General features: G+C 45.4%; 21 protein-coding genes across 21 annotated transcripts in view; 12 read left to right on the forward strand and 9 right to left on the reverse strand.

Moving 5' to 3' along the window:
- Positions 1-15628: 15628 nt before the first annotated feature.
- On the forward strand, positions 15629-17194 carry P153DRAFT_343382 (ferredoxin reductase-like protein; the record flags this gene model as incomplete). Its single annotated transcript, XM_033666004.1, has 3 exons — positions 15629-15673; positions 15754-16304; positions 16478-17194. 3 exons carry the CDS (start codon positions 15629-15631, stop codon positions 16908-16910), a joined length of 1029 nt encoding a protein of 342 aa, XP_033522554.1. The 3' UTR covers positions 16911-17194.
- Positions 17195-17249: 55 nt separating this feature from the next.
- P153DRAFT_432536 (uncharacterized protein) lies at positions 17250-18645 on the forward strand (the record flags this gene model as incomplete). The annotated part of the gene is made up of 1 exon (XM_033672974.1): positions 17250-18645. Exon 1 carries the CDS (start codon positions 17287-17289, stop codon positions 18643-18645), a length of 1359 nt encoding a protein of 452 aa, XP_033522555.1. The 5' UTR covers positions 17250-17286.
- A 1454-nt stretch (positions 18646-20099) lies between these two features.
- Positions 20100-23190, forward strand: P153DRAFT_398018 (sulfate permease-like protein). Its single transcript, XM_033671605.1, has 5 exons — positions 20100-20422; positions 20471-20620; positions 20811-21382; positions 21432-21555; positions 21605-23190. The coding sequence occupies exons 1-5, from the start codon at positions 20314-20316 to the stop codon at positions 23026-23028; spliced, it is 2379 nt and encodes a 792-aa protein (XP_033522556.1). The 5' UTR covers positions 20100-20313; the 3' UTR covers positions 23029-23190.
- A 1989-nt stretch (positions 23191-25179) lies between these two features.
- Positions 25180-26331, forward strand: P153DRAFT_294327 (uncharacterized protein; the record flags this gene model as incomplete). Its single annotated transcript, XM_033663950.1, has 1 exon — positions 25180-26331. The coding sequence occupies one exon, from the start codon at positions 25180-25182 to the stop codon at positions 26329-26331; it is 1152 nt and encodes a 383-aa protein (XP_033522557.1).
- Positions 26332-27031: 700 nt separating this feature from the next.
- On the forward strand, positions 27032-28347 carry P153DRAFT_343390 (uncharacterized protein; the record flags this gene model as incomplete). Its single annotated transcript, XM_033666005.1, has 1 exon — positions 27032-28347. Exon 1 carries the CDS (start codon positions 27127-27129, stop codon positions 28345-28347), a length of 1221 nt encoding a protein of 406 aa, XP_033522558.1. The 5' UTR covers positions 27032-27126.
- Positions 28348-28873: 526 nt separating this feature from the next.
- Positions 28874-29738, reverse strand: P153DRAFT_377025 (actin-crosslinking protein; the record flags this gene model as incomplete). Its single annotated transcript, XM_033669715.1, has 2 exons — positions 28874-29306; positions 29356-29738. The coding sequence occupies 2 exons, from the start codon at positions 29736-29738 to the stop codon at positions 28874-28876; spliced, it is 816 nt and encodes a 271-aa protein (XP_033522559.1).
- Positions 29739-29857: 119 nt separating this feature from the next.
- Positions 29858-31222, forward strand: P153DRAFT_368048 (Clavaminate synthase-like protein). Its single transcript, XM_033668418.1, has 3 exons — positions 29858-30009; positions 30063-30215; positions 30268-31222. The coding sequence occupies exons 1-3, from the start codon at positions 29943-29945 to the stop codon at positions 31110-31112; spliced, it is 1065 nt and encodes a 354-aa protein (XP_033522560.1). The 5' UTR covers positions 29858-29942; the 3' UTR covers positions 31113-31222.
- Positions 31223-32424: 1202 nt separating this feature from the next.
- On the forward strand, positions 32425-33864 carry P153DRAFT_294073 (uncharacterized protein; the record flags this gene model as incomplete). Its single annotated transcript, XM_033663933.1, has 3 exons — positions 32425-32463; positions 32513-33140; positions 33197-33864. 3 exons carry the CDS (start codon positions 32425-32427, stop codon positions 33862-33864), a joined length of 1335 nt encoding a protein of 444 aa, XP_033522561.1.
- A 272-nt stretch (positions 33865-34136) lies between these two features.
- Positions 34137-36456, reverse strand: P153DRAFT_368049 (uncharacterized protein). Its single transcript, XM_033668419.1, has 2 exons — positions 35929-36456; positions 34137-35871 (listed from the first exon to the last, which is right to left on the reverse strand). Exons 1-2 carry the CDS (start codon positions 36419-36421, stop codon positions 34508-34510), a joined length of 1857 nt encoding a protein of 618 aa, XP_033522562.1. The 5' UTR covers positions 36422-36456; the 3' UTR covers positions 34137-34507.
- A 137-nt stretch (positions 36457-36593) lies between these two features.
- P153DRAFT_319525 (uncharacterized protein) lies at positions 36594-38864 on the forward strand. The gene is made up of 3 exons (XM_033665086.1): positions 36594-36789; positions 36863-37486; positions 37536-38864. Exons 1-3 carry the CDS (start codon positions 36786-36788, stop codon positions 38582-38584), a joined length of 1677 nt encoding a protein of 558 aa, XP_033522563.1. The 5' UTR covers positions 36594-36785; the 3' UTR covers positions 38585-38864.
- A 74-nt stretch (positions 38865-38938) lies between these two features.
- Positions 38939-40254, reverse strand: P153DRAFT_358285 (glycoside hydrolase family 10 protein; the record flags this gene model as incomplete). The annotated part of the gene is made up of 2 exons (XM_033666784.1): positions 38939-39469; positions 39532-40254. 2 exons carry the CDS (start codon positions 40252-40254, stop codon positions 38939-38941), a joined length of 1254 nt encoding a protein of 417 aa, XP_033522564.1.
- Positions 40255-40905: 651 nt separating this feature from the next.
- On the reverse strand, positions 40906-43607 carry P153DRAFT_294250 (histidine biosynthesis trifunctional protein; the record flags this gene model as incomplete). The annotated part of the gene is made up of 2 exons (XM_033663943.1): positions 40906-41090; positions 41147-43607. The coding sequence occupies 2 exons, from the start codon at positions 43605-43607 to the stop codon at positions 40906-40908; spliced, it is 2646 nt and encodes an 881-aa protein (XP_033522565.1).
- A 771-nt stretch (positions 43608-44378) lies between these two features.
- P153DRAFT_294214 (epoxide hydrolase-like protein) lies at positions 44379-45636 on the forward strand (the record flags this gene model as incomplete). The annotated part of the gene is made up of 3 exons (XM_033663941.1): positions 44379-44991; positions 45050-45230; positions 45288-45636. 3 exons carry the CDS (start codon positions 44379-44381, stop codon positions 45634-45636), a joined length of 1143 nt encoding a protein of 380 aa, XP_033522566.1.
- Positions 45637-46250: 614 nt separating this feature from the next.
- P153DRAFT_293891 (sorbitol dehydrogenase-like protein) lies at positions 46251-47455 on the forward strand (the record flags this gene model as incomplete). The annotated part of the gene is made up of 2 exons (XM_033663920.1): positions 46251-46454; positions 46544-47455. 2 exons carry the CDS (start codon positions 46251-46253, stop codon positions 47453-47455), a joined length of 1116 nt encoding a protein of 371 aa, XP_033522567.1.
- Positions 47456-47886: 431 nt separating this feature from the next.
- Positions 47887-49331, reverse strand: P153DRAFT_358288 (S-glutathione dehydrogenase; the record flags this gene model as incomplete). Its single annotated transcript, XM_033666785.1, has 3 exons — positions 47887-48165; positions 48221-48923; positions 48976-49331. The coding sequence occupies 3 exons, from the start codon at positions 49329-49331 to the stop codon at positions 47887-47889; spliced, it is 1338 nt and encodes a 445-aa protein (XP_033522568.1).
- A 1588-nt stretch (positions 49332-50919) lies between these two features.
- Positions 50920-52688, forward strand: P153DRAFT_293755 (lysyl-tRNA synthetase; the record flags this gene model as incomplete). Its single annotated transcript, XM_033663911.1, has 3 exons — positions 50920-51232; positions 51282-51452; positions 51502-52688. 3 exons carry the CDS (start codon positions 50920-50922, stop codon positions 52686-52688), a joined length of 1671 nt encoding a protein of 556 aa, XP_033522569.1.
- Positions 52689-53103: 415 nt separating this feature from the next.
- Positions 53104-54413, reverse strand: P153DRAFT_368056 (uncharacterized protein). The gene is made up of 3 exons (XM_033668420.1): positions 53884-54413; positions 53509-53825; positions 53104-53456 (listed from the first exon to the last, which is right to left on the reverse strand). The coding sequence occupies exons 1-3, from the start codon at positions 53939-53941 to the stop codon at positions 53394-53396; spliced, it is 438 nt and encodes a 145-aa protein (XP_033522570.1). The 5' UTR covers positions 53942-54413; the 3' UTR covers positions 53104-53393.
- Positions 54414-56495: 2082 nt separating this feature from the next.
- Positions 56496-58295, forward strand: P153DRAFT_387141 (NADPH oxidase A; the record flags this gene model as incomplete). Its single annotated transcript, XM_033670611.1, has 4 exons — positions 56496-56599; positions 56652-56906; positions 56955-57364; positions 57415-58295. The coding sequence occupies 4 exons, from the start codon at positions 56496-56498 to the stop codon at positions 58293-58295; spliced, it is 1650 nt and encodes a 549-aa protein (XP_033522571.1).
- Positions 58296-59862: 1567 nt separating this feature from the next.
- On the reverse strand, positions 59863-62774 carry P153DRAFT_319550 (uncharacterized protein). The gene is made up of 2 exons (XM_033665087.1): positions 60540-62774; positions 59863-60454 (listed from the first exon to the last, which is right to left on the reverse strand). The coding sequence occupies exons 1-2, from the start codon at positions 62680-62682 to the stop codon at positions 60039-60041; spliced, it is 2559 nt and encodes an 852-aa protein (XP_033522572.1). The 5' UTR covers positions 62683-62774; the 3' UTR covers positions 59863-60038.
- Positions 62775-63582: 808 nt separating this feature from the next.
- On the reverse strand, positions 63583-64762 carry P153DRAFT_424091 (GroES-like protein; the record flags this gene model as incomplete). The annotated part of the gene is made up of 2 exons (XM_033672465.1): positions 63808-64762; positions 63583-63757 (listed from the first exon to the last, which is right to left on the reverse strand). Coding segments are annotated over exons 1-2 (1002 nt in total), but the record flags the coding sequence as incomplete, so codon positions are not given.
- A 356-nt stretch (positions 64763-65118) lies between these two features.
- Positions 65119-65834, reverse strand: part of P153DRAFT_377039 (uncharacterized protein) — a gene marked incomplete at both ends in the record, with an annotated part of 1094 nt that continues 378 nt past the window's right edge. The window contains one exon of the mRNA XM_033669716.1: positions 65119-65834. This exon is cut by the window's right edge and continues 312 nt beyond it. Coding sequence (XP_033522574.1) covers positions 65119-65834 — 716 coding nt within the window.

Here is a 65834-nt window from a genome sequence, read left to right on the forward strand (position 1 = left end):
AATAGCAGTCTTTCTACTATAGCTTTTAGTTAGGCTTATTAAGTTTCTGCTTAGTATAACTTAGAGTAATATAAAGTTAGTTTACTATTATTTTAGTATTTTTCTATTACTAATTTATTTTAGTTAGGTCTTAGTACTACTAGCCTATATTATTTTAATAATATTATTATTTACGCTTTTATAGAGGCTTACTTCCTATATAATAGTGCTTTTAAGAATATTAACTAGCGCTTCTACTACTATAGTATTAATATTCTTAATACTAAGTAAAAGAAGATTTTATTCTTACTATTACTTTAGAAGTGTCTTTATTTAGTAGCTTTTTATACTCCTAGTTAGAAGGTAGCTAGTAGTACTTCTAGAAAGGCTTCTACTACTAGCTTCTCTAGTTTTCTAATAGCTAAGTATAACTTTAGTAGTGTTAGTTCTAACTCTATAGCGTTCTAATAGGTAACTATAAAAGTTTTCTTAGTAGATATATATTTTAGTTTCTTTAGATAGTATAAGAAATAATAATTATAATTTTCTATCTTTACTAAGGCCTATATTATTTTATACTAGTTTATAATTTTAGTTTTAGAGGTAATTACTATACTATAGCTTTAGCTTCCTTTCTCTTTTTTCTTTTAGATATTTTTTCTAGAATATCCTTATTTTTACCTTAGTAGATTATTAACTTCTAGATCTAGTAGAGCTTTTACCTTCTACCTATATTTCTTAGGTAGCCTATAGGTGCCCTAAGACGTATCTTATAAGTTTACTAGATAGTTTTAAAGAATCTTATTATAGTAATTAAGATTCTTAAGTAGTTTTTAAGTAGTATTCTTATTAGACTAACCTAGCTACTTTACTTTATACTTTTACTCTTAGGTAGTAGTATTATAGTATTTTATAATTTCTTTAACTTTATACTTATCTCTAGGTAAAGTATTCTTTAGAAGTTATATAGGCTTTAGCTAGAAACCCTTCTTAGTAAGGAGTTTCTACTATAGTTTAAGTAATAATATATTAAATACTAGATATATACGCTCTATAGAGAGTAGTAGTACTAGTTTATAAGCTAATTTCCTAATATACTTTATAATTATAAAGAGCTTAAGGTACCTAGTATTAAATTTCTTTAAAGGCTGCCTAGTAGTAATGTTTTTTACTTAGAAGAGTACTTACTTACTTTTAGCATAGTATTTCTTAAAGTACTTAGTATTATACTATTTTATTATACTTTTCTAAGTATACTTAAGGCTCTGCTTTACTCTTTTTTATATTTCTTACTATTAAGTAAGTTTCTTAGTAACTTACTAGCTAAGCTCTAGCGCCTTTATATCCTTATTTTAGACTTTAGAAGGTTGCCTTAACTAGTACTTATCTAGAATTCTATTAAAGCCTTTTAGGTTTAACCTAAATACTACTTTAATAAAGTATTCTTTATATATAAAGTATACTTTAGAGTTATATATATATTTAGTATATAGTAATAATAGGACCTAGTTATCTTACTTATAGTTTATATAGATGCGTAGGTATATTTTAAGCTCCTAGTTTAGCCTTTTAGTCTAACTATTAGTCTAGGAGTAGAATACTATACTTAGGTAATAGTTAATTTTAAGGTAGTAGTATATATCTAACTAGAATTAACTAGTAAATACTAAGCTATAATCTAATAGTAAAGTATCTAGAGGTTCTTATTTTAAGAATACTTATTTAAGGAGTAGTTTAGCTACTCTTTAGAATAAGATTATTTTAGTTATAGAAAGGTAGCAGATATACTTACTAAACCTATCTACTAATACTAGAATTAAATTATATATATTCTCTAGGTTATTTTTTAACTTAGGTAAGTTAGTAACAAAGTCTAAGAAGTAATCTTACTACGCTATATTAGGTATAAAGAGAAGTACTAGTATCTTCTATAGCTTATACTATTAAATCTTATTTAACTAGTACGTAGTATACCTTTTAATATATTTATAGATATCTAGTTTAAGGTATAGCTAGTAATACTTCTTTATAAGGAGATCTCTAGTCTTCTTAACTCTATAGTAACCTTTTATAAGATTATTATAGTTCCTTATAAGTATATTTTAGCGTAGAGTAATATTATTAGGAATCTATACTTTCTTGCTCTTATATAGAATACTACTAAGGTTAACTTTCTATAAGGTAGTACTCTTAATTACTTTACTATCTCTCTATATTACTAGTACTTTATTTATAGAATAGGCCTTATTTTTTTCTTAAACTTATCTAATAAAATTAGAGAGCTATTTTAGAATTTCTAGTATATAAGCATTTTCTTCTTATATAGCTTTATTTATAAGGTGTATAGAGGCTAAAACCTAATTATTAAGCTTATAGTCTAATACTATAGCTATATTAAAGTCCTACTTCTAAGCTTTAAATAATTTAGATTAACTCTAACTATTATAGCCTATAGAAGAGCTATTAAGAGCTAAGAGTAGTATACTGCTAGTAGCTAAACTACTATTAGGGAATTCCTATTTAGAGACTATTTTAGAGAGTTAATAGAGCTATGCTAGCCTACTTCTAGAGTAGTCTTTTACTAAAATTACCTAATTAATTAGTTAAGCCTTAGACTTTTAAAGAGTCTATATTTAAAGCTTCTATTAAAGTATAGATAATATTATATTATAAAGTGCCTATTATTCTCTAACTATAAGGCCTTATATATAGTTAGGGTGTCTTAAGAGACTGTTAGCTAGGTTCTCTAGTTCTAGCTTATATTTAACTTTAAAGTTAAATTAAGCTAGCTCTTCTGCCTAATATACTTATTTAGAGAAGAGTTCTTTTATAGTTATAAAGTACTAAAGGTTATTATAATTAAAAAAGACTTAGATTATTAATAGAGCGTATTTAAGGTAGTATCTCTACTGCTTAAATAATTCTATAATTATAGAAAGCTTCTTATTATATTTATATTATTAAATTAATAGGCTAGTAAACTTATAGCTCTAGAATACTACTATCTTCTAATAAAGGTTAGTTACTAGCTTAGACGTTTAGGGCTAAAGTAAGATTACTACTATAGTAAAGTCTAACGTATTAGTTAAGACTATTACTAGCTTTGCTAGATTAAAGTACTAGAGTATAAGAGCTTCTATAAACTTTAATTAGATAGAGAGAAAGGCCTTATAAACCTTATTAGGCTAACTCTATAGTTAATACTATTTTATTAGACTCTTTTAAGTTTTCTTTAGGTTTTTCTTTTTTTTCCTATCTGCGCTAGCTCTTATAGGAGCTAGTGCTAGAGACTAGGTAGCTGTTATATAGTCTACTAGTAGGTATATAATACTAAAGTAGTTATAGATAAATCTTTTATAGAAGTTTATAAAACCTAAGAACACTTAGATATTCTTATATTTCTTAGGCTCTAGCTACTTTCTAATAGTTTATACTCTTACTAGGTCTATAACTATACTACTAGAGGTAACTATAAAGCCTAGAAACTTTATAGATTTTATTAAAAAGATATATTTACTTACCTTATAGTATAAGCTCTACTTAATAAGCCTATTAAGAATCTTCTTAACGTAGGTATTATAATCTTTCTTATTCTTAAAGTAAATTAAGATATTATCTAGATATACTATATAAGTATAATCTACTAGGCTACCTAAGGCTTTATAGATATAGGATTAGAATATTACTAACGCGTTTACTAATCTAAAGAGTATAACTAGGTACTTAAAATAGCTATACCTTATTTTAAAGGCTATCTTCTACTTATTACTCTTCTTAATTTACAGCCTATAATAAGCTTTGTAGAGGTTAAGCTTAGAGAAGATAGCTACCTTTAATAATTAATCTAATATCTTACCTATAAGTAGAATAGAGTATTAATTCTTAATTATAACTTTATTTAGTCTATAATAATCTACGTAAAGTCTTATTATTCTATTAGCTTTTAGTATAAAGAGAATTAGAGTACCTATAAGTAATTTACTAGAATAGATCTATTCCTTCTTTTAGGCTATATTAAGGTAGTCCTATAAGATTTCTAGCTTATAGCTAGAGAGGTTATAGATAGAGAGATTTAAGACCTTAGTCTCTAGCTCTAAGTTAATAAGGTAATTATACTCTTTATTAGGTTTAAGTATACCTACTTAATACTTACTAAATATAAGCTACTTATAGTATAGCTTCTTTAGTATAAATTTTAATTTATTTAGATTAGGTATATTATCTTTAACTACTAGATATAGAGTATCTATCTTAATTTTATTAGTTAGGATATAGGCTACGCCTAAAGGTAGTCTAGCCTAATTAGAGTTCTTATTATATATACTAGTAACTATTTAATAGGCTACTATTTCTAGTAGCTAGGCTAAGTCTAGATAGTTCTATACGCAGTAGTAAAGATAATTAATAATCTTTAAAGACTTATTCTTTAACTAAAGAATCTCCTTTTAGTAATAGTACTTTGTATCTTAAACTATATTTTCTCCTAGTTATACTCTACTTATAGGTATAGGTGTTTTAAGGTCTCTTTATAGAAGTTTCTTATATAAGGCTTTCTAGCTACTAGGTAGGAGCTTATATACTAGATTACTAGAGTAGAGAATATACACTCTTTCTTTTAAACTTATATTATTTAGTAGTTATTCTATAAAGAGTAACTAAATTCTATTAGTATTATTTACCTACTATTTAAACTTACCTATTAAGAAGTAGATCTTTAGATCTACTTCTTACAGCTAAGAGTACCTTAGTATAAGGTTATAACTTATAAAGTTTACTACTTAGAATATCTAAAGGCCTACTTCTTTAGCAGTTCTTCTTATATTACTATATAAGAGTATAAGTTTATATAGTTTAAGAATATTTAAATAGTTACTATTAATAAAGCTTACTACTAGCTTCTAATAAAATAAACTATAAAGAAGATTTCTCTTCTTAACTATATATTAGTAAATAATATTAATCTCTACGCCTAAGTTATATAGCGCGTAGAGAAGTATTATAGACCTATTAAACTCTTATAGGATTATAGTAACTTTAATATAAGTTTATTTTTCTTTTAACTCTAGCCTTAGCTATAATTAAGAAAGATTTATAATTAGGGCTTTTCTTTTTCTAGGCCTTAGCTCTTTAAGTCTTAGAGTTAGTTAGTATTAGTTTTTTAATTTAGTTTCTACTAACTCTTTCTTTTATTATCTTAATTATTACTAGTATTTACTACTTACCTACTACTTTAGTTTTAGGCCTAGGGTAAAGCGCTAGTAGATTAGTTCTAGTACTATCTTAAGGGTTTAAAGTTATATCTTTTCTTATAGCTACCTTAAGTTAGAGAAGTAGTTATTTATTTAAACTTTATAAAGTTTAATAGTTTTAACTTTATCTTTATACCTATAGTAGTTTCTATATTATAGAGAGCCTACTTAAACTCTAACTATTTAGTAATAGTCTCTAATACTCTATTATACTAAATCTTTTATTAGTAAGCCTTAGGGGCCTTTACCTATACTAAGAAGATCTTTAATTTATTATCTATACTACTATCTATAAGCTTAAAGAAGCTTTAATAAAGTAAAGATTCTCTATAGTTTAAGTATAGTAAGAATATATTAACTAAGTTATTAGTATACTACTTAAAGTTCTAAAACTTTAAGTAGTTTTTATACTATATAAGAACTAGGTCTTATACTAGCTTCTACTTCTCTACATAGATATTAGCCTAGGTATAGATTACCTCCTTATTAATCTTTTATTAGATTAATTCTTAGTATACTCTATATTAGATAGTACCTATTACTTAGTAAGTTCTAGTTATAGAGTTCTTTAGTACCTAGGTATACTTAAATACTATATCTATATCCTTAACCTACTAATCTACTTATTAGAGAGTAGAGATATAGAATTTTATACCTAATTTAGGCTTAGAGTTTACTATATTAAGTACTCTAATTAACCTTTCTACTACGTTAGATACTAACTAGAAAGGCTCTACTAAAGTAGTAAAGTATTCTAGGCCTAAGTACTATAAGGTAACTTAGAGGTATCTTTCTAGGATTATAATATATTCTAGGCTAGTGCCTTAAAGTTATTCTTTTAGGAGCCTATCTAAGATTAATTAAACATACTGCTTACTGCTTAGTAAAGCTACTTATATATAGACCCTTAGAAGTAATTCTTAAGGAGGTTATAAAATACTAAACTAGTAGATTACCTCTAAAGCTCTATTAATACTACTTTCTAGCTATATTTTAGGAAGAAGTATATAGCTTATTTCTTTAATTAAAAGTTATTTTAAGGGGCTTTTATATATTTCTTTAAGTAGCTAGTTCTTTATTAAAAAGTAAGTTACTTCTTACTTAGAGGTTTCTTCTTCTTTATTTAAGCTCTCTATATCTTTAACGTAGGTAGCTAGGCCTTACTTTAAGGCTAGGTTACTTTTAGTTCTAGATAAGAATACTATTAGGCTCTTCTTAGGCATAACATTTTATTCTCTTTAAGAAGGCATTATTTTTTTATTAAAGAAAATAGCTTCTATTTATCTTAAATTAACTACTCTTTCTAAGGAGGAGTATAAAGAATTTAAATTATAAGGGCACTATAAATAGGTAATTAAGATATAGAATAAATAGGTGTTTATTAAGAGATTAGATAAATCCTTAGAGTATAAGCCCTAGAAATTTATAAGTACTATATACTAGAGCTCTAAGGGCCTTACGCCCTTAGCCTAGAGGTCTACTAAAGGTAGGCTAACAGGAGCTTAGATAGAAATACCTGTAACACTTATTATATATTTAAGATTACTAGTTAATTTAAAGAGTTTTATAACCTAGCTATAGTTTATTATTTTAGAGTTTTAGCGTATTTATGCTTATTATATAAGTAGATAGACACAATATAGTAAGATTATAGTATAGTAACTTAGTATAGAAGCTAATACTTAGCCCCTTTATATATAGTAGATATTAGTAAGAGTATATAATAATAGTATTAAAAAGTAGATTAACTATCTCTTAGTAATATTCTACTTATTATACTAGTATAGACGCGTATTTAAGAGCCTAGGTAGCTATTAGTTAAAGTTTAGTTTAGTTATAAACTCTAGTTTTTATAATAAACTAAAGCTAAGTTATAAAAACTCTTTAATTAACTAGTAATTCTAAATATATAACAGGCAGCTTTAGAGAAGGTCTAGGTAATAATAGTTTATATAGGTAAGCTAGTAGATAAAGATCTTTTATACCTTAAGGCCTTTTAACCTATCTTTTATTTTATCTTTAATCTTATCTTACTATAACTTAAATTATATACCTACAGTATAATACTATTACTAAAGCCTAAATATTTAAGCGCTATATCCTATAGTACTCTAATAAAGTATAGATTACTATATATAATCTCTAATACTATTATAGTACTCTAGACATCTATAGTAAGATTTCTAAAGACCTAACTAGATAGTAGAAGGAGATAGAGGGTATTACTTAGTGTAATAGTAATATATTCTACGTAAGAGATCTAAATATTAAGCAGTGCCTTAAGCTTAATAAGAGCTTAGGGTAAAGCTTTATAAAGTTAAGGTATAGCTTCTCTTTATATAAGTTAATAAGGCTAATAAGGCTTTTTTTTATACCTAGCTTTTCTAACTTAACTAGCTTACTACTAAGTAGTAAAATAATGCTGCTTTAACCTTAGATAAAAGCTACTTTAAGTAAGCTTTTATAGATTTTAAGTATTATAATTAGAAGATAAGATTAGTAAAGGTAATTTAGCAGGTATAGTACCTATATATACTATTAGTAGTATAAGGACTAGTAACTATTAAGGTAATAGTAATAGTAACAGTAATAGTAATAGCAATAGTAATAGCAATAGTAATAGTAATAGAAAGCAGAGGGCTAATAACTTATAACTAGGTTAATCTTTAGCTTATAGTTAGTATAAATATATAATAAGAACTAATAAGCAATTAAAACGCGTATATAACTAAAATATAATAGTAACGTAACATATTAATCCCTATCCTCTAGAGAAGCTATAGTTTATAATATAAACTAAAGTTTATAACTAAACTAAACTTTAACTAATAGCTACTTAAGCTTTTAAATATATATTTATACTAGTATATTAAGTATAATATTCCTAAAAAATAGTTAATTTACTTTTTAATACTATTATTATATACTTTTACTAATATCTACTATATATAAAGGAGCTAGTTATTAGCTTTTATACTAAGTTATTATACTATAATCTTACTATATTATATCTATCTACTTATATAATAAGTATAAATACGCTAAAACTCTAAAATAATAATACCTTACTATAGGGCTATATAAGTAATATAAAATAAGGATAAAGCTAGGTAATTTAAAAGTAGTAGTAGTAGTAATAGTAATAGTAATAGTAATAGTAATAGTAATAGTTATAAGAAGTAAAGGGTTATAACTAGAGTAAATTTTGGAATAAAAACTTTTAGAGAATTTAACTGTGTATATAAAAACACAGTAATAAGATTACATATTAATTCCTATTCTCTAGAGATAAAATTACGAATAAGAAGGTGTATATACTAATTTAATATACCTATCTTATTTTCTATAACTTTTATTTACTACTTTTAGAATTTTACAGAAGGGCTTATATACTATCTTAGAATATTAGAAAACTTACTAATAAACTAAGATAATAATTATACAAAGAAAAAAGAGTATTAAATTTTATAAGTATATATATAAAGCTTAATTTAGTTTAAAAAGATAAAAGAAATAGTTAATATATTCTACTACAAAGTAGAAAGTTAAAACTTAATAGTTCTAGTAGTATACGTATAATAAGGAATAGCTTTCTAATAAAACTTATTAATATATCTATAAAACTAGTACTTAATTTACTTAAACTTATAAGAGCTTAAAAAAACTTAAAAGAAAATAAAGGATTATACTTATAAAGAATATAATATATAAGAAAGACGATAAAACTATAAAATTATACTAAAAGAAGTTTCTTCTAAGCTTATACTTTAAAGTCTAATTAGTAAGGTATTTTATTAAAAGTAAAAAGTACTAATTATACTAAAAGTTAAAATAAATATTAAATTCAAAGAAGTTATTTAGTAAATTACTTAAAAAACTTCGATATTTTTAGTCCTAGACTATCTACGCTATAAGTATACTTATTATTTTAGGGTTTTAGCGTATTTATACTTATTACACAAGCAGATAGATATAATATAGTAAGATTATAGTATAGTAACTTAGTATAAAAGCTAATACCTAGCCCTCTATCTATAGTAAATATTAGTAAAAGTATATAATAATAGTAATAAAAAGTAAATACCTATTTCTTAGTAATATTCTACTTAAAATACTAGTACAGATATATATTTAAAAGCCTAAGTAGCTATTAGTTAAAGTTTAATTTAGTTATAAACCCTAGTTTATATTATAAATTATAGCTAAGTTATAAAAACTCTATAATTAACTAGTAATTTTAAAAATAAAATAAGTAGCTTTAAAAGAGGTTTATGTAAAAATAGTTTAAATAAATAAGCTAGTTTATAAAGATTCTTTATATTTTAAAGCTTTTTAACTTATTTCTTATTTTATCTTTAATCTTATTTTACTATAACTATAATTATATACTTATAGTATAATACTAATATAAAAAGTTAAATATTTAAGTGCTATATCTTATAGTACTTTAATAAGGTATAAACTATTATATATAATCTTTAATACTATTATAGTACTTTAGATATCTATAGTAAGATTTTTAAAAACCTAACTAGATAGTAAAAGAAAATAAAGAGTATTACTTAGTATAATACTAATATATTTTATATAAAAGATTTAGATATTTAGTAGTACCTTAAGGTTAATAAAAGGCTTAAGGTAAAGCTTTATAAAATTAAAGTTTAGCTCTTTTTTATATAAGTTTATAAAGCTAATTAAGCTTTTTTTAATATGTAACTTTTTTAACTTAACTAGCTTACAACTTTAACTTTGAATAAGAGCTACTTTAAGTAAGCTTTTATAGATTTTAAGTATTATAATTAGAAGATAAGATTAGTAAAGGTAATTAGGTAGGTATAGTACCTATATATACTATTAGCAGTATAAGGACTAGTAACTACTAGGGTAACAGTAATAGTAATAGTAATAGTAATAGTAATAGTAATAGTAATAGTAATAGAAAGAAAGGGCTAATAACCTACTTGTAACTAGATTAAACTTTAGCTAAATAAAAACTAATAAATAATCAAAACGCGTATATAAGAATACAATAATAAGATTATATATTAATCTCTGTCCTTTAGAGATAAGTATACTTATAAGAGCTTAAATCAAAACTTCGTCTTTTTAGACGTACTATTTGTAATATAGAAATCTGTTAAAAACTAAATAATATATAAAAAAAGAATATAAAGAAAAGTAAAAACAAACTTACTAATACTACAATTTCTTATAATTATAGTATAAAAAGAATTCTTAATAGACTTTATTATAGATTTTCTTATGAGTAACAGGTATTACTATTCTATAGTAGTATAAAAACTTAAAGTAAAGATATAATACTTATTCTACATAAAGACTTAGATACCTAGAAAATTATAAAAGTATTTATAGAAAGACCTCTAGCTTACCTAAAGTATTTATATACTATAATATCTTAGTATAGTAATTAGTTAGTTTTAGACTTTTATAGTTCCTTACATAAAGAAATAGTATTATTTATTTAGTATCTACTTACTATAACCTAGAAACTAATAATACTATAGAAGCTTACTTATAGGCCTATAGTATCTAAAAACACTAACTAGGTACTAATTTACTTTATAGCTTAAATTACTATAAAGAAATAGATAATTAATTTTACTAGTATTAGTCTATTTATTAACAGTAGTAGGGTTATATAGATATAGAAGAGAAAAATATATAATAAACTATTTAGTAAGAGGACAAAGAGCCTATTAATTTAGAAAAGCTAGCTAAGGTAGTTACTATAAGATTTATAAAAATACTAAACTATATAAAAATTTAATAATTTAAGCCTAGGAACTAAAAGTAATTCAAGCTAGTTAGTATAAATAAAAGGTTATATTACTATAAGAAGAATGCTAAGTATATATATAGTAAAATTAAAGCCCTATAATAGTAAGCTAAAAAAGAAAATAGACTCGATTAAAATATAATTATAAGTTAGAAAAGTAATCCTATTTTAAACTATAAGATTTAATATTTCTTTTAGTATCTACCTAGTAATTTTAGTTAATAAGCTAAAGCTTTTCTCTAGAGATCTATTAGAAGGGCAAGATATAAATTATAACTAACTTTAGATTATACTTAACACTTATTATAAAAAGATTACGTTACTATAAGTAAATTGGAGAAATTATAATTAAAAAATAAAACTATTCTATTAGAAATTATTAGATATAATATCTAGTTAGGTAAAAGAATTATACTATTACTTTAGAAAGTTTAGTAACAAGTCTTAAAGAAGCTATAGGACTAGATTACTAGTTAGCTTTTTTATTAAAAAAATAAGATAAAACTAATAGACTACTAAAGAGTGTCTATATAGGTTCTTATAGTAACTATAATAATATAAAAAGTTTTAGTAATAGTAAATAAGTCTAGAGAAAGTAATATTTTTACTAATAATACTACTAGAAACTAAATATAAGATACTAACAAGTTCTATTACTAGCGCAAGAAAATGTAAATAGCTAAAATAAAGAAACAATATAGAAGTAATAAAGAGGTAAGTAAATAAAAAAAAAGTTTTAATAACTTAGATATAGAATAAAAAAAAAGAAATACTAAGTAGCTAATAAGCCTTAAGCTAATAAAGATCTAAGATATCTTTTTTATAAATACTAAAGAACTTAGAATAATACTAGTAAGTATTATATTTATTTAATATTTTTAACTTCAAATTACTATTCAGTAAGAAATTTAGTATTAGAACTTAAAGGCTATACAAAATAGATTATATTATAAGTTTAGTATTATTTAAGTAATAAGGAAAGATAGGATATAATCGATATAAAAATAGATAAATAAAGAGATTAACTCTTAAGTTATAGAAGATATATATATACCAGCTTATCTATAAATACTATTATTATCTATACCTCCTTTAAAGCTGCTCTAGTGTAATATTTAGAATTCCTAGTTATATTAAAAGATTTCTAGACTTTAATATTAATTCTAAACTTAAATCTAAATAAAAGTGTAGTTACTACTAAGGCTCTAAAATATATATCTATATTAGTATAATAAGTAGTTAGCTTTTAAGAGACAGCTATTTAGCTCTTTATTACTATTGCAATATACTCTTATAAACACTTACTATATAAAAAGAGGCTTAATATTAGCTTCTATATTAAGTTACTATAGTAGATTATTACTATATTACGTCTATCTGCTTATACTTTAAGTATAAACACGCTAAAAACCTGAAATAATTAGAAACCTATAACTAATTAAGTAACTATAACGATTTTGCAGTATATTTATAATAGTTTTACTATAGTTTAACCTTTTTATATATAGTATCCAAAGTAGAAAACGTAATTAAGAAAATACTTTATACCTAGTAGATATACATATCTTTTATAAGCTTAAGCTTAATAAAAAAACTTAAATTATAGCTTTATAAAGTTAGAAATTAGCTTTATTCTTTTAAGGTTTATAAGACTAAAAGAGCTTTTTTGAAATTATAGCTTTTTTAAATTTATAGCCTTACTACTAAGTAGTAAAATTAAACTTTTTAAATTAATAATAAAAGATATTACAGGTAAGCTTTAATTTTCTCTAGTAGTACTATCTAAAACAGAAGACTTATAGAACTAATTTAGAAGGTTTAGAACCTTTCTATAGGATAATAAGATTATTCTAGATTATAATAAAAGCTATCTAATCTTATTAGAAAGTCGAAGTAATAGTAATAGTAATACTAAGAGTAATAGAAATAGAAAGTAGAAAGTTAAAACTAGGTTAAACTTAAGCTACTATAGTTAGTATAAGTATATAACACGAACTAACGGGCAATTTAAGTACGTGCGTAACTAAAATATAAAAGTACTATTCTATAAACTAGTATATAGAACCTGCGGATTTCGGCCCGGCTATTAGCTAATTAGATTACGTTAGCAAGTTAGTGTTCTGCCCTGTGTTTAAGTTTAACTTTTAATTTTAATATTCTTTAGACTTACGCTACAAGATTCTATTAGCCCGAAATCCACGGCTTCTATATACTAGTTTATAGGATAATAAATTAATTTCTATTTTCTAGAGGTAAGGTAATAATAAAAGCTAAAAAGTAGTAAATCTAGTTCTAGATAGCTATTACTTATTATATTTTTCTATCCTAAGTACTTCTTTAAATTAGAATTCTAAACTCTTTTAATTAGAAAACTATATAGTAAAGGAACTAGTATATTCTATATCAATAAGTAATTTACTATTACTAAATCTTTAAATCTTACAAAATTTAAAAATAAATGTAATTAAGGCTTCTATATAAATATTTTTACAATAATATAATTAGTAGTAAGTTCTATCTATAATTACGTATAAAGTAGTATATTAGTTATTTTTCTTTTATTAAGCTACTATTCTTATTTTAGAATTTAGATCTTTAGATAAATTAGCCTTAGAAAACTAAAGTTATCTTACTTATTAATAATAGACATTTATTTTTATTTAATTTCAATATTTCTTTACTATAAATAATTAAAGAAGAAATCTATAATCTAGTGTAATTAAATTCGTAAATTTTAGTTAATACAATTACGTAGCGTATAATTTCAAGAATATTAGACTAAAACTCTACACTAAAAAGCACACTTTTAGCTCTAACAGGTAGTATAAGTTCTACTATGCTAAAACAATTTAATTAGGTAATAATTAGCCAAAATCTACGGGTTCTATATACTAGTCTATAGAACATATTAATAATATAAATAATTATTTATTAGTTAGCCGTGTTACTACTACTCGCTACTAAGAAATAATAATTATAAGTATTTCCAAGCTAGATTATTAACTATAATTAGCTTTATCTATAAGCTAAATACTTTAGTTTAGTTAAATAAACCTCTCTTTTACACTAGTAATATATATTAAAAAACTCAAGTAGGTTTTTAATAAAATAGATGTATATAGTATTTATAAAGAAGTCGGTATAATAAGATTATTCTAATATCTATTACCTATTAGAAAGACTATTATATCCTGTAGTAATAAGTAACTAATAAATTAAGCTATATAAGAACTAGCGCGAGTATAGTAAATTTAATATTTCTTTTAAAATTTCAAAATACCTAATTAGGTAGTAGAGAGAATCTAAAGATATTACATAGTATAGTAGTACTAGGCTTTACTTAGTAAATAAAGAGTTTTTATATAACCTTTAGAAAAATAGAAAACCTTAAGTATAGCTTAATAAAGTTTAGATCTAGCTTATTTTAGGACAATACTTTATACTAATAAAGGTAATTTTAAGAATAAACTTTCTAAATTTAATAGACTTAGTATTAAGTAGTTTGTTATTACTACTATAACTAAAGATATTAGTTAGTTTAAAAAGGTCTTATTACATTTTAAGTTTCTTATAGATAATATAAGAGTATAGAAGTACTCTAGAAAGTTTAAGTAGTTACTTTAAGTATATTTAATTAATATTTTTTAAGATTCCCCTTATTAGTATAATTAATGTAATAGGAGTAAGACTTAGGAGTTTTAGTAATTATAGTTATAATCTAAATATAAAGGGATGAATAGGATTAACGCCTAATTAATAGAAACGTTAGTATAATTAAACTACGTAAGTTAGATTAAAACAAGATTTTATATAAATTTCTTCTTTAGAAAGTAAAAGAAAAACTAGGTTTATAGAAAATTAAAGTTTTAAACTAGAATATTTTTAAAAGCTATATATAAGCTATAATAAGTAATTGTACTGTTATAGCTTACTATATTTTACTAGCTTAGCTTTTATAAGTAATTTTAAAAATTACCTATAGATATATAATAACTTAATATTTAATAAGCTATTTTGTACTAGTTCTATAGAAAGTTCTATATAATTAATTTTTTATATTAACTAGAGGTCTTTATAGATAAGCTCTAGAAATAAACTTAACCTTTATTTCTAATTTTAGTATATTTCTGTTATTATTTTAGATTACTAATAAATTAAAAAGAACTTACTTATTATCTATACTATATATTTATTATATATCTTCTATGTAAAGCTTGTCCTTTCTTTCTATATCTCTTCTTTAAGATTTATTGTACTAATACGTTCGTGCACAGGAAAAGTTATTATAAATACTTCGTTATTCTATTATAGTTTACTTCTTTATTAAATTTGGGGATTTTTTTATTTCAGGTTATATTAATTAATTTATGTCTTACCCTTTTATGTAATGTTATTATCCAAATAGAGCTCGATTTTTCACTAGCTTAGGCCCAGCTATTATCCTTGCGTGTGTTCTACAGGCATATTCGAGGCGATGATGTCAGCAATTACATGCGATCGGATGGGATGACGTATTTCTTGGCGGCAGGAACGAAGGAGCTTTGCGACTTTCCTCTCCTTTCAACTCTTGTATCCTCGCATCCAATCATCAACCCATCTCGTCATGTTTGCCAGACAAGTTCTCCGTCCAGCCAGGACGCTGCAACAGGTATGCGCCCTCTTCCGCCATTTCAATTGCGACACAAGCACATTGCCCAGGGCTCGTGAGCACAGCTAACGCTCATCCAGCAGGTCCGCCGGTACGCATCCGAGGCGCCCCAGAGCGGCGGCGGCAACAATGGTATTCTCTACACGGGCATTGGCGCTGCAGGCCTTACAGGCGCCTACTTCTACCTGAGGGGCGGCGACTCGCCATCCGGGCAGCAGGGCGCCGCACCGCCGTCGTCCGAGGAGAGCAAGATTCCCGCCGTGTTGAGCGGGCCTGCCAAGAGGGCGTTCACAGGTGGCGAGCAGGGCTTTGTGTCGCTGCTGCTGGAAAAGTCGGAGATTGTCAACCACAACACCAAGAAGCTTACGTTCAAGTTACCCGAGGATGACATGGAAAGCGGGTTGCCGGTGGCGTCGGCCGTCATCACTAAGTACAAGGGCCCCGAGATGCAGAAGCCCGTCATCCGACCCTACACGCCTATTAGCGACGTGGACCAGAAGGGCACAGTCGACTTCATCATCAAAAAGTACCCCAACGGCCCCATGTCGGAGCACATGCACAGCATGGAACCTGGCCAGCGTCTCGATATCAAGGGCCCCATACCCAAGTACCAATGGAGCTCGAATAAACAGTAAGGTCACTCTTTCGTTCTTCTACACATACCTCACTTCCGTCGTGACGGATTTCTATCGCTGTGGAGACTACGTGGATACCCCTCTCTTCAGTACTTGTCGCACTGAATGGTGCATCTCGCGACAAAGAAGCAGTGTGAGACGTTAACTGACTTCGCACCCCAACATCTAGTGAGCATATTGCGCTCATCAGTGGCGGCACCGGCATCACCCCCATGTGGCAGACGGCGCGCGCCATCTTCAAAAATCCCGACGACAAGACCAAGGTCACACTGGTGTTTGGCAACCTTACCGAGGAGGACATTCTGCTGAAGAAGGAGTGGGAGCATCTTGAGAACACGTACCCACAGCGCTTCCGCGCCTTCTACGTCCTCGATAACCCACCCGAGCAGTGGCAGGGCGGCAAGGGCCACATCACCAAGGAGCTACTCAAGACGGTGTTGCCCGAGCCCAAGCAGGGCGACAAGATCAAGATCTTCGTCTGCGGGCCGCCTGGCATGTACAAAGCTATCAGTGGTGGCAAGAAGAGTCCATCGGACCAAGGCGAGCTTGATGGTTACCTGAAGGAGTTGGGCTACAGCAAGGACCAAGTGTACAAGTTTTAGAGGGTATGTGACATGACTGTACGATATACGCACTCTAGACTAGATCTCTTGTATCACGCGCTTCTTCCTCGATTTGGTGCACAATCCAATCGACCATCGACTTGGAGCAGAAGTTCGCTGTAAACACTACCTCAGTAAACTACACAACGTGCGCCTGACCATTCATTGTCGCGTTACTTGTCATTCCCACAATGCATTCTGTCGCATAGAACGATGTTCTTGCTCATTGTGTAGTCACGTTGGCATGTATATATGCTTTGTTGTGCCTTCCTCATGGAGACTCGTCGCTTTCATCATTTTAGCAGATAAGTAAAGATACACTCTGCTAATGATACTATCGACACTTGTTCAGTAGACCTCCATAATATATTGAATTATGGCTCATATTACGGACAACGTCGGTAGAGCCAATCGACGTACCGTCGTCATGAACACAACTATACCCACCTCTACCGTCGGCTCAGACTCTTCGCATCGCCAGCTCGACCTTCATGCTCCAGCTTCGGTCGAATTCAAGTTTGAAAACACAAATGATAAACTGTTAGTTGTTAACACTGACGGGAACGACTTCGAAAGTCCGGGTATCAACAAAATCGACGATGGATGTATCAACCCAGTCCGCGTGCCAGGGGTTTCTTCTCTGAAAGCATACTGCTTCACAAATGCATCGCAGAAGATCAATTTCTTAGCTCGGGACTCTCTACCTATTGGGCTGGATCGACAACATTACCCGGGAGTGTGTTGCGACATAGAATGCAAATCAGAACTCGACTGCGATGTACCTTACCGGCTCTTCGTTGATAGACGGATGAGTGCTTGGTTTGTCAATCTTGTGAATGACGGTGAGATAAAGAAGATGTCTATACAGTTTGATCTAATTCCCGGCATTCAAAAGGTTGGTGCGAGCACTGTCGAGTGGGATAGAAAGCCCACCCTCAACAGTCTGACAATGTGCAACGAAATTACGCAGATGACGTCGAAGCTGGATCAGATGAACACCACGATGACTAATGTTCTAAACATGTCTGACAACACTATGCAAGGCTCCATGTTGCCTCCATGTGTCGAACTTACATACTTCGATGCTGACACTCAAGTTGATGTTGGCTACACAGCGTTCAATCAGCTCGTAGCCTCTAAAGAAAACGAGATTTTTCCACGTACCAATCAGGATTGTGTCGATGCGGAGTGTCTGTGGGAGGATATGGAAATCCAAGAGCTCAACAAGCCATCTTCGCACAACGAGATTGGGAATGCATTGCTCCGCATCATCAATAGTTCCTCGCCTGACTATCTCGAATTCCAGCTTGCCCAGCCTCCGCAATCTCGTCTTCAGCCAGTCATCCTAGCACACTCGAGTGTTGAATCTACACGTCACTCACGCCTGCCTGCAATTGCACAGCTTTTCGCCATTGAAGCGACTGATAACGACATGACTAGTGACTCACCTCTGCCAAATGGTTCACTTGGCTTCGCGGAGAGTTGTGGGTTCGTGAAGGGGCACTACACACACAGAACAGGCTTTCAGGATAGTCAAGAGGGCTATAGACATCCTCCTGTTTCACAAATATCTGGTAATTTGGATGCTTTTATTTCGACTCTTCACCAGACTGAAACATATTTCGTGGAAGGTCTTGAGGACTTGTTCAGCGATGATATCTGGTCTCGTGAAACAGACGTGACACTCTTTCTCCCGGGCAGCCCAGCTTCTAAGTCCATCTCAAAGAAAGAATAGAATGCGGACTTAATGTTATAACTACGAGTTCTTGGGATCTGATTTTGACATGCATCAAAAGGGATCGTCTGTACCGAATTTCAGACATGTAGATTGGTATCCCCATTGCAATAGACGATTATATGGCCATTTTATTTCGAACTGGAGCAGAGTTACTAAGGTTTCGATCAAGCCATTTGTGCATCGACTGTTTACCTGTGTATCCCAATGACCGGTTAGAGTTACGTTGTTGACTATTACTGTATTGCCTTTTATAGAGCAGGTTATAAAACGTTATCTTCGATTCTCTCGTCTAATGCACACACATAACTGAACGCACATCGTGAATTGCGCCAGAACAAGAATTTCTCACGATCAAAGTTATGTCTCAAACCGCGTCGAATATAGGAAAACGATAGTAAGTACTACCTGACATGCAAATCAAACCATGGCAGCTCAGCGTTTTCGAGTATAACAACCGAATTTAATGAACAAGCACTGACGACTATCCAAGCTGAGCATAACGTGGGCCACATCTGGTGATGCGATGACACGATAAGTTGAAGCCATACGCCTCTTGAGGAGACCTTCAATAACACTTATGGATTGGCACCACAGTACACCTGGCAAGCGATACGGGTAAAGGGGAACAGACTAAAGTCACGAACTACAGTATTGTTGCGCTTCTAACTTGATTGTACACACGTCATTATCGCTATGTAACTAAAATATCAACTCCTCTTGGAAACCTTGGAAACGTTATGGTCATGAGATGTGTAAGGGTTTCTCATAATCAACTGAACGAAGCTTCTGCTCATGGAACCACTGTACCCTAGTGTCGATTAGGATTAACTTTAAAATCAATTTGGGACTGTCCTCCGCTACTTGGGTAGTGGAGCGGAGGTTTGAACACGCCCAGAACGCCAGCAACGCCAACATCAAAGCCAAGTTCCAAGCCAAGGGGCACGCAATTGCATGGCGGAATTGCGTGAACTCTTACGCGAAAACACACATGCGAAGTCTCATGCTTGGATCCTGTTTGCTTTACCTGTGTTTCTATGTATCTAACATCGCTTTTCTAGCGTCGGTTTGCATGTTAACGGTCTGGTTCGACGTGGAAACACGGTACTCTGACAACTATGCCGGATTTTGACACGATCAGGAAGCGCAACCCACTCTTAGTAGCACAGTAAGCCAAGGCCCGTAAAGCTGCGGCCCTCCGCCTCTTCAGCCTAGATTCCTGGATTTTGCGGCTGAGACGGCCAATCGTTGGTTCTGCTTGTGAACGCCTTCGAGGCCAGCACGCCATTGTCGGGCGCTTTTTTGCCATTTTTGAGTCGGGATGTGATCAAACCCAACTTCCTGTTCCTACACACCTCTCCCACGCCAAGCGCATCTTAGTGCATTAACAAATACCCAAGCAGGGACCAGAGCGCATGTAGTGTAATCTACACCAGGTACATTTCCACGGTACTGGCTCTCCGATATGATATAAATACACTCATGTGCCTCTCACTCCCAATGATTCAATTCCTAGATATGCTTCGCTTCACCAAGACCGACTTGTCCTAAGCAAGCAATCTTGAGCCCTCGAGGACGTGGTATCGAGCGTAAACTCTCAAACTTTCACTCTCTTACAAATAATAACCCTTTGACGAGAAACACCATCGCGGTCTATTAAACACCAGTATGGCGGTAGTTGGGCGTGGTGTGGCCAAAGCGCTTGGTATCAATCTTGATTACCGCAGGGAAGAGCTAGACAACTCTGGTGCCACGTCTATCTCCTCTGTCGAGACATGCAAGTTTTTCTCAAGCCCCAACTAAGCATAGCTAACCTTGTTGATAGACGTCGAGCGTGAACCCACTGCAGCAGAGTATCTCTCACAGTTCAAACCTTCGTTCCCGGCCTTCAAGCGCTACGTTCGTAGCTTGTTCCCTTTCTGGGACTGGATATTCCATTACAATTTGACTTGGCTTTTCGGCGATGTCATTGCAGGTAAGTTCTAGCTTCTCAATCTCTAAAATATTCTTTTGCCAAGGACCGCTCCATGCTGGGTACCTTCGTTGTCAGAGTTTTCAACAATCATATAGAAACAGAGTCAAGAAATCAGGTTGAAAGTCTCTTGATCCCATCGTCTAGTAGCTTCAATATGTTTTCGAGCTATGAAAACTGACGACCCGGATAGGTGTTACGGTGGGCTTTGTTGTCATCCCTCAGGGAATGGCCTACGCTCTGCTGGCACAGTTGCCAGCTGAGTATGGCTTGTACACCAGTTTTGTTGGTTTCATCCTCTACTGGGCCTTCGCAACGTCCAAAGATATCACCATTGGCACCGTGGCTGTGATGAGCACAATTGTTGGAAACATCGTCATCAAAGTTCAGGCGACGAAGCCGCATCTGGCCGCTGTTGACATCGCTCGAGCGTTGTCGGTCATCGCCGGTTCTGTACTGCTTTTCATCGGCCTCGTGCGTTTTGGCAGGATTGTCGAACTTATTCCACTGGTCGCAATCACATCCTTCATGACCGGTGCGGCTATCAGTATCGGAGCCGGCCAGGTTCCAGCACTGATGGGTATCACGGGCATCAACACCCGCGGCCCCACGTACCAAGTCATCATCAACACTCTCAAAAAGCTTCCCAATACGAAACTGGACGCGGCAATAGGGTTGTCTGCTTTGTTTCTACTCTATGCTATTCGCATCGTTTGCAACTTCATGTCAAAGAAGCAGCCGTCTAAGAAGAAGTTCTGGTTCTTCGTATGTTCACACTCCCCGTCTTTGTTGGCCAATTACTTACACCCGTTAGGTTAGTACTTTGCGTATGGCTTTTGTCATTTTGTTGTACATCATGATTAGCTGGCTTGCAAATCGTCATATCAGAGGCGATACGAAAAAGGCAAAGTTCAGGATCCTGGGCAAAGTACCACGAGGTAGATCGTTCGACCCAGCCATCAAAGTACACTGCTGATACTCATGAAGGCTTCCAGCATGCTGGTGTCCCAACCATCAATACCGAGATACTGAGTGCTATTGCCCCTGACTTACCAGTCACCATCATCGTCTTGATTCTCGAGCACATTGCAATTTCGAAGTCATTCGGCCGCATCAACAACTACGTCATCAATCCTTCCCAAGAATTAGTCGCAGTCGGCTTCACAAATGTAATTGGACCGTTCCTTGGTGCATATCCTGCTACAGGATCATTCTCTCGGACGGCTATCAAGTCAAAAGCAGGCGTTCGCACACCTTTAGCTGGTATCTTTACTGCAATCATCGTTCTCCTGGCCTTGTATGCACTTACAGCTGTCTTCTTCTACATTCCTTCAGCCGGTCTTTCGGCCATCATCATCCATGCCGTTGGTGATCTCATCACACCGCCTAATGTGGTATTCCAGTTTTGGGAAACTAGTCCTCTGGAAGTCATCATCTTCTTTGCGGGAGTATTCGTCACTGTCTTCACAAACATCGAAAACGGCATATATACGACCATTGCAGCCTCCTTTGCTCTGCTTTTGTGGCGGCAACTGTTCACGCACGGTGTACTCCTTGGAAAGGTTCAAGTCTATCGCGCAACATCAAAATCGATGGCTCGCAAGGAGAACGGTATCTCTACTTCAGAGGTTAGTGACCGTAGCAAGCGAGAGGCATATCTTCCCATCAACCGCAAAGACGGATCAAACCCTCACATCGACATTGAATCACCATACCCTGGTGTTCTCATTTACCGTTTCACGGAGGGATTTACTTACCTCAATCAACAAGGCTACATGGACGAACTGGTAGCTCACGCACAACACATCGCTCGCCCTACGACACTGGACCGATATGCTAAGATCGGTGATCGTCCATGGAATGACCCTGGTCCACGCCGAGGGAAGCGGACCAATATCGACGACAATAGGCCCATTCTACACGCTATCGTCTTAGACTTTAGCGCGGTCAACAACGTCGATGTGACCTCCGTCCAAGGCCTGGTCGACGTTCGGGCGCAGCTCGATCGCTACGCCGCACCTGAGTCTGTGGAGTGGCACTTCGCATCCATCAATAGCCGATGGACTAAGCGCGCTTTGACAACAGCCGGATTTGGGTACCTCGATCGCGAACGCTTTAGTTCGCGCCAGCATTGGAACCCGGTATACAGTTATGCGCCTCTCGACACCGCGGCACCGCAATCTGGTGACGTCGAAGCTCAAGATGAAATCCAGACCATTGGCGAACAGAAAAGTTTCTCTGGCAAAGTTTCAACAATACATGGGCAAAACAGGCCATTTTTCCATATGGACGTGCCCGCCGCAGTTGAAAGTGCAATTATGGGCGTTGAGACGAAGCTGGCGCATTTCAGTCCAGGCGGGAGTTCGGAAATGCACATTGGTAGACATGAGGTACAAAGTAAGTACGAATGAGCGCATTATACAAGTCACTTAACTGTGTTTAATACTTTAACCATTCTACCCGACCTGCGACGATATTGCATACGATGTTCTATGGTATTTCACATGTAATCAAATACGTTGTTGAATTATGTTTCCTAAACTGTTCAGTCAAACCTTATACATATTCCCACCTTCATAGTGGTGATTCTCCAAGCTGTTCGAAAAAAGCATTGTAGATTACAATAGACATAATGTGTATGATGCAGCTACTTCGTGTCCCTATCTTTCGGCTTGATTAGCCTAGACTACAATTTAAAACTTGATATTTCATTCTTCAACAGACGACCTACGTCTCTACAAATCTGTTGCTGCACTGGCCCGAGCTTAGACCGTTTCTAGGAAGGAGATTGATAGTATGGCACTTGACTCCACTTGGTCTTGAGCGGCCTTCGCCCCAACATGACACTTTCGACGCAAAACATGCTCGATGATGTGTGCCTCTGACTATTGCTTCTCTCGGCTTCTCGACCTACCGCAAGTCTGAAAGTACATCTCTGAAACATATGCGAGATTGGAAGCCTCATATACATGTTCAGCGACCGAATTGGCAGTTCAGAATCGATGATATGAATTAAGGCTGCTCATGGCTGAACTAACAGGTCTTACACATTGGAACAATACTATTGCAAGGACAGTGGTGCCTTAATGCCCGAGACAACGATTCCTGTAGTGAGATCTGAGAAGTCTTAACGATCCAAACACTTCGTCAGATCTAATTTAAGAAGGGATACGTATACTGGTTCACATTTGTGGTACTTAGACGCTTTCTCCCTATCAAGCAACTTGGGAGTCTTAGGGCAGGGATCTTTGTGACATAAACGTTCGGGCTGTCAGTCTTGATTGTATACCGCAGACCCTGGTTATAAGACCATCATCCGATAGTTATGTGGCCTAAAACTAACTTTCCTGTATGATACGAGGAATTTGGTATAGACGGTTTGGGCGGGTATGTAGTAGCAGACTAGGCCGAGTCAAACTGTTCTTAGCCCAATATATTGAACATGGCCATGATGAAGTGCAGTGATGCTCCGCATAGCAAGTAGTATGGCAGTGCCTAGCTTGAAGGGTAATCAGGAACGAGTGCCGTAGCTAGGCGTCGAAGAACCGACGAAGTTGTGTGGAGGGTATGGGGTTCCATACTACCAGACCCGTCCTCTGAATCTAGATATGCTACGCGGTAGATCGGAAGGCTGGTCAGTTCGGACTATTACGATACGTTAAGACTATTGACAAGAGCGATTGAGTATCTTTTCACGATCAGACCACTTGATGATTGACACATATTGCTAAATCTTTCTTTCAATCCAAGATCACCTTCTGAGGTGCATAAGACGAGAGTGATGAGACTGGTCTCATACAAATCAAAGTACCTTCTAACTGTGGTCTCCCGGGTGGCAGTCGCTACAAAGCGACGTTGTGGTCTAGAGTCCGCTAGTGAGATCGTAGGGAAGGGTACGCATTCGGCTTCGATCGGCCGTTGATTATCATCGTGAACTCGTTTCTAATCATAGTTAGCTTACCATTGGAACTTTTTGTTGGAGGGAACAAGCAAATTATGCTCTTCATGTCTGTGCTCCTCTAAACTCGTCCTTTTTGGTCCTAGCCTTGTTCATCTTTGCCTCTTTTTAGACTATATCTGGGGCATTGTTATCAAATACAGCGAGATTAACTGTGATGTCATTCATTCTTTCACAGTGCGTTCATCGATTCGTTTCCGTGAAGATAAGCCCAGGGCTTGATGTTCGAACATTGCCGTGGCTAGACCCGATACGGCCTAGTGATTTCTAAAGACGGCCTCAGCTCATACCTAGTTGATGCGTGTTTCACTGGACATTTCCGATATTCATCCAAGGTTGGCCATCGCTCCTTCATCTCACTGTTTGACCATCTTCATGTCCTACAAACAACTAGAAACGATCGTCTTTACAGGTGGTGACGTCACAGGGGACTCACTGACTTTCCTCCATCAGATGCTCTTGCCACATCTATCCAAACAACTCACCTTCACTTTTCGCACAGGGGAACTCTGCTGAATCAAGCCACATCAACATGACACAAAACGATCTCCTGCTTGGAGAGTCTACCGCCGACCTTTCTACAGACGAACTGATTAATTTGATCATGCTCCGCGTGCGTAATCGTCAAGACTCCGCTGCAACTCCATGTTCGCACCCTATCTCAGATGCCATAACGTCAAAGCTCCCAAACCCGAAGGTCTGCCCTGCTTGCTTCATAAAGCAGCATACGGAAACCATCAAAGATGTGCAACGTCGGCTGGTTGAGCGAGGTGGTGTCTTCGCCTCCAAGGATGAGCATGGGCACAAGTCGCTAAGGAAAGAACTACGAGACGCGAAAATCGGTCTGACAAACGCCGTTGCACAGTTCGAGATAGCAGTCGCAGAGGCGCAGCTACCTCCGGCAGATCTGTCTCATCTCCGGAATGCGCTACTCGAGTGGGAAGACCAAAAGATACGTCTGGCTAAGATCCCGGGCCTTGTGTATGTGAGTGGTGCAGAAGAGGACGAGCCCACTGAGGAAGATCGGGAGTTGGCCAAATTGATGATGGAGTTGTTGGCGATGGTACTCAAGAAGGAGCTTACACCAGACGAGATGGAGGAGAGAGCTGCGACCACAAGTACAGAAGCAAACCTAGATCATCAGCGTCCTGGTTCACAAGCTCATGTGCCAAAGGATCGTACTTCTATACCGGAGACATCAGAACTATGTTTAGCGCCGAGCGTTGGAAACCTGCAGGACAAAGCTGCACCAAAGTCCATCTTCAAACGCAAAATCGCTTTCTCGTCCGCGGACTCACTCACAACATCGCCTGTGCGCAAGCGCGTTCGAACACGCAACTTTGCAGCCGTCTCACCAGAAGCCTTAAACACTAGCAATCCTTTTCCTTTCGCCAAACTTTCTGATAATAAGACGATTCAGGCACATCGACCTCAGACTTCTGCAGAACAGCATCGATTAAGGTCCGACTTCCATCGCGGGTGCCCAAACTATACGCCAGGAGTATGGGCGTCGTCTGCTTTCACTGAAAAGGCCAATACGAGTTTGTTTAAGATACCGTGGAACGAGGCCGAAGAACAGATGCGTAAAGAACAGGAGGAGGCAGCGGAGGAGAGGAAGATCGCAGATAGATTGAAGATGGTAGCTCAAGCTTGGACGGGTATTTGGTGGGCAAAGGAGGTGATGCAGCATGTAGACTTGGAGAAGATTCGCGAAGCTGGGTCGGGGACTAGTCCAGAAGCTGGTTCGCTCGCATGAGCATTTGGACGTTGATGTTTTTGGTCATATTTATGGCAAGGAGACGTCGCGTTCTGGAGTTGTCGTTGTTAACGGCGACTACATGGCGAATAGAGTCGCTTGGTGGTCAGAGGAGCATATGATTTCAGCGACGATACCCATCAGTACCAATAGCAAGCAATGATCATCATCTCGGTAATGAATCAAGGTACGCACATAGTTCAATGATATTGGTCCCTTCTTTCGCGAAAACAAACCATATTCATAGGCATGCTTGACAGACGGGCAAGGTAGGTAGTGTCGATGAGCAGGAGCGAGACCGCGCCGACATGCCATTTCATAAGCTCTTCACCGTTCTGGAGAAGGTGTACTTTGTTTACCCATATGGTTCAGGTGTCAAAGTCTATCTTTGGGGACGGGTCAGATCCGATTTCTAAGGCTCGCCAACGGCACACCATTACTAACGAGGAAGGAGAAGGATCCAGAAACCGACGCCACATTTTACGAGCGAGGCTCAAGTGACCTACAATATGCTGGCAGCAATATATCTTACGCAAAGACTTACTGGCCGGTTGGCAGGATTGCTTTCATCACAAACAGTGCTCTGAGAATGTATCCTTGCATTAGTAGGCAGTGTAAGCCAGGTGAACTGTATCGATATTGTCCTATCATCCGCCGATTTCTATGTGAACTCTGTACCACCAATCAGCATTCACCTTCACTCTTACTTTCAAAAGCACGTTACCGTCGCTCAGACTACCATCCCTGACCATCTACAAACCATCGTCTCGCAGGCCACACAACCTCACACTCAACATGACCACCTCCTCCCCATGGACGCCACACTCTGCACTCACACCTTTCGTCTCCACACTTTTTGCGCTTCTTTACGCTCTCTATATTCTCGCCTACCCACCTGATCACCGGAAACTCAGCCTGTTGCTTCTGGCGCTGCCAATCACCTACGCATTCAAGTACCATCTAGACCTAACACCAAACGCTAGCGTCAATGATACGTTCGGGCGTTTCCTATATATCTGGTTTGCACATATGAGCTACGAGATTGCGATCTTGGAATTCTCCCCTTCACCTGCGAACAGTATAGCACGTAAAAGAGGAGGGAGGTTGAGAGAAGCGTACAAGGTGCTCTTTGACCGGAACCACACACAGCGTCGACAATCAACACTGGGGCCGCAGCGAAGGCATGAGTTCTCGCGCCTGTCATTCCTTCTCCGCCATATCACTAAAGTCATCACACTGTATCTTGCCATGGCGTCATGGTATATATTCCTCGACACCCCATCTTTTACCATGTCAAGCGACTACGGATTTGAGAAAGCGTTCTTCTTTCGGCGGCTCCCGTCGTCGCTCAACATGCGAGAGCTGCGCGTTCGGTTCAATTTCACGTTCCAGTGGTGCATAATCAATATGCTTATGTACGACACGTATCACTCTATCTTTGCCGTCCTGTTCGTCGGATGCGGTCTCGACGCGCCGAATGAATGGAGCATGTCACTGTTCGGTTCGGTAAGCGAAGCGTGGAGCGTAAGGAGATATTGGGGGAAGCATTGGCATAATTACATCTATCATTCATTTTCCGCGCATGTCAAGATTTTCACACGAGGATGGCTTGGTTTGAAGAGAGGCAGGCTACAAACGCGGTTGCTGGAGAATATTCTCGTTTTTGCGGCATCGGGATTGATGCATAGTCTCGTGCGGTGGATGCAGGACGGCAGTGATGGGGATATATGGTGTATTGCTATCTGGTACACTGCTCAGATGCTACCTATCGTCATTGAGAATGTGGCGCAGAACATCTGGGGAAGAGTGAAAGAGAAACTGGTAATCACGAGCAACAGGTCTGTGAGAGAGCTGGAGAGGCTGGTTGGGTACATGTGGGTGGTGGGGTGGTTCATGTGGAGTGTGCCGAAACAGATACACACGAAGAACGAATGGACGGACAGACTCATGCGGAGGAGGTATCCGGTGACTTACGCTTCTGAGATGGAGCTGGAGAAGATGAGTTCAGAATTTTGATACAAGCATACTTCTACATAGATGGAAAGAAATGCAGATGCACGAACAAGTATAGATAACTCTTACGTCAATATAAAACGTAGGGTGTGATGTAAACAAAAACGGTACCTGAGGAGTTTTCTCTGAAATTGGACCTCTGAAGATGTACAGATATCCAGTTCTTCACAACATCTTCGCCTTCATCCTGCAAGCTGCCATGGCCAACAACCTCCAACTTCTCTTGTACACACTCGGAAGATGGCGAGTGTTTTTGGAGTATTTACGTTGACCCTTAACACTGCAGCGCCTAGGCGGGTGCTTCTCCGTTGCCCAGATCCAAGAGAACCCCAAGATACGTGGCGCATCATGATGGCGCACAAGGCATGTGTTTCTCCGTGCACGGCAAATCGTCGGTTGCGTAGATGAGACGTGTTACAGTTTCACGGCGCTTTACATGTCGGGGCAACAACTGGGCGGCAGCACAAGCTACTTGCAAGTGACTCTACCCCGAGAGCTCTATCACAGACAGACGGAGCCCATAGTCGTCTCACATGCTTGCGTATTTGTCGTGTGACGACTTGACTTTCATGTCCAGCGCCGTTTCGTGGAAGTTGCCCTCGCGTCGCGCCTTCTTCAGCTTCCTGACCTCGTCGTCCTCCAGCCTTCTTCCTATGAGCTCTTCCAGCTCCTTGCGGCTGATCTTCTCTCTGGCCTTTTCCTCTTTGGATGCCTTGAGACGCGGCTTGAAGCGGGCTTGCATGCGGAGGCGCAGTGTCGCGTTAAACGTGATAGTCTCGACGTCACCGCGAAGGTCGGGTGTATTTGTAGCGGAATCGTCGATGGATAGGAACTTGTCACGCAAAGTCTGGAGAGCAAAGGCCGAGGGGTTGTCCGGGACGGGGATGACGAGGAAGGATTCTTCGGGGGAAATGGCGGTTGCTGTCGCACTTAGGACTCCGTGCTTGTCGCAGCTGAGATATCTGGATGCCTTGTCAGCCTGCAGTCGGGGAGCGCATGCGCCACTCATACCTTCCGTGGTGGCCTTTCAAACTGACGCTCTCTGTGCCAGCGACGCGATTCGCAACAAAGACCTGCCTGACGTCGTGCGGTTCCGCCGTTGCTGCCGTCACTGCTTCGCCCTCGACGACGCTCTCCAGCCCGCTCGCAAAGACCTTGCCGTTCGCGTCGCAGGCTAGGCACGTTGGGTTGTCGGTGGGGAGCACAATGACAATGGGACCAGAGACATCGCTCGGCGCGTCAGCGTTGACCCAAGAATCGTCATGTTCTGCTTTTGCGACGGGTGCTGCCGTGGTGACGGCTTTCGACGCCGAACCCTCTGCATCATCCGGATCGGCGACCCTCTTGCGCTTCTTCGCCTTCTTGTCGCCCTTGAAGTGGAGTGCCTTGACCATAGTCGGATGTTTCTCGTGTGCTGTGCTGAGGTCGCGTCGGAATCCGACGCGGCATCGTCCGAGGCCTTGGCGGCGGCCGAGACGAATCGGGCAGGTGCCATGGTGCTCTCCGCTCCAGATTATCACGATAAAGCAGCTGTACTGGCTGTGACGCAGACCCGGGTCCTGATCATTGAACCTCTCCAACCTTACAAAAGTACCAATATGGCTAACCCCAAAGATGCCGTGAATCAGAACGCAGTCGCTGTTGGGTTGGAAGACCTAAGAAGTGGTGAGACACATTCTTGGCCAACGTTCAATGAGTTCTGGCTGATTCACTATCAGAGAAAGTAGACTTCTCTCTTCTCGAGGGGGCATTTGGCCCTGCCAGTCTTGGTATAATCGTTGTGAAAGATCTGCCTGCAAAGTTCCATCAACTTCGCCATAAGCTCCTCTCCTACGCATCTGTCCTGGGCAACCTATCAGAGGATGAATTGAGTGCGTATTCAGCGTGACTACAAGTAGCAAGTGTGGTCTGACGTGTCGGCAGAGAAGCTCGAGTCTCCTGCATCCATGTGGCTCGTTGGATGGTCACGCGGAAAGGAGACGCTCAAGGACGGCAGATATGACACCCTCAAGGGCTCGTACTACGTAAACTGTGCGCCTGACTTCGAGAAGACGCAACACTCCGTTGCCGAAAGATACCCGTCGTTCCCAGAGTACACTGCTCCCAATGTTTGGCCATCCGAAGAGCTTCTGCCAGGTTTCGAAGAGACTTTCCGTGAATTGTGCATATTCATCATCGACACTGCAGCACTGGTTGCTCGGGCCTGCGACAAGTACGCCGAAGCCAACATCGAGGGCTACCAGAAGGGTTATCTCGAGCACGTTGTGAAGACGAGCGTGTCGACCAAGGCCAGACTTCTCCACTACTTCCCCAGCCCGGAGTCGTCTGCCGATGCGAGCGTTGATGAGGACGACTGGTGTGCCACACATATCGACCATGGCTGTCTCACAGGTCTGACATCCGCCATGTTCGTTGACGAGGCCGCGCATCACCCACAAACTGGTTCCGCGTTTGCACCACTCAAGGAGCTTGAGCGCTCGCCTGATCCCAAGGCAGGCCTCTACATCCACTCCCGGACGGGTCAAACCGTCAAGGTCAGCATTCCCCGCGACTGTCTAGGTTTTCAGACGGGTGAAGCTCTCGAGATCATCACTCAGGGCAAGTTCAAGGCTGTGCCGCACTTTGTGAGAGGCGCCGGACCAGGTGTTGGAGGGAAGGTAGCTAGAAATACGTTGGCGGTCTTTACGCAACCCAACCTGTGGGAGAAGGTAGATGAGAGACGGGATTTCGCAGCCTTTGCCAAGGAAATTGTAGAAAAGAATCACTGAGTGGTAGTGCGCATGACTCGAGTCCTGGAAAGAGTATTGCATCTGCATGTAGATCAAATTTAAAGAGCATGGGGTATGATAGACCCTCCAATATCTATCTGGCGTGTCAGGGTGTTGAGGGATTGCATTGTCGCAGCCAAGAGAAATCTACAAGGGTTGCGATAGCTTTATTACCATTTTCGGTGGTAAGAGCCGGGTTTCGGCGTGTTTTTAGAGGGACCTGACGTCACCACAATCTGCCAGTGCGTCCCTCGCATACGGTCTTACCGCGCGTTCAAGACGCATCGCAATTCGAACGTCCAGGCCTCCACGATCTGATGTAGCGCGTGACGCTAGTTTTCCGCCTATGTCGAGGTTCAGGAAGGTGCGACTGCGGGAACCTTCCTAGTTGCCGAGTCTTAGCTAAACGCAGAGCAGAGCCGCAACGTCTTAGGCGGCTTGATTGATTCCAACCTCGTCCACCGCCTCCCATATCAGTACGTGGGCTTTATCCGAGGCGTAGGGGAAAATTACGTGTCTGCGGCTATCGGCAATAGATGTATACTCGCAGCAAGGCTATCAGGCATTTGACCCTCCGGGCTCTTTGCAAGACGCGTCAGTGGCGTCGCAAACTCTGATCCGAGCAAATGGACTTGATGCAACTTGACCCAGTGCAGAAGTCCATGCTGAATTGTACTTTCGGGCGCCACACTTTGAATGCTGGCACTCTTTTGCCCCAGTCTTTGCCCAGCACCTATGAGGCTGGGTATGTGGCTTCATGTGCATCTGCCTCTTGTGCCGACTTCCGCCCAGCCACATTCACCCGGCCCAAACAAGCCAACGACATCTCACACAACAGCGTAACCAGGCGTAGCCAAGGGACCTTAATCGTGAAACGGGTGGGGGACGTTCGACACGAGTCCGGTGCCAAGACACATTACGCGGCCAACAATTACGACTCGGCGCTTCTTTGCCCTGTTGAGGTTACGGCCAATTGAATGGAGCCATACGCCATGTCAATCCCATGCCAAGATGCTAATCCGCCCATCCGTCTTTGCAGGGGGAACTTGCTTGGATCCTGGCTACAAGCACTTAACTTCCGTCTTGGTTCGGCAGGACGTCAATGTAGGTTTTTAGCTTCTACCGTCGCTCGTTTCTTCTCTTTTGGTATTCTTTGTTGTTCGTGGTTTCTACCATCTACGCCCCCCCTCCACCCCCTTTCCACACCCGTTTCTCCATCTACATGACTTTACTATCAAAGGTCCCGCTATCGATTGTGCGCGCCACCGTTTCCGGATTGACTTCGCAAGAGCCTGGCGGTGCCACGCCGAAGATGGTCGCCAACAACCGTCAGAACGTGACGTGGGTAGAGGTACGCCCCCTACAGCAGTGACGGCAGTAGACGAGTCTAACACAACCAGGGCGTTCGTGGAGTCGCGTCATTCTTTGTTGTCGTCACACATCTCTGCAGAGCATGGGATTACAGCCTTTGGTCACCACGCGATAGCGAGGACGCCACACCACAACTACTACAACTACCCTTCTTTCGACTGCCATGGCAAGGCCGCATCGGAGTCACAATGTTTGCCTTTCTCACCGGATACGTGTGCGCGATCAAACCACTCCGTCAGGCAAAGTCTGGAAACGTTCCAGCCGCCCTGACGACGCTTGGAAAATCAGCCTTCCGCCGGCCCCCACGATTGATTATGCCTGCCACCATCGCTTTGGTTATTGCATGGGCTTTTGCACAGATTGGCGCGTTTGACGTTGCCCGACGAAGCGATTCTCACTGGTTCAGACGCTCCGTCCCGCAAAACATCGGCACTCTGGATACGGAAATACCACGATTGATTAGGAACTTTCAGGGAGCGTGGTCTGGTGCCAACAACGAGTACGACGATCATCAGTGGGCGCTGCTTCCTTTGTTACAGGGCGCTTTTCTCATCTACGTGCTCTTATTTGCCACCGTGTTTATGAAGTTCCGCATGCGCCTTTTTACCTGCGTTGTCCTCTTTCTATGGTACTGGAACCGCACTAGCCCGGAGAAAGGTGAGGAAACACTCGTATTGCCTTTATGTGGTACGCCCTGCTAACCCTCACAACAGAAACCTTTGAATGCCAGTTCCTCTACGGCGTCATCCTCTGCGACATCGGATCCGAGAAGGGATTCCGAGACTTTGTAAACGCCTTCCCCAAGGTGCGAAGAGCCGTCCTCACCACCCTCATCGTCGTGGGGTGGTACGTAGCGTGCTACCCCGGAGAGCACTGGGAGTGGTCAGCGTGGTCGGTGCAGCTCAAGAACATCGGTGACTGGATCATCCCCAAGGATGCAGCCAGCTACCCCAAGCGCTTCACAGCAATCGGATGGGATCTGATCGTTACGGGGATTTGGCTGTCGCCCACGCTGCAGAACATGTTCTCCAACAAGCTGTTCATGTGGGTTGGCCGCAACAGTTTCGCCGTCTACCTCACGCACGGAACGGTGATGAAAGTTGGACTTGCCCGGTTGATCTACGGATGGTCGACGGCCCCGTACCACGTGGAGCAAGGGGAAAACGGCAAGGGCGAGGCGATTGAGCACTACATTCCCCGGTCGACAAACTCGTTTGTGTGGGCCTTTGCGATAACCATGTTCTTCGTCGTCGAGTACACGATTGCGCATTTCTGGACGACATACGTGGACTCGCAGTGCGCCAAAGCCACAAAGTGGCTCGAGGATACGATGTTCGAAAAGGAAGAGAGCGAGAAGCTCGGAGTAGCCAGCATGGCTTAGAAGAGAGAAGCGATGGGAACGCGCGTCTGCATTACGCAAAAGAAGACGCGTCCATGCAGCCGTTGTTCAAGAGATGTTTTCTTTGTTTTGTTTTTGTTTGTTTGTTCAAATGACGATTTCGTTTGTTGTTTATTTCTGCGGATACCAACACGTTGTTTTCGCATTTCTGGGCGTCTGTGGAAACACTTTGGGGGATGTATTTTTGGTTGGTTGGGAATAGAAAGAAATAGGTAAACCTCTGTCAATCAAAGCAGATGGATAATGACTTTGGACGATAGTTTGCGTGTGGCGTAGCATGAAAGAGTAATATGAACGTATTGACTAGATTTGATCTCCGTTCCCACGTCAAATAAGACATACTGCATGACCCTTCTTGACCCTTTCTCCTATGCGCCTGCCCAGCTAGTGTGTCGACCCTTGATTCCCTCTTCCTAATCGGCACCCGGCAGATGATTAGCGATACGGATAGCCTCGTCGTATTCGTGTAGCACGTAGTAAAGTGTTAGAGACCCCATAACACCCCTTAAGAATAGCAATCCACAAACAATTCAAATCCCTCGAAAAAGCAAGAAGCAACAAGACCCAACGCCATGGTATGTTTTATGAAAATACGCCAGACTCCATGAAGGAACAGTCGAGGATTTCACTCCTCGGCCTCTGTGTTCCAGACCTCAACTTCCCGACTCTCCAGCTCCTTCATCTTATCGTCGGCAAAGACGGTGTCGTTGGGGAGGCCCGTCTTGCCGTAGTTGACGACGGGCCCAATGGTGTCTCTCCACTGGGCTCTGCGCTCCATCAACGTCCGTATGGGCTCGCCCACTCCCGGTCTGCTGACGCCGTTGGCTACCACATGGCTGCCTCCGCCGGCACCGCCTGGGCGCTTGTTCTTGCTCTTCCCCTTGCCAATGTTGCGGTTTCGCTTGAGGTAGGCGGCGTTGAGCTGGTTGTCGAGATCGTCGGCGATGGTGTTGTACTCCTGCTGGGCGATTCTCTCTTGTGTTAGTTCCAGTAGGCGTTGTTTTCTCGCGCCGTTGACGATGGATTGCTTGCGGAGCTCCTCCTGCAGGAAGCGCAGGCGCTGGGCGACTTCGTCGTCGAAATGCGAGTCGTAGGAGGAGGTTTCGGCGTCGGTTTCCGAAATCAGGCCGTAGTGCTTCAGCTCGAGGAGCATGCGGTCGTCGAGGGAGGCGTAGTCGGTGCGGACAGGCTGTTGGGGCGCGCGCCAGCCGGGCTGGAGGAAGTCGGGCAGTTGGGTGGCGGCGGGGGTCGAGTTTGTGTCAGCGGGTGGGTTTGCGCCGTCGTCAATGTCCATGGCGTCGCCGTTGAGGCCGTTTGTGTCATGGGAGCTGGGCTGGGCGCCGCGTCCCTCAGGTCGGAGGAGGGAGACCAAGCGGGCGAGCAGAGGCCCGGAAGAGACCAGGTCTGTCTCGAGGATGTCTTCTGTGATGTCCTCCCCAGCACCGCGTGCCATGTTGGGAGCCGAGCGCTGGTCGTTGGAGTCGATGTGCATGGCGCCATCCTCCTCGGCCCAGATATCCTTGTAGTGTCGCTGGCCGCGTCTGGGCAGCACAAAGGGCGCGATGCGGTCGCCCCGCTCCTTGAGGAAGGCGACGTCCTCCTCGGTCAGGGGGCGTATGTAGGGCTCGACGTAGTTAGCGAAGACGGTCGCGTTGACCTGGGTGGCGGGCTTGGCGTTGGAGAAGTCCTTGTCGGGGGGCGTGCCGGCGGTCTGGTCGCGCAGGTCGGAAGGGGGGAAGTGCCTGACACTGTATATCTCCTTGCGCTCCTCGTCGGGCATGCCCGGGGTGACATCGCGGATGTGGTAGATGGTGGGGTCGTCGAACTTGGAGGGGTCAGGACCAAACGTCTGGAACTGGGGCACGGCGGGCGCGGGGGCGGGCTGGTGCGAGAGTTCGGAGGCACTGGGCGAGGGGGCGTCTGCGGGGCCAGTGCCGGCGTGCGAGGGCGCGGCGTGCGAGATGGGCGACGAGACGGCCGACGAGTGGTCTGGGGGGTGTGAGTGAGCGATGTGGGCAGTGGGCGTGGGCGTGGGCGCAGACGAACCTCCTTTGTGCACGTCGACGCCGTCCTGACGGGCGAGGCCGTGGGCACCCGTTGTGGGCGGGTGCTTGCTGTCCTCGTCGTGCTTCTTGGTGACCTTCTTGACCTTCTCCCTCTCGCGCGGGGCGCGGTGCTTGCGCAGGCCGTGCAGCTCGCGCAGGCCGCCCTCGGACGTGGTGCAGCGCGTCTCGACCTTCTTCAGCACCTTGTCGACAATGGCCTCGCGCATGCTGACCAGGGCGGCGGCCGTGGGGATTCCCTGGCCGCTGCCGCCGCGGTCCAGGATCTCCTCGACGGTGACATGCAGCTTCTTGGCCAGGTGCACGCTGAGCGACTTGCTGAGGTAGGATGTCGTAGCGGGCGTCGACGCCGTCATGGTGGGCTCGACCGAAGCGTGCACGCTGGGCAACGGCGTCGTGTTGCGGCTGCGCGGTGCGTTGGACGCCTTGCCGCCGGGCTTGGGCTTTCCTTTGCTGCTGAGATGCGTGGGGCCCATTACTGCTGCATCGTGCCGTGGCTATGGACTGGCACGTACGTGCGACTGCCTGCGCGCCGTGAAACAAGCATTGGGTCAAGCTTTCTCGCCAGCCTCGGCGCGCCCACGCCACCAGGCCACCAGACTCGATGGCTGGACGCGACGCCCCTCCGCCTGCGCCTCCTCCGGCCATGCCTGCTCACCCTGCCTCCTCCCGCACCGAGCGCTTGGTTCCCTTCGTGCTCCTCGCCCCGTCCCCGTTGCTGTTCCTATTACTGCCGCTCGCGTCACTCCAGAAAGTGTCCTTGTAACTGCCCGTCGCCCGTCGCCCTCGCGTGCCCGTGTTCGCTCCCAGCATGCTGGAGGCCCTGCGCAGCCACCCAGAATGAGTACGTCATCCACCACTGCTGCCACCGCCAGACACCGCCAGACACGCACCGCCCGCTAACCCGCCTCGCACAGCTGCCCAACGCATCGGCGTCAACACGATCCAGTTCCCCGACCCGACCCAAATCGACTACAGCAACAACAACTACGCCACGCTCGCCTCGAGCATCGCCTTCTCCTACACCATCGCCAGCAACATCCAGACCCTCTCGACAAAGGGCGCCGAGAACGCCGCCCAGGTCCGCGGCATCCTCTACGTCCCCGACCTGCTCACCGACGCCTGCAAGGAGTCGGAGAAGCAGCATGTCCCCGCCAATGCCACGCGCCTCGCCAACCTGCCCACGGGCCAGAACTACGCCCTGATGGCCTTTGCGCCCTGGTACGACGCCCAGTGCATGGCCGAGTACTTTGCCTCGTCTAGACGCCTCGACACCAACGCCTTCCTCGTCTACCAGCCCGGCGAGAACAACGCCCTGCCCCCCGTGCTCAACGATGCCTCGTGGAATCTCAACGACGGCGGGCGCTGGCAGTCGGCCAACCAGTTTCCCACCTACGCCCTGTCCTCCATGACCGGAAACGTCATCATGGACCAGCTGAACCTGTACTCGGGCAACCTCACCACGGTCCCCAACGGCGACGAACTTGCCACCTACTTTGACTCTACCGACTACGTTCGTCTGTGGGGTGTCATCCGCATAGGTGAGTCGATGCTTTCGCTTTGTTGAATCTGCCCACTAATCCCCGCCAGATCAAGTCGGCAGCAACCTCCCGAGTCTGTGGGTCTTCCTCGTCATTGTCCTCGCCATCCTCATCGTCGCCGTTGGCGTTACTTCCTGCTGCATGCACTTCATCCAGCGGAGACGCCGTAATGCCCTCCGCCAGCGCGTCATCGACGGCCAAGTCGACCTCGAGGCACTCGGAGTCAAGCGTCTGACCGTCCCTCAAAAGACCCTCGACAAGCTGCCCACATATACCTACACCGATGGAGCCCGCCCCGATCCAGAAAAGACGCCACCCCAAATACCTGCCCCAGCACTCATGGACCCCGGCTCCCCCGTACACGCTGAGACGGGCCAAAAACAGTCTCCCGTTATCGGCAGTCCGTCTGCGCATCCCACACCACCCAGTGGGACATCGGCTGCACTGTCCCAGACTACCTGCGCCATATGTATAGATGACTTCGAGCCCAACGAGTCGCAGGTCCGCGAGCTGCCTTGCCGCCACATCTTCCATCCCGAATGTATCGACACCTTTCTCCTCCGCAACTCGTCGCTATGTCCCTTGTGCAAGCAGAGCGTATTACCTGCAGGCGTCTGTCCAATCACCATCACAAATGCCATGGTGCGACGAGAACGATATATCAGTAGTATGCGCGCACGGAGCGAACAGGCCGCCAATCCACAGCCAGATGGCGGACAACCAACTACCGGTGCCTATCAACAGCCCGGCTCACTTGTGGGTCGCCTAAGAGGCGCTCTACCCGCTCGACGCATATTCAGCGCTCCAGCACGCACTTCTTCAAGACCGCCCGATATTGAAATGGCAACCGCTTCTACACGACATGTCTCAGCAACTCTTCCTGCACAAACCCAGCCCACGGGCATGTCACCCGCTACAGCGCCTACCCCACCAAATCCCCTCGAGTGCACGCCTGTGCAGAATAGACGAGAGTGGGCGCGGCAACGCGCCATGGCCATGCTTGGAAACAGACATGTCCCAACCGACGTCGACGACGAGGAAGAAAGAGCGCCTCCTTGGCGCCGTGCGGCTCGCAAAGTTTTTCCAGGGTTCCGTTAGCATATTTTCCTTCAATGATACCGTTTTCTAGGGCTGGGACATGTAGGCGCATTTGGTCTTTACGAAGATATCGCATGGCGTTGGAAGATTTTTGATGAGAGTGCTGGATCGTTCAGGGATATATGGCATATGATGACTGTTTTACCTTGCATTCAACACCCCATAATTTTGAAATATCTTCATATCAAGTTGACAGTTGGTACTCGACGACATACAAGCACTCTGACGTGACGATACTGACAGATCAGAAAATGTATATACAATCTCGATAAAAGTGAATATATACGACAAGAAGATATGCTTCCTCCACTGGACAGAACCCCCCCTCCCCTTCTCGGCAACCCATCACCACGCCTACGCAAGCGCCGTGCAAAGCCCATTATACGCAGCCTTGGCCGTGTACGCATCATCAAACAGCAACGGCGTCGTCGTCGGCCTCCACGAATCCGGGTCCCTAACCCCCCAAACCGTCACACCAACACAGTTACTCACATCCGCACACGCCTTGACAGCCACCTCATAGTCCGCTGCCGCCGCACCCTTGATATCGAGCTCGGTGATGGCGCACTCGGGCGCCGCTGCGCAAATCAACTTCGTCGCGGCCGTAAAGTCGCTCATGGGCCAGTACCCGGCCAGATGCGACTGCGAGCCGATTCCGTCAATGGGCACACCAGCCGCGATCCACTCCTTGACCTTGGCGACCATGGCTTTCGTCTTGGCGTACGAGGGTGAGTCGAGGTTGTAGTCGTTGATGTAGAGTTTGGCGGCTGGGTCGGCGGCACGTGCGGTTTTGAAGGCCAGCGCCACGAAGGATTCGCCTAGTACGTTGGAGAAGACGCTGGGGCGCAGGGTGCCGTCTTCTGCGAATATTTCGTTGACCACATCCTGGGGTTTGTGTAAGTTTGCGTCCTGGAGAGGTAGGAAGGGGAAAGGGGGGAATATCATACCCATGCGTAGACTTTTCCTTTGTACTGGCCTAGCATCTTGTTGATGTGGCTGACCATGACTTGCTCCAGCGTCGCCTTGTCAGTGATGGAGCTCACCCACGTCGGCAGCTGCGAGTGCCATACGGTGGTGTGACCACGGATCATCTTGTTGTTAGTCGTAGCCCAGGCCACCAGCTCGTCGGCTGCGTCCAGCGTATACACGCCCTTTGTGTTCTCGGTGGCGTCCCATTTCATGCTGTTCTCGGGAGTGACCTGGCCAAAGTTGTTCTTTATAATCTGGGCGTTGTCGCCGGCGGCCAGACGACCGCGGTCCGTGGCTACACCGAAGTACTTCTTGCCCGACCCCTTTGCCTTCCAGACTGCGTCAAGGGAGCAAGCGACGCCGTTTGCACCACTGCTAGGCGCCGCGACGGCACTGGTGCGGGTTGACGTAGCGGTCCTGGTCGACAGCGTGGTGGGGACCACAACCGTAGTAGCCTTGCTCGAGGATGCCGGCTTCACGGTAGTAGAAGTCTTCGACGCCGCACCCGTCGTCTCTGCGCCCTGAACACACTGCGAGTACCAGTCGTTGGTCTTGTTGCACCTGTATCCCTGTACGCACGTCGTCTCGCCCGTGTAGCCCTGGCCTCCGCATTGTCCGTAGGCGGGGACAGCTGCGAGGACGCCAGTCGTGGACGTCAAGCCCACGACGGCGAGGTAGATAGGAAGGTCGCGAATGTACATGGCTGCTTGTTTGATCGAATGGTTTGGTGGAAAGAATGTATGTTTAGAAAAGAGTTTGGGGAAGCACGCTTCCAGTGATCAATGAATGAATGAACGAAATGAAGGAAAGAATGAAAGTCGGTATGAGAAAAATGGAACAAACGAAGAACCAGAAACGTGAGAAGAGTTACGACAGGAACAGTCTTATACTAGCTGGGACTTCTGCTAGTACTTGGAGAATGGGTTAACTCTTCAGAGGGGTTGTTTGATGAAACGACGAAACGCCGTCCTGGAGATCATTGACCCGTCATCTTAAATACTCTGCTGCGTGCCGGACTCCAGCACTGTAGCCGAGATTATACCAAGAGGTGACGCATATAGATGGTCGTCGAGAGTGAAATAATTCATGTTAGATGGCATGATTGATTGTGTGTTCTTCGAAAGGAAAACTTATGTTGATCATGGCCGTGTCGGAGGAACGCACGGTCCGTATTCCAAATGGGTCAAATTCTACATGTCTAGATCTAGTCAGAAATGCATACGCCCTATCCCTATTTGAGGTGTTATCCCGAACTGTTTTATCCATATTACCCCCAACTGCCAACAATATCTTACTATTTACACAAGTGAGCGGAGACTATGCCGCAGGCCCAAACATCGTTTAATGATTTCTTAAGCTACACCAAGACGCAGACTGACGGCGCGTCGATGAGCCTCCAACTCCTCCACGCGGGCGAGCTCCATGACAGCAGCGCCAACATTCTCCAGACCTTCTCTGGTGAGGTGAGAGCTGGTAATGTGTTTGACGTAGGAGGCGAGGTTCACACCAGAGTACTGTTTCGCATATCCGTAGGTTGCTGCAAGAATATGTTAGTGATGTCAAAGGATACAAATCAGAGTCACCAAATCTTACGGAGCGAGTGATTGACGCCTGCAGAGTAGTCACCGACACTCTCTGGCGTCCATTGTCCAATGAACACACTGCCAGCATTCTCGACCAGCTCGGCAACGCGCTCCGCCTCCTCGACCTGTAGGATTAGATGCTCTGGCGCGTATTGGTTGCTCAGATCCATTGCTTCCTCCATAGTGTCTACCACCAGTGTAATCGAATGCTCAATGGCGCCCCTGACAATATCAACCCGAGGAAGTGCAATCGCTTGGTTGTGAATCGCATCTTCGATAGCACCAAGTTGAGTCTCGTTGAGACCAACTGCGATTAAAATAACTTGGGAATCCACGCCGTGTTCAGCTTGACTTAGCAGATCTGAAGCAACGAAGGCTGGGTTTGAATCTGCATCCGCAATAACAAGGAGCTCGCTGGGGCCTGCGGGCATGTCGATGCTTACACCAGCATTGGTGTCATTTGAGACGAACATCTTTGCCGCAGTGACAAACTGGTTACCAGGACCAAGAATCTTATCCACTTTGGACACGCTCTCGGTACCATAAGCCATTGCTGCGACAGCTTGCGCTCCGCCTGCGAGCACAATGGCCTCCGCACCAACTTTGTGAGCAACATAGACAACCTCGGGGGTGACTTTGCCATTGGCTCGAGGTGGTGTTGCAAGAACAATCTTTTTGCAACCAGCGACCATGGCCGGCACGCCGAGCATAAGCGCAGTGGATGGAAGGACAGCAGTGCCGCCAGGCACATAGAGGCCGACTCTCTCGATTGGCCGGCAGAAACGTGAGCACACCACTCCAGGCATCGTCTCGACTCTCAATGGCTTATCTTCCTTTTGAGCAGCATGAAACTTGCGGATGTTTTCAAATGAAATATCAATCGCTTTGCGGGTCTCTGGAGCCAGCTGCATGAGTTCCTCGGGGAAAGGTGCGTTCAGAACCGGAGATGTTAGTGAGGTCGCCTTTTCGAACTTGTGGGTATATTCTAGCAATGCCGCATCTCCTCTTGTCCTGACTGCCTCAATGATGGGCTGAGCAATGGCCACAATCTTTTCACTCGATTTCTGCGACGGTCGCTGCAACGCAGCTGATATAGTTTCAGGAGATTCCTTGGCGGTAAAGTATCGCTTCATGGCAATGCGACCGTCCTTCAATCCAGCAGGATCGTCTTTACTCTTAGGTACTGAAGCGGCTTCCTTGACCGCTTCACTGGTACTTGAGCCATTCGTAGTGCCGTTCGTAGTACCATTACTCGTGCCGTTGGTGGCTGCAGCCTGAGCTGCGAAGGCAGGTTTGGCATCACCTCTCCGCCTCTTCACCTTGATACTCTTTGCGTCAAGGTTGCGTTCTACATCTTCCAAAGACACCCCCGCAGATACGCATTTGGTCAAGGCAAAATAGAAGAGGTCGGCAGCTTCGAAAGCAATATCTTGCTTTGTTGTCGCATCGCAGAGTTCAGTAGCTTCTTCAAGAATCTTAGCTCTCAAGAGTTGGGTGTCGTTGAAAAGTCGTGCAGTGTATGAGCCCTCTGGTGCCGAGGCTTTGCGGCTCTGAAGTGTTTTCTGGAGGCGCGAGAGACCGCTGTACTGGCCAAAGCAGGTCGGCGTGGCCAGGTGACAGAAGCCTCTACCTTTTTGTCGCACCACAAACTGCAGACAGTCGTTGTCGCAGTCCAGCGACAAAGAAACAAGTTCTTGAACGTCTCCACTGCTCTCGCCCTTGTACCACAACCCCCGCTTCCGACTCTGGTACACCCCCCTTCCAGTCCTAAGACTTTCGGCCACACTTTCCTCGCTGCTGTACACCAACCCTAGCGCAACGCCTCGCTCGTCAGTTACAAGGGTAGTAAACAAGCCGTCGGGTCGGTCGCTTGTCGCGTTGGCCATCAGAAGCTTCGCGACGCTCAACGCTTCGGGTTCCTTCTGCGCATCGACTGTGAGAAATTCGGCAGGTACGATGGGGATGGCCGAGAGCTTCGAAAACTTCACGACGCTCTCCAAGTCGGGTTTTGCGAAGGATACAAAGACGTCCGGTCTATCCGTTCCATATTCCTTCAGCCATGCCTCGACCAGGGCCATGTCGTCAATCTCATGCGAGTAGATGTCAACCTGTGTACCCGCAATTGCGTCTATGACTTCCTCTTTGGTGTTTCCAGGCAGGATCAGCACCATCCTCTCCTGATCGATGTTCTTGGACATAAGCTCATTGAGCTGGGCACGGTTGACGAAGACCTTTGCGGCGCCTGCATCGAGCAGGGAGACGATGTCGTCCGTGGAGGTAACCGAGGCGACATTGAGGTAGTTGGCGAAGCGGCCTACAGACTGTTGCAGGTGGGATAGGGCTTGGTCGACTGTGTCGTCAGTGATGCGAGCCGAGACATTGCCTACGAAGGACAGGGCCTGGGAATTGAGGCCTTTTGTAGATTCTGCGTGTTGGCTCAAGTCAATTGCAGCAATCAGGGCTGGAGCCATGGCGGGCAGGCTTCTTGTGAATTTACGGATGTCGTGAACAGTCGTGTCAACAGTCAGACAGTGTGAGTCGAATGCAAAAAAGTCTAAATGGGACAAATGTCGAATCATGCGGGGCGGTTTCCGCCCCACCATCGATCGATGACGCCACACGGAACGCATTCATCACGCCAACACGTCCTAGGTGATGTACAACACATGAAATTCATCAAAACATGGACATTCCAAGCTACCTCTCAATTAGTCGAACATGCCTGGAATCAGGAAACCTTCTTCGTAGCAGTACAATACACCTCGACTACAAGATTAAACCATATAATAAAGATTGATGATAGACGTACTCCAGTCATACTCAGAACGGAAAGGTTTTGATAAAGTTTTACAAGCAAACTTCAAGCTATTGTAAGATCTTGCCACAGCTTGGTACCAGATACCTCATATTCAAGACCCTGCCTAGCCATGTGAGATACTCGCGCATATCTAACATTGTATGTAGTTGCCAAGATATCGCAAAGATCGTTCTAGGGGTCGCACCAGGCAGATACTATGCATTTCAAATGAAGATTAAGCTACATCGCCATATTACTACCCCACACCGTAGAGAGTGATCTGAGTAAGCTGACCTCGCGCATGCTGGGCACGACTCTAGTGTCCGGCATGACCGCACGAGTTAGGAGCCGAGGATAAAGAGTGACGCCGGATCGACAGCTTTGTAAATCATCCTAACAGCATTTCTCAACTTTGAAAAACTTCAACCCAACATTGACCTGCACCATGTCCTACTCACCTCCAAGTTCTGCAAAGCCCTTCACCCTCAACATCCCCGAACAAGACCTCTCTGAATGGCGCCAACTCCTCCAACTCTCCAAACTCAGCCCCGATACTTATGAAGGTCGGCAAGAAGACCGCCGCTTTGGCATAACCCGCAAATGGCTTTCCGATGCTAAAGAGTACTGGCTCAACGAGTATGATTGGCGTGCAGAAGAAAAGTACATCAATTCCTTCGCCAACTACAAGATGCAGATCGAGGAGATAGACCTACACTTCCTAGCAATTTTTTCGGAAAAAAAGGACGCCATACCGATTGTCTTCATGCATGGTTGGCCCGGGAGCTTCATCGAATTTTTGCCCATCTGTGCTCTCATCCGCGAGCAATACTCAGCCAAAGACCTGCCCTACCATATCATTGTTCCTTCCCTACCCGGATATACGCTTAGCTCAGGAGGGCCGGTAGATAAGAACTGGACTATGGAAGACACCGCCCGTGTTATCAATCAGTTAATGCTCAACCTGAATTTCGACAGGTATATCGCGCAAGGAGGAGATATAGGCAGCTTCGAGTCGAGGCTCCTAGCTCAAGAGTACGATGCGTGTGTTGGGATGCACTGTAAGTCTCCACCCACGTGAAGGAGAAGCTCTGAGCGTATCCTAACTCGTATCACCAGTAAACATGATGAGAGTCGCGGACAAGCCAGACGAGTCCACCCTCAGCACTCTCGAAAAGAATGCCCTGGATTACGCCACAAAATGGCAGGCTACAGGCACTGCCTACGCTCAGGAACACGCCACCCGCCCGAGTACAATCGGACACGTCTTATCCTCAAGCCCTCTGGCTCTTCTCTCGTGGTGAGTTCCCATCAAGTGTATCTTCCATCTACCTATATCATCACTAACTCATTGAAGGATCGGCGAAAAGTTCGTCGAATGGTCAGACACCGACCCTCCACTCTCAACAATCCTCACAAATATTTCGCTTTACTGGTTTACATCCAGTTTCCCGCGCTCCATCTATCCGTACCGCCAGATATTTGTTGAGCGACGCCCAAGACTTGAGTTTTGCAAGAAGCCCACCGGGTTCTCCTTCTTCCCGCGTGAGCTGGCCCCGGGGATCAAGAGTGTTTTGGAGAAGAACTGTAACCTGGTGTCATACTCGACACATGAGCACGGGGGTCATTTTGCGGCACTGGAGATGCCTAAGGAGTTGTGGAGCGACGTTGAAGAATTTGTAAAGCTGGCCTGGAAGAAGGTATGAGTGCTCCGGCTGAGTGCCAGGGGACGCGTTGGCTGACGGGTTCCTAGCACGGGGATTCTAAAGAAACGTCAAGGCTTTAGAGGGCTCCGCTTGAGGCTATTCGTGCGAATATGGTAGATACTAGGATCAATCAACAATTGTTTCATCATGGGGTTGATATTTGCAGGGTAAACTGCTGCCGAGCACGGCACACACGCCGTGTGATCGACAAACAAATCCTATGCATGCCAAGTCCGACCACGTCGGACGTCCGTCCGTCACCGCCTCGGCTTCGTAAACTCAACTCTACACCTGGCATCGTGACATCTCGGCCCATTGTAAGGATACGCTACCAGAACAAGCTTGGTTTAGTCGGTGATTCGCTACATCTGTACGCGTAACGCGAATTACCATTCGTGGAATTCTGGTGGGGTAAACACGGCCGTCTCTCCGCATGGGACTGCAACATCCACCACCCCGCGGTGCCATTGATTGTGTGCAATGAACATTGAGCAGCTGATGTGTGATTTTCAAGCTAACATGTCCAGTCTTGGCTTCTTCTCTTTTACTCCTGTCTTGTTATACTTCTCCCTTTCTTCCCACCCTTTCAACCAGTTATCACACAATCTCCCAAGATGAGCACAACAACAGTAACAGAAGTCAAGCCCACCAAGGCAAACATTGGCGTCTACACAAACCCTGCACACGAGCTATGGGTCGCAGAAGCAGAGCCGAGTCTGGAAGAGGTGCAGAAGGGCGGAGACCTCAAAGTAGGCGAGGTTCTTTTGAACGTGAAGAGCACGGGAATTTGCGGCAGTGATATCCACTTTTGGCATGCTGTAAGTACTCTCCTCATCATATTCTTTGTCTAGACGACAAGGGGCAAGAAAACAGGTACTCAAAAGGCCATGCTGACATGGCAACTCAGGGCTGCATTGGCCCCATGATCGTAGAAGACACGCACATCCTCGGCCACGAATCGTCCGGCGTAGTCATGGCCGTCCACCCGTCCGTCACATCCGTCAAGCCCGGCGACCGCGTGGCCATCGAGCCAAACATCATCTGCCACTCCTGCGAGCCCTGCCTCACAGGCCGCTACAACGGCTGCGAATCTGTGCAATTCCTTTCCACACCCCCCGTTACCGGGCTGCTGCGCCGCTACCTCAAGCACCCAGCCATGTGGTGCCACAAGATGCCCGACAGCATGACCTTCGAGGACGGCGCGATGCTGGAGCCGCTCAGCGTAGCGCTCGCGGGTATGGACCGCGCAAATGTGCGACTAGGCGATCCAGTCGTGGTGTGTGGCGCGGGACCCATCGGCTTGGTAACACTGTTGTGCTGTGCGGCTGCCGGCGCGTCGCCGATTGTCGTAACAGACATTGACGTTGGGCGCCTGGAGTTTGCAAAGAGCCTCGTCCCCAGCGTTCACACACACAAAGTCGAGTTCACACACACACCGGATGATTTCCGAGCTGCTATTCTCAAGCTTACGGATGGCGTTGAACCGGCGATTGCTATGGAATGCACAGGCGTCGAGAGCAGTATTGGCAGCGCGATCCAGACTGTCAAGTTCGGCGGGAAGGTCTTCGTCATCGGCGTGGGTAAAAACGAGATGAAGATTCCGTTCATGCGATTGAGCACACGGGAGGTCGACCTGCAGTTTCAATACCGGTACTGCAACACATGGCCCAAGGCAATCCGGCTGGTCAAGAGCGGTGTGATTGACTTGAGTAAGTTGGTTACCCATCGGTTTAAGCTGGAGGATGCTGTTGAGGCTTTCAAGACCGCGGCAGATCCCAAGACAGGGGCAATCAAGGTGCAGATTCAAAGTCTAGACTAAGGGGTGAGGGGGCTCAGCATGTTGTCTGGAGTTGCTGGTCTGGGGAAGAGTTACGCGTTATGAATAGAGAAGAGTGATGCATGTCGCAGTATAGAGACATACCATTCTCGAGGCGTTGCTATAGGTTTATGATCTGGGGAAAAAATTATAAGCATTGATACTCGCTTGCACTGGTCGACTGGCATGACTTTGACGAAAAAAGCTCCTGATCCTGAAAATCGCACCTTTCAAAAGAAAATCGCACCAATCCCATGTCCGACACCGCCAGAGCATTGTTTCCAATCCAGCCATTGATAATGGTATACACTAAGAGATCTTTAAGGTAAAAGCGCAAATGTAGTGTTTCATCATTCATTATCTACACGAAATCTCCCAGCCAGTCCGTGGACTTGGTCTGTCAAATCATGCTACTCTACTATCTACCAAAATCCCTAGTACTTGGTGAGTTCCGGGCTGCCCTCGCACGCCGGGAAACTGAACTTGGTCTCCACAAACACCTTCTGCATGCCGTCCTCCTTAGCCTCAAACTTGTAGTACACCTTGTCCAGATCCTCAAGGCGCACACGATGTGTTACCATCTTCAAAGGCTCGATCTGCTTGTCCTGGATCATCTTAAGGAGCGACTCCCAGTATAGGTGCACGGGTGCTTGGCCGTTGCCGATGAGGCGGATGCCACGCTCCATGAGTGAGCCGATGTTGAAGTGGTTTGTCTACGCGATTGTCAGTGGAGTTCAACGGTGAGCGTACAACTGTAGAAGTACTTACGAAGCCAACATATACACCAGTGATACCACAGCGACCGAAGTTTCTCGTGCTGGTGATCATCTCGTTAACCAGCTCGCTGGTGTCTGTCTCCAAGCCTAGCAACATCTCGAAGTAGTGTGCCCATCCCTTCGCGTACTCGCCAGCCGCGCACTCGATGCTGACGTCTGGGCCGCGGTCGTTGCACATCTCCTTCAGCTTGCTTGTTACCGACTCGCCCTTGCCCAACTTGGAGAAGTCGATCGTCTCGATGTGTGGGTATGTCTTCTGGACAAAGTCGAGCCTCCAGTTTGAATCGATCATGATGACTCGAGAAGCGCCATTAAGTAGAGAGAAGTCTGCAGCCATTTGTCCGATGGGACCGGCGCCCCAGATGGCTACCACATCGCCCTTCTTCACTCCCGTGTCGACAACTGCGTGCCACGACGTGCACAGTACATCGGAGAGGTACAGGGCCTTCTCATCAGGCACATCATCGGGGATAGGGAGGAGGTTGACGTCGCCGTAAGGAATGCGGGTATATTCCGACTGGCCGCCGGCAAAACCGCCTGTGAAATGCGAATAGCCGAACATTCCTGCCGTTCGACCACCGTACATGGCGTTTTCGACTGTGTTGGCGTTTGTCTTTTCGCATTGTGATGACAACTTCTGCTTGCAGTAGTAGCAGTCACCGCAAGCAATCTGGAATGAAGCCACTACACGCTGACTACGAGGTTGTTAGTAATGCAACAATGGAAGATATCGAAGGTAGGACATACCCCTTTGCAAACTTTGTAACCCCGCTACCGCACTCGTCGACAATTCCGCAGAACTCGTGTCCCAGAATGTCGCCCTTTTGCAACTCCACGACAGTTCCATGGAGTAGGTGCAAATCAGATCCACACACGGTTGAACCAGTGATCTTGATAATGACATCGCGAGGCTCAAGAATTCTGGGTTTCGGTGTGTCAATCATCTCGACTTTGCCCTTTCCCATCCAGGCAAGGGCTTTCATCGACACTGACTTGTCACCCCATTCTTCCTTGTTACCAGGGTTGGTGACATCTTGTATAGTCGTTGCGTTGTCGTCGTGGCCGACGGCTTGTTCGACCTTGAAGGCTGCCTGGGACATCATCTTGGGCGAAGGTTGTTGTGTATACTGTAAGGTTTTGGTGGGGTATCACAATCGCAGAGAAAATGTGACAACAGTAGTGAATTGGGTTGTGTGCACCTCCAAGGCAAGGGAGCTGCCTCTTTTTCTACAAACACAAGCTATGACATAGCTATAACATCGTGCGGTTAATATCGTGGCTACCCCACCACCAGGCCTGGCGACATGTGGATCTTACTCGCCCGTGTAGGTATAGAGGGGCTCGGAGGGGTACTTCGGACGTCATGACTTCACCAGGCAGGTCACAAGTCCGGCAAATGGTTTGTGGACAGTGAGATGGGATTTTGGCCAAATGTCATGTTGATGTAATTGCCTGGCTAGCGTGATGATGAGCGTTGGAAACGGAGGATTGGAAATACGAACTGGCGGCTTGGTCAGCACGCAACGTGAATATGTGAACGGTATAAGAGCGGGTTGCAGGCATTATATGGCAAGTAGATGAGAACCTTGATGGATGCGGCCACGCTACTGTAGGAAGATGAGGCGTTGATTATGCACTGAGGACTCCCAGACTGCATACTCGCAGGCTCGAGGAAAACCTGGGCGGTGGATCCATCGGGAGCCGGCACAGACGCGTCAAGTTCGTGGTCTCGTCGCCCAGACTGCTGACACGCTCAAATCGCGTCGTCCATCGACGCGTTCTGCGCACCCGGCCTGTCAAAAGTTGTTTAGTATGCCATGTCTTTTTGTTGTCAATCACATGTCGTCACGTCTCTCATCTCGCGGCAGCGACAAGAACTTTCAATCTTCCTCAATCCATCGCGCAAGGCAACGGGATCAATGAAAATAGGCCAACAGGCAGTCCAGCAAAAATTGCCCCAGTGAAGCCCCCGAAGGAGATTCATGCTCAGACCTGTCCTCGCTGTACAATGAAGCAGATCCAAACAGATCGACTGAAAGCTTGAGCTCAGTGATCCCAAGAAGGCTGCAGGTTGTTAGCAAATCTGAAAAGTTTTGGGGTGGTTGGGAAATGCGTACTAAGTATAATTTTTCAAAATAGCCGGCTTCGAAAACGCAGCCTTTAAGCTCGAGAATGCTTGGCGCGCTACTTTCTCACGTGATGGAGCTAGCCACATACACGGCTCAGCCCCGGGCCGGTCGGGTTAGCTTCGGCACAGCTTCGGCACATTTTGCGGGCGGGCCTTGCGAACTTTGCAGCAATTGCACGTTGCTCCCTTGCCCGCCTCGCATCAACGAGCGTCACCGGTGAGAGGGTGAGAGATGATCTTGAGACAGGTAAGACGGCTCTCTATCTTTGTGCCTGCTCTGGCGTCTACTCGACAATGGTCAGCTTTCAATGGATGGTCCGCCTGTCTGTGTGTCTGGCTACACAGCTCGAAACCTTCCATTGAGATTAGCAAAGCTCCATAGTATACGCCAGGCTGCACTGCCTCTACCCAACTCCAATGATGAACAAAATTTAACATTAGAACCGTTGCGGATGACGCTCTCGGGCGGTTGATTTCACAACTCTTGCACATTTCTGATCCTCATATCACACCCGCGTCTTCTCAATTCTATCTTTGCATTGAAGCTGACGAGCCAAGGAAACATGAGTAGGAACGCCTTCAGCTTTCTCCGTCCGTATCAGCTTCGAGGCAGCCGGTCCCTCAAGCCGGAGCACGCTCGAGCATATCTATCTGTTCAGCGACGCTCCATCCAAACCTTGGCTGCCGACGAATACACCGGTCCGCACGATGTCGAAAAGCAGAAGCGGATTGACCAGCTGAGGAAGGTCAAGCCCCTGGGGGACTATCATCCGCGAATGGTCTATCCCACGGGCGCCGACAGCCTCTCACTCCGAGACTTCCACGCAAAATATGAAGGCATACAAGAGACAAAGCCTGATCTTGTATCCGTGTTTGGTACGATCTGTGATCCGTGGATATGTGACTTGGGTGTTAACAGCTTCAGGAAGGGTTCGATCAGTGCGGTCGCTTGGATCCAAGCTCATGTTCCTCGACATCGAGAGAGACACACAGCGGTTGCAAGTCATGGTGGAGCTGAAGAAGCTCAGCGCCCAAGACGGTCTTGACGAGGGTTTCAAGGACTTCAAGAAGATGATTAGAATAGGTGATTGGGTTTGTAAGTGGTGTTGCTCTGTGTCCAGTTTTCAATCGCTAATTTGTGGTAGCCATTACAGGGAACCCTACCAGCACTTCGACGGGACAGCTTTCCGTGCTCGCCCAACAAGTGCCCCATGTTCTCGCGCCCTGCCTGCACCACGTCCCTGAGAAAGTCGACAACGCTGAAACGCTTGCTCGACGACCTCACATACACCAGCTCACAAGCAACGAACCCGGCGATGTGCTTAGGCTTCGAGCGCTGATATACGACTATGTGCGGACGTACTTCATACAAAGCGGTTTCCTGGAAGTAGAAACTCCAATATTTGACGTCAACGCTGGAGGCGCTATCGCGCGACCATTTGAGACTGTCGCCAACGAGTTATCCAACATGTCTGTCAGACTCAGGATAGCACCCGAGCTGAACCTTAAGCGATTAATCGTTGGAGGACAAGACAAGATCTTCGAGATCGGTCGCGTCTTCCGGAACGAGGGTGTGGACAATACTCACAATCCCGAGTTTTCGACATGCGAGTTCTATGAAGTAGGGGCAACGCTCCCTGCGCTGATTGAGAGGACCGAGCAGCTGGTACATGGGCTTCACACTGCGGTTGAATCGCTTAGGTCGACATACTTTCCGTCGCTAGCCGCGGCCTCAGAAGATGTCGATTTCTCTCAACCGTTCGCACAACTACCTTTCATCTCTACCATCGAGAAAGCTAGCGGTCGCCAGCTGCCCGACCTGTCTTCAGCAAATGCCTCGACGGAGCTGCTCGGAATGTTCGATACTCTCGGCCTTGCTGTGCCTCCAAACCCCACACTTCCTCGTCTCCTCGACACTCTTGCAGAGCATTACATTGAGCCACTTTGCAAGAATCCAACATTCATCACGCAACACCCCGAGGCCTTGTCGCCGCTCTCGAAGTCGTACCTTGACGAGGCAACCGGTCAACGTGTCGCCTCTCGTGTGGAACTGTTCATCAATGGACGCGAGTACGTAAATGCGTACGAGGAGGAAAACTCGCCATTCGAGCAGCGACGGAAGTTCATGCAACAGCAGCAATTTCATCCAGAGGGCGAGGGTGCGATCGACGAGAGCTACCTCGAGGTTTTGGAATGGGGTATGCCCCCAACAGGAGGCTGGGGATGTGGCCTGGACCGGCTAGTGATGCTCTTCGCTAACAAAAAGAGGATTGCCGATGTGTTGCCTTTCGGCACACTGAGGAACGTCGTCAGTATTGCTAAGACTATATGAGTAGTGTATTTCATTCGGAAGCGAGACAATGGATCGATTACGAAGTATACGAACGCATGCAACAAATCCTACTAGACGTTCTTCAAACTGGCAATCGTCAAACATTATCAGGACATCCTTTTTCGCTCTCATGCTTCCCGACAACGTGTGTCTCAAGGCATGTCACCCCAAGCTTCCTTCCGAAGCGGCTCAACCTGTCAGTGTTAGAGAACTGCCTGTCATCACCGAGAACCAAATGTCACTGTCAGAGTTGGTGAACAAAGCAAGTCTAAGCGGGCTTTCTCGAAGCATAGAACGTTCGAGCAAGAGGCAACAAGAGCTTTTGTGGTATGAAACAGCAGATGCCTCAGTCACAGGTAGTGACGTCTGGCATCACGTCCAGCGTCACAATGCGTTGCCGCTTCGATAGATGATTTGGTTATGGGTCAGTTCGGTGAGGACTGATTTTGCTAGTATAGTCTGCGATTGGTAGTATACTACTAAATCAAAACTGATTGAGGTGACATAATGCAATCAATGCTGGTAAATGCCATTTTGAAATCTCTAATCGCCACCCTGTCATTACATTACTCCTCAAACGCCTCCGTCTGCCACAGTGAAATATGAAATGACCATCGAATGGCCGATGGTTGGGTATATGTCGTCTACATGGATCGTCGCTGAAATGCCAAGAACAAAGAAATCTAAACAGAAGGGAAATAAGTGCTACGCGCCTTGTTTCCGATTGCTCGAACGCTTCGGTAGTGTCCATGGCTCAGGACATACGATCTAGGACGTGTTAGTATTGAATTCTCATATCTTAGGAGCGCGTTAAACATACCTCGCCTTCACTAAACGCCCAGAAATATGCCCCCATGCCAATGATGTAGTACAGCCCCGCGTTCGTCCCTTGGTAGATCAACAGCGCAACGAGAGCGCTCAAGGGGTACACTACAAGGCGGGCCTCGATGGAGCGGTGTAGACCGGTGCCTGCAAGGAGTGGTAATGGCCATTCCCACGCAAGGCCTACAATGCCGCATATGACGTTGAGAATTTGCAGAACTGGTGCGTCGGTGACGGCGCCGTCGAGGTTTTTTGTTAGGAAGTCCCAGAAGATCTTTGGCCAGAAAAATGCTTCTATTGCGGCGGCGATTTGATCTGGTATGCGATTAGATCATGTTCGACAAGGCATGCATCACGAAATGGATCAACTTACATGCAGCAGCTGTGAGGATCACCAGGCGCGCCCAGTGGTTTTTGATCAGCTTGCCCATTGCGACTGATGTTTGAGTCCAAGTCGAGATAGAGAGAGGATGTAGGTGAATGAAAGTGATATATGTTGGAAATTCCGTAAGGAGTAGGCAATCCCTTTTAATGAATGCGATTCGATGACTGGTTGCCACGAAAGAAATCAAATCCAGGGCAGCTATGTGACTTTGATATACGCAACGCGGCAAGTAGTGGTCACTCTCAGGTAGAAGTTGGACGTGTCTCAGGCGTCGTTAGTTGTTCAGGCGCGGTCTTTCACTCCTTGAATTCGACACAATTTTCGTCTCAGCGGAGAATATGACAGAAAGACAGCGGGAGGGTGCGGCATGTTGTAAAGGGTTTATGCGCCGGGGTCTTTTGGGTTGGGGATGTGTAGCCGCTGGGTTCGTGGACCCACCCCGCATCACAGTGTGCCTGGGCATTCTGATTGGCTGTATGCATGTCGAAGCCAGCCTCTCTGCAGCACGAATCCCGTCGTCTCGGATGGCGCTGTGGACAGATTCGGTCAATCAGTTGCGGTGTCTGGGTGCATAGCCAGGGTGGCGGTCGCGTAAAAATGAGTTAGAGATTCACGTGGTTGCGTGACATGAAGAGAACATACGCTCGTTGGAAGTCGCTACCAATATGCCACTGTGTCGGTGAACTTGACATCGGGACTATCGATGGCGTCTTTGGCTCTTTCACGATACCCATGAGTCAAAATCCTGTCTCTGATCGAATATGCAATTCTCCGCATGTACCACACACAAGCTGCCTCATAGGTGATTGATCGCTTTTTAGCAATTCTGGGAGAACGGCATAGCTTCCAAGACTCCTGATACTTCAGGCACGCGGATCAAACGACAGCTGCCCAAGGGCTCGTCGAAGCTCTCTGTGTACCGGAGTTCATGGTGTTAAATTCCGGTTCCTGATTGGAAAGTGCACGATATCATGATCCCTTCCCAAGCAGTCTGGCCCTCTTTCGATCACTCAGCACACCGTTATCCTGCCCAGTTCATAGCGTTATCACATCTCAACCCGCATAAGCTTCTTGGATGTGCCTCTGTCAGGGCTGCAAACGGATGGCTTTATCACAGCCTAAGGTCAACCTAGCAGTATGGCTTCCCCATCCACGATGCCGGCATTCGGCCATGAGATTGACCTCCACGTTGAAGCGGCACTAAAATAGTGGCGGAACCTGCACATGTACAGATCGCACAGCCCGGTACCTGGCCCATTCACCGAGGAGACCCTGAGCGCTTCGCAGCCCACTCAGATTGGCTCTCGTTTGACCGCCGACAAGCCCGGCTAGTTGTGTGCTACCAACCACAACCCCGAGAGGCTTCAGAGCCATCGACTCTGTGCTTGTCTCTACGCCTCGGCGGCTCCAATGAATATGGGCGTCGTATGCTCGCACCGGCAATCCTTTTGTGGTCCTGTAAGCCTTCTGTGCAGCGCTTCTGTGCAGGGGGCCTCAGCCTGGAGTCGATCGCTGCATACATACGCTGCAAATAGGCCCGCATCACCACTTTGCCGTGCTGCTAATCCCGTCTTAACTTTTCGCGTGTAACGACCTTCCCAAGACACCACGCTCTCCCGCCCGACCAAATCCTTTACGCGTGTCTACGCCTGTTCACGTCACAGCCTCGGACGCCTATCGTCTCAACATAACACGTCGTAGCAGGAATATCACTAGAAAGTCATTTCAAGAAACACAAGAGCTTGAATACACGGGAAGTCGAGTTTAATCAGCCAAAAAAGTGTCGCGACAGCTCGGGCACATCTACCAAGGGCAGTTGTCGACTCGTACATCTGTCAAAATTGGAGAAATCCTGGTTTCTGAAGGCTCCTACAACACACCCTTACGAAGATCGCCCCGCACAAGATCGTTTTAGCTACGCCGCACACCAGCATTCTATTGAAGATCTTGAGGCTCAAAATACTCCGCCTAAGCTACAAGCAGATAATGATTTTATGCCTGGCGCTTCAGGTTTGAGACACACCTCATACATCGGCGCTTGTCGTATGGGCACCAACTGTCACCACGCTCGTCATCTCACAACCGCTGGGTCAGCATCTGTAAGATCGAGAATACCTCACCACTACCTGTACACCGACTGTTCCTGACTGCTACGGACTGTCACCCGTTTCGGATTTGCCGATATACCGCAAACCACCGGGGTACGGATTTGTGCTACACCCATCGAGAGTCTGCCGGTTTCAGCGCGACCTGCCGCTCCATTCTGAATCACAAGGTTCTCCTCCAATTCTACTGATCTGCCTCTTTGGCAGCTTCAACGGCTTAACGGACGATACCCTTGTTGTCCTGCAGGCATTCAGTAGTCCTGCCTAACACCACCACATCGCCCGTCCCTGGACGTCGACGTGCTCTCATCCTCTTCCTATCTGGCTGGCCAGTTCCAACCTCAACCCAAATTGCCCTTTCCTGTTCGAGATCATTATTCCTGGGCGCACACTCTAATCATTTGGTTTAATTTGCTCATCGTCAATTGATCGGTGGCTCACACCTGTCCTTAGACATAAAGCATCTCGAGAAAGGCACTGCTACACTTTATCACAATGAGTGCAAACTCGGCAATGTTGTCGCGATTTTTCACGCCACGAAAACTTGCTTTCTATTTCTTCTTCTGGGGGTTTCATTTTATGTTATTCGCCATAGGATGGTAAGATTCCGAGACTTTATACTATGTCAACGAAATACTGATGCTGCCACAGGTGGAAGCAACAAGCGGATGCTCGCCTAGCTCCACTTAATGCCCTTCAGTACTCAGTATGGCTGTCTCGAGGTGCTGGTTTAGTCTTGTCGGTCGACACAATGATCATCATTTTGCCCATGTCCAGAAACCTCCTCCGGTGGCTTCGACCGAAGGCCAGATGGCTACCTCTCGACGAGTCGCAATGGTTCCATCGACAAGTGGCCTACGCTATGCTCTTCTTCACAGTAATCCATACCTCAGCACATTACGTCAAGTAAGTGATATATGATACCCTGACACAGTTCAAAACTAATCTTCGAAGCTTTTACAATGTCGAGCGTACCCAAGTACGACCTCAAATTGCCCTTCAGATTCATTACACCGAGGCTGGCGGCATAACCGGACATATCATGTTACTGTGTATGCTCTTGATTTACACCACTGCGCATCACAGGATTCGACAGCAATCGTTCGAGACTTTCTGGTATACACATCACTTGTTCATTCCGTTTTTGCTCGGAATGTACACACATGCAACGAGCTGCTTTGTACGCGATACAGCTCCAGCCTTTTCTCCATTCGATAAGAAGAATTTCTGGAACCACTGCCTTGGCTACGAGGGCTGGCGATGGGAGCTTGTTGGCGGTGGTATCTATCTGTGTGACCGACTATACAGAGAAATCCGTAGCAGGCGCCAAACCCAGATTGTCAAGGTCGTTCGTCATCCATATGGTGAGTAGATTTCCCAACTGCTGACATAACTCAAAACTAACTGGAAACAGACGCTGTCGAAATCCAGTTCACAAAAGCAAGCATGAAGTACAAACCTGGACAATGGCTATTCCTCAACTGCCCAGAAGTCAGCTACCACCAGTGGCATCCATTTACCATTACATCTTGCCCACATGACCCCTATGTCTCAGTCCACGTTCGACAGGTCGGCGACTTCACGCGCGCCCTTGCCGACGCGCTCGGAGCCGGACCGTCCCAGTCTAAGTATTACGACGAGCTCGACCCTTCGGGCATGTACGAAATCGCCTTGGAACACGGACAAGAAATGCCAGCCTTGAAAATCGACGGGCCCTACGGAGCGCCAGCCGAAGATGTCTTTGAAAACGAAGTCGCAGTCCTCATCGGTACTGGTATTGGCGTTACACCATGGGCATCTATCCTCAAGTCAATCTACCATCAGCGTCTCAGCCCCAACCCACCTAAGCGTCTTCGTCGCGTGGAGTTCATCTGGATCTGCAGAGACACAAACTCTTTTGAATGGTTCCAATCATTACTGTCCTCACTCGAAGCACAGTCCTTGGGCGGAGCAGATGGAAGCGAGTTCTTGCGCATACATACATATCTTACGCAGAGAATGGACGCCAATACCGCGCAGAACATTGTTCTGAACTCCGTTGGCATGGACAAAGACCCGCTCACAGAACTGAAGTCCAGAACCAACTTCGGGCGTCCAGATTTCCAGCGCCTGCTTGGTGGGATGCGTGATGGCATCCTGGATCGCTCGTACATGAACGGTCTAGAGGGAGGCCTTAAGACCGAGGTCGGTGTGTACTTTTGTGGTCCTAATGTGGCTGCGAGAGATATCAAGAAAGCATGTAAGATGGCGACGTGTCGAGAGGTGGACTTCAAGTTTTGGAAAGAACACTTCTAGAACTTTGTCCATCACAATGAGTGCAAGACTTGAAGGGGAAATGTCAATAATTACGATTACCAGGGAGCACAGGCGCAAGGTATCGAGCGCTCTTGAGTTATCGCTACTGAGTAAGACTTTGTACAAATGGGCGGGTCTTGTTTGGTCGGAATGGATGAATGATGTTTTGATTTTTAGCAAGCGGATACCCGCGAGATAGATATGAATGTATTATTGCGCACTTCAAACTATTTCGCTCTCAGCTCTTCACTGTCAAAGTCCTATTCTATCTTGAATCATCTCATCCTCATCACTGTCTCTCATACCATCAAGGGTTTACCTACGACATGACACATGTCAATCCACATACACATCTGCCTGCCGCATCGCTTGGTCCAGACTCTCGGTGAAGCCGACATCCAGACACGCGGGGAGACGGAAGCGGATACTGAAACGCTGACAGCATGACTGTCAGTCATGCGGCATGTGGGGCGATATAGCCACAAAAGGCAACAAGACAGTGGAGTTTGTTGGGAGGCAGACGCGGATGTGTAAAGATCCGAACGGTAAGGCGTCCCCTTTACGCGCGCGACAAAGTCTGGCTGCAGATTATGAGCACGTGTATGCGCTCGAAAGGCTGACTCGGGGGGCGTACATTAGCTCGTAGTAGGGCTATTAGGGTGCATGTGGTGCGGTGACCTCTTCTATGTATGTGTGTATGTATGTAAGAGGCACAGAGGATGTGGATACGTCTTTAAGGCGGGCGTTGAAGTTCTAGGCGCGTAGAGATGGGATTAGACGAGAGGTGTGATCCTTGGAGCGTAGAGGTAGGGCGTAGCAGAATGTTGCAATGTGTAATCTGATGGTATGGTGTGAGACATGGTGGGTTCCTACACAACGTAACTGGTTGATAGCAGCATGGTGGCTTCGTCGTAGACTGGACCAGAGTGTATCAACTCGTATTCCTGCTTGATCTTCCCAAAATTAGTCTTGTTCTATGCTTCGTAATAGTACCTCGAGGTACAATCTTGTCCTCGCATTTTTATCATGTCCTCAATATAGTTTGTCGACTACCTCGTAAGGGTCAACCCCCGTGTCACATGCGGCAAAAGTGAAGCGACCGAGTCGCAAGATGATAGGCTTTTGTGTCTTTGAGTAAACAAACTATCTCCCCAGGGTTGGAAATACCTCAAATGCATATCCAAGTTTGGCAAATCAAGATCCTGAGTGTAGTCAACAATGTTACGATTCGGACCAGCTCTTCCCGATCTCCAAAGTCATTGAGAGGGACTTTTCGGAGTTGTTGATTGCGCACTGCGTACCGCTCCTCAAATAATGTGTAGTAGTTTGATACCCGGTCTGTCCAGACGGACTTTTGTATGGCTGGCACTGGACGTCAGGACGAGGGAACCGCGTCTTGGGATTTAGATGAGATGCCCTGCCCGTCCAGAGGGGAAGTACATGGGCGTGTCACCGCATAGTATGACGTGGTCAAGGGCCCATGTGTTGTGTCTTCTATCCAAGAAGTTGAAGAGTCGGCATTGCCAAACTCTGACATAGTCATTTGCATATTGAACAACTTCACTCAGCCCGTGACGGTTACCAACGTGCATGATAAAAGGAAAGACGTCTTGGCGAACGTTCTCCGGAGTCGCCGTATTGCTTGGGTCTTTTTGAGACAGAACCACGAATTCAATTCTCCGAAGTCAATCTCTCTGGACAAGCAACATGTACAATGCATAAACTCGTAACGATCGCCCAAGCTCATTCCGTCTGACCAGATCCAAACAACCCCTCTCCTTCCCACTCCCTTCCACTCTCCACATCAACGCGCCGCTCTTCGTTCTCCACCTTACCACCAACATCCTCAGCCACATCACTGCTTTCATCGCCCACTACCCCCTCCGTCTCAAGGTAAGCAGGCGGCGCCAATTCCTTGCCCTCGCCCTCGACCCAGACTTTATTTAGTTCGTCCTCAATCTCCTGCCTTCTCTGTTTCCATTCCTCCACCTTGGCCAGTCTCTCGCGCAGCTCGGCAAGTTCCTTCTCGACGGACAATTTCTCCGACGCAGTGCCGATGCGCTGGAACTCCCATTCCTCGCCGGACTCGCCCATGCCGAGGGTGAGGGTGTATGTGTGGTAGCGTTTGAGGGAGGCGCGGGTGGAGATTGTTATGAGTGCTGCTTCGAGTTAGTATACGGAGACATAGACACGAGGTTTGGAGATGTGGTAGTCAACAAGAGAATGGAAAGAAGGGAGACATACTGATACCCTTGGCCTTGCACATCTCATACAAAAGGCCCTCCACATCACTTGACACAGCGCTCGTCCCTTCGTCTATAAAGGCATACCGCGGCTCATGGTACAGCAGCCTTGCAATTCCCATTCTCTGCTTCTCACCCCCACTGAAAACATCCTTCCACACTTTCTTGGTGTCCCAGCCGCCTTCCCGATCGGGCAAATAGCCCAACCTCGCCTCCTCGAGTATCTTGCTGAGCTCATGGTCGCTGCGTCCGGCGTCTTTCATATCAACCGCTGTATGCGGGTAGATGACTTGGTCACGCAGCGTGCCCGTGCTGAGATACGGGCGCTGAGGCAGGAACATGATGCCGTCGACACCGACGCTGCGTGGCCGAGAGACGAGACCGCGATATGTAGGCCAAAGACCGGCGACGATACGGGCGACGGCGCTTTTACCGACACCGTTGGGGCCCGTGATGAGGAGGTGTTCGCCCGAGTGTACGATGAAGGATAGGGACTCGAGAAGTTCTTCGCCGCCCATGGGGTGCAGGGCGGGTGCAACGACAGGCACGTGTTCGAGACGCAGGCCATCGAAGCCTTTGTGCACTGTGCCTTGAGCGTCGGAGACAGAGTATAGTTCTGGCCGTGTGCCGGGAGGTGGGTAGTAAGCGTCTGCGTGGACACGGTGGAGTGTGCTGATCAGTGTGTAGACACGGGATGTGTAGCCAGCGAGCTCAGAGAGGTCTTTGATCGAGTACATCATGCGGCCGCCTGCATCGGCCAGGGAGAGCATAAGGCGTTTGTTTGTGATAAAATCCTTCATGCGATTCCGCTCTCGGTATTCTCTCTCTCCACCTGCCAGCTCGGGAGTGCCGCCTAGACCGCCCCATGCTGGGAGGAAGACAGGAAGGGATGTGATGAGGTAGCCGAATGCTGACCAGGAGTATTTCAGTACAAAGTCCTCCAGCATGTTGTAGCGAATCTTGAGGCTGTAGATGCCTTCCATCCAGTGCTTAAGGTCCTTGAAGCCGCGCTCGAGGAAGTGTTTTTCCATTTGGTCGCCGCCGTAGAAAGCGACTTCTTCTGCGTTGGCAATTAGGCGCGAATGCAGGGCACGGAAATCTCCTTCCCTGCGCCCTTCAACTGCCTTCAGCTTGCCGAAGGGTGGTGATAGTCTCCGTAATATTGTTGCTGTCAGGAAGTAGTTGCTCAGCAGACCAGTCAAAGCCAATGGGCCCAGTGATCGGAAGAGCTGATAGTTGAACACACACAGATCGACAAACGGCTTGCCCAGCGACGAGTACAACGACGCAGCGCTGGCGCAAAACAGCGTCAAGTCCTGCGTGATGTACTGATCCGCGCCCAGTCCCACTCCGCCATCCAAGTTTGACAACTTATAGTAGTTCAGCTGATCGTTCAGGTACAAGTCGTGAATGTACCGCGTAAGCCTCGTTCGAAACGCAATCGAGACCTTGCTCTGCAGAAACTTGATCATCGCGTTTGTGTACGACGAAAAGGTGCCGACACCAAGCCACTTGCATATGCCCCATAGGAAAGCCTTCCCGTTGCCTGCGACCAAATCCCTCACAATCTCTCCATCCAAGCGCGCCACGATCAGCGAGAGGTAGGTCCTCAGCATCAGAAAGACACCATGGCTGACCAACAGACCCGTCTCTTTGCTGTTCCACCGTGGTATCATGATATTCAGAAGACTGAGAAACTGGTGCAAAAAGGCGAGATTCAGACCAGGCTTCGTCTGCGGCGGCGGCGCTTGCGGGTTGCTCGCATCGGGCATGCGGGCGGCACGTGGAGGCTGGAGGAAGAGCCTTCTATGCGCGTCAAAGGTAGTCTGCTTGGTAGGATTGATGACGACCTTGGATGTCGAGTCGCGGTAGGGGACGTAGATGGTCCTCGAGCCATCTTTGTTCTTGAGTCCCGAATTCCGCCTCAGCAACCGTCTCCCCGTCTCTTTTTCCGCGCGTTGACTCTGGTACCATCTTCTTGTCCCGTACCCCGCGCCTATGATTGTGAAGAGAAGTGTGACGGTTGAGAGGAGCTTCGTGAGCTTGGACGTGTCGCGGACGCGCGACTTGAGGAGCGTGGCATAGTGCTTGTAGAGATCTAATAGCGGGTCGCCGCGTTCTCGTAGTGTAGATAGTGTGGCCATCGTAGGCCATATATGCGGGTTATCTCTCCGGCGAGGATTTCATGTCGTGGCGTGGTGCATGGAGCTGGTGTTGAGCCGCCATGTGAGTAGCATGTTGCATGTGCCTGACATGATGCGTGATAGCTCAGCCGAGGCATGTGAATGCGACATGTCTGTGCACCTGGGGTAAAGATTGTGGGGCTGTAGATCTCCACGATCGTTACTCGAAGCACCTGCCTACTTCAAGCTGTAATCCGAAACATCAAGAGCTACTACTAAAACCATATGTTCGCTCTTGTTTAGAGCTGGATGTGCAGCCAGTCGGGTGATATTTGCTACGTCTCGTTCCATTCCTGGCAGATTTCCAAATCTGTTCCTTCCCACATTAACCATATATATTGTCTTTCGCAGCCCATCAATCTTGTTGTTCTTGCAATCTTGTTGTATGGAAAGTTCAACACACCCATTCATCACAGGGTGAGAACAACGTTTGACTTAGACTTAGCCCCGTCATCATTCACTACCAAAGATACCCAAGCCAGACCAACAGAGGAGCATCCCACGACTACCATATACAGAACACAACCAACGCAGAGCAGTCTCAAGCAATTGAAGAACTTCACCTCCCAATTTAGCACTTCCTTCACCCAGCCAATACACTCTGACTGCATTTATGATATCACATTCCAGCATCCCTACGGCACCGACCTTGCTCTAGAACGCTCTTATATCATGGCAGACGGTGGGAAGATGTTAGGAAGTAATTTCATGTCACCTATCAATGCAGAAGCCTATGGAATATGAAATACGCGTATATATTGATTTTGCCAGCTCGATACATCTCCATCTACTCCTCCGGACCCTCGATGAGTATCTTGATACCCTTACCCTCCTTCACGTCCCTAAACGCACTCTCCGCATCCCCAAACTTGACCTTGCCAGTGATAAGCTCCTTGACGGAAATGCGTCCATCGGCCACGAGATCAACAGCCGTCTGGTAGTCGCCCGAGCCGTATCGGAACGAGCCCTTGACGTTGAGCTCCTTTGTGCACATGGCCATGATGGGGAAGTTAATGTCAGGCTTGCCCATGCCGCCCTATTACTGTCAGTTAATCCAACTCAGACGTGTGCTTGTGGAAGACTAACCTGAACATATGTGCCGCCCATTCTCAGTGCGTGGATAGCAGTCTGGATGCATGGTTCTGCGCCCGATGCGTCGATGATGACATCCGCGCCAGCACCCAAGTCACACTCCTTGATCAAGTTTCTCGCGTTCTCGTCCGCGGGGACGCGCTGGCTCTTGAAGCTCGTGTTCGCCGCGTATTTGAGCGCAAACTGCATCCTCTCTTCGTTGATATCTACGGTGACGATCTTCTTCGCGCCGTACGCCTTCGCAACAGCCATGCACAGTAGCCCGACCGGCCCGGCGCCGAACACAACAACAGAGTCTCCAGACTTGATTGCGGCTTGTCTTGTGATGTGTACAGCGACAGCGGTGGGCTCGATAAGTGCACCCTCTTCCATGCTCATGTTCTCCGGCAGCTTGTAGCAGTAGTCCTCTGGTAGGGTGTAGTACCGAGCAAGCGTGCCGTCGTACGGAGGTGTAGCTGCAAACGCCATGTCCGGGCAAAGGTTGTACTTGCCGTCTTTGCAACGTACACAGCGACGGCACGGCACACCAGGTTCCATGGCAACGCAGTCACCAACCTTCAGCGACTTCACTTTGTCGCCGATGGCGTGGATAATGCCCGCCGATTCGTGGCCCAGCACCATGGGCGACTCGACGACGAAGTGTCCGATGCGGCCCTCGACCCAGTAGTGCACGTCTGAGCCACAGATTCCCGTCCATCGGGGCTTGACAATGACATCGTATGGCGAGGGGAGTGTGGGCACGGGGCGGTCTTCGTAGACTACTTTGTGAGGGGCTTGAAGGACGAAGGAAGGGTTCTGGAGATTTGTTAGATCTTCGACCATGGGATTGAAGCGTCACAAATTGCAATTGCGATGCCGCAAACATTCAACGCGTAACGCGGGGTTGGTGGGGTAGGCTGGTGGGGGAACTCTACCTTCCGTGTAGCTATTTCTGTCGCCATTGTTGCGGTTTCGTGCTTTTGACGCGTGAAGAGGAAGTGTGAAGCAGAAAAGTGTGATGATTGAGAAGAGTCTCCAAGATTTCACACGCGATCAGGAGACAGCATGATCATGAGGAAAAAGGTGGAGCCGGATTGCATCTCGTGTCAAGCTATCCCGCGTAGGCCAAGAATTGCCCCATCAGTCTACGCAGGGTTCCAGACGCATTGTAATCATTGGCGCAATCATTCGGCGTTTCGATGTCAAGTTTCTACATCCTCGGCACAGCTCCCACCGATTTCGCTGATGCGAAACCAACTACAAAGACGCGGACGGAGCTGGAGCTGCCGTCGCATTACATTGCAAGCGGTGTGCGGCCTCTGGAATTTATCTTCCCCAGCATGACCACCAACAAGTCACAAGCGCAGTCTCGTCCTGATGTCCGTTCGCATCAGATCCACTCCAGTCGTCGTATCCCTTCTCTTCGCCTTCATCCAGGACGTGTAGCCCTATCCCCTCCATTCGCTGGCGAAAGTCCTTGATCTCAGGCAAATATGCCTGCCGATACGGAAACTCAATGATGACTCTTGCGTTGCTGTCGGACGAGAGCCAGGCATCGATCGATTCGACGAGCATACGGGGATGGTCCGGAGAATACAACGCGTCGGCAGCGAGTATGAGAGGAAACTTGGTGGTGATAGTCTCGCCCTGGTCGCTGCTCGCAGCATCTCCAGCCAACTTGCAGATTGTAGGGTTGGCCCAATCGAGGACTCCCGTACGGGTGACACCTCCATTGTGCCTTACTGTCCCTGCATTGTCTTCGGCATTGCGTGAGAGGTTTGCATGAATGCTGGGCAAATCGGTGAGAACAACATCTGCTCCCAAGGCTGCCATCGCAAGCCCCACCAGTCCTGTGCCCGACCCAAGTTCGAGAACTTGTGGTCTCCGAGATGTGCCTGGCTGCACTATGCCGAATGTATGAAGCCGTTTGGCGAGCATGTATGAGGCTGCCCAAGTCTTCAAGCCAATATCGTCTCCGGTAAGGGCAGGTTCGTGGATACTAAGCTCAAACGAGCTCGTGGAAGAAGGTATTCGAAATTTGC

Source organism: Dothidotthia symphoricarpi (genome assembly GCF_010015815.1).
Source record: "Dothidotthia symphoricarpi CBS 119687 unplaced genomic scaffold P153scaffold_13, whole genome shotgun sequence".
Classification (NCBI taxonomy): domain Eukaryota; kingdom Fungi; phylum Ascomycota; class Dothideomycetes; order Pleosporales; family Dothidotthiaceae; genus Dothidotthia; species Dothidotthia symphoricarpi.

Coding starts and splice junctions, on each gene's coding strand:
- P153DRAFT_398018 (XM_033671605.1), top strand. CDS start 20,314: ATGGCGGTAGTTGGGCGTGGTGTGGCCAAAGCGCTTGGTATCAATCTT. Junction 21,383..21,431: donor AGAAGAAGTTCTGGTTCTTC/GTATGTTCACAC, acceptor TACACCCGTTAG/GTTAGTACTTTGCGTATGGC. Junction 21,556..21,604: donor CCTGGGCAAAGTACCACGAG/GTAGATCGTTCG, acceptor ATACTCATGAAG/GCTTCCAGCATGCTGGTGTC.
- P153DRAFT_368048 (XM_033668418.1), top strand. CDS start 29,943: ATGGCTAACCCCAAAGATGCCGTGAATCAGAACGCAGTCGCTGTTGGG. Junction 30,010..30,062: donor GTTGGAAGACCTAAGAAGTG/GTGAGACACATT, acceptor ATTCACTATCAG/AGAAAGTAGACTTCTCTCTT. Junction 30,216..30,267: donor CCTATCAGAGGATGAATTGA/GTGCGTATTCAG, acceptor ACGTGTCGGCAG/AGAAGCTCGAGTCTCCTGCA.
- P153DRAFT_368049 (XM_033668419.1), bottom strand. CDS start 36,421: ATGGGCCCCACGCATCTCAGCAGCAAAGGAAAGCCCAAGCCCGGCGGC. Junction 35,872..35,928: donor CGTCGACGTGCACAAAGGAG/GTTCGTCTGCGC, acceptor CACACCCCCCAG/ACCACTCGTCGGCCGTCTCG.
- P153DRAFT_319525 (XM_033665086.1), top strand. Junction 37,487..37,535: donor GTGGGGTGTCATCCGCATAG/GTGAGTCGATGC, acceptor AATCCCCGCCAG/ATCAAGTCGGCAGCAACCTC.
- P153DRAFT_368056 (XM_033668420.1), bottom strand. CDS start 53,941: ATGGGCAAGCTGATCAAAAACCACTGGGCGCGCCTGGTGATCCTCACA. Junction 53,826..53,883: donor GATCCTCACAGCTGCTGCAT/GTAAGTTGATCC, acceptor ATCGCATACCAG/ATCAAATCGCCGCCGCAATA. Junction 53,457..53,508: donor GGGCGTTTAGTGAAGGCGAG/GTATGTTTAACG, acceptor AACACGTCCTAG/ATCGTATGTCCTGAGCCATG.
- P153DRAFT_319550 (XM_033665087.1), bottom strand. CDS start 62,682: ATGGCCACACTATCTACACTACGAGAACGCGGCGACCCGCTATTAGAT. Junction 60,455..60,539: donor GTGCAAGGCCAAGGGTATCA/GTATGTCTCCCT, acceptor AACTCGAAGCAG/CACTCATAACAATCTCCACC.